This window comes from Tetrao urogallus (genome assembly GCF_951394365.1).
Source record: "Tetrao urogallus genome assembly, chromosome: 1".
NCBI lineage: Eukaryota > Metazoa > Chordata > Aves > Galliformes > Phasianidae > Tetrao > Tetrao urogallus.
In genome coordinates this window covers 135,765,622-135,837,710 of record NC_136813.1, presented here as the reverse complement: position 1 = coordinate 135,837,710, position 72,089 = coordinate 135,765,622, and the positions used below count along the sequence as shown (strand labels likewise).

Here is a 72,089-nt window from a genome sequence, read left to right as displayed (position 1 = left end):
TCTGGGGGGAAAAATGTCTGTTGATCTAGAATTATATAACAGCAGAAATCATCCATCCATTTGTTCAGTAAGAGGCACCTCTGGAAAGCTTGCACTAAAGCCCCTGGAAGTCAATAAGAATATTATTATTAGTTCAAATGGCTTTGGATTGATCCTAAGCAGGTATTGTATAATATTAATCAGTTACACACACAACTTCAGAACTATTGTGCTGCTATAAGACAACAATTAGAGAAAGCAAGAGCAGAGAGTGGTTGAAATTTGAAACAAAGAAACAATTATTGATGCATATAGGTGTACCATTGTGCATATATATATATAAATGCATGTATATTTATTTACAACAGTTAAAGATGAACATCTTGAATGGGAATTGAATTCTTACTGTTCAACAACCTTCCAGTTAACTCTGAACTGTCAACTAAATTGAGATTAAATAAAACGTTTAATTTAACTGTCATATTATTTTATATATTTTCAGTGTTGAATGTATCATCATGTATAGTATTTTACTTAGTATAAAAACTTGCCCAATAAAATCAGGCATAAACTTTTTTATTATTATTATTATTCGTCGATAAGATAGTCTATACATGCATCCCTTGCCTGTGTTTCAAAGGACCCGACTCATCCCTGACATTGCACCCAGACAAAGGAGATGCAGATCCTTTAGTTGAGATTGATAGCAACAGCAAATCATGATGTCTCCTCAGCATACTGCTGTGTGAGTAAAAGTGAAATCTACTTAGTATTACCAAGCAATAAATAAGCTAAAGATTCCCTGCCAAAAGAATGCAGCACCAAACTCTCACCATCATTCTGGAATAAATAGTGTCACCAGCCCAAATCAGCTTTCAAAATTCTCTCTCTGCTTGATATACGCTTCACTAACCTACTTGTGTCAGTCTTGCCCTCCTATTCTAGCCTGCCTTTTTATTTTATTTCCCATCTTAAACTTACCTTTTTAAGAAATCTTTGTAGCTTATTTTGGTGTGGGTTTTTTGTTTGGTTATGTTTTTTTGCTGTTTGCTCTTCGAAAAGATTTACAGCTTCTTAAAGGGACACCTGCATGTGTTACCAATAATTTCACAAACCACACAACAATCATAAGTTGCATCCCTGGATGTGCTTTGTCAGTCAGATTCTCATCTGCAGTCCAAACTCTTCTTTCATTCAGGTAGTTTGTGAGACAAAGGAATGACTGTTTCTTCCCTATTGCTCTGACATTGTCATGCAGTACCTAGAACATATTTAGGGAAAAGAACAGACCACCAAAGTGCTGTAATTGTCAAGTCATTAGACAAAGTAGGTTCTCTGAACACCCCAGGGCTGCAAATTTTAACGTGCAGAAAATCTATTGCTTTTTGGTTATTAGGCTCATGAGACTTGCATGAATCAAGCACTCATTGCATGGACAACTGGTCATTGCCAGGGAGCTTTAGAAAGTAAGTGATGTCAATTGTGTTCTGTAAGAGACGAAATCCTGCTTCTTTATGACAGATCCATCAGAGTATGTTTACTTCTACATTAGATCACTTTAGTGACTTAGAAAGCAAAGTGTCTGCTTCCTGGTGGAGACGAGCAATATGCAAATACTATAACTGTATTTAATAATACAGTTCCAGAACTAACTTATGATCCACAGTGGAGCCTCAATTCTTTCCAGTCCCAGTCATGCCCTCTGTAATGGAGGAATGTCAGCTGCAGAGGAATGAAAGTCAGGCAGGGAAGACACAAATGAGTCTTTTCTCACAAGCCTGTCCTATTTTCAGCCCTAGCAGCTATTCTCTTGCCCTTCCATGGCAATGTGCCCAAATGGACACCGCGTGCAGAACATCAGCGGAAGAACTGACTTCCCAGAAAGGAAGTGGGTTGTGCAAGGGGAATTCAGAACTATCTTGGCACGTGGCTTTCATCATGGATGATGTTCATCAAGGAACAAATCTAAGCATCCCCATGAGATCAGATTCAGTGGGGAAGCAGGAGGTTGGTGAAAAATGAATTGCCTTTCCACAGAAATCCTTGGCTCTGTGGTTTCATGGTACACTGCAACATCTTAATACTTTCTACATGTATCATTATCTTAGAAGATGAAATTCCGAATAACTGCACTGGACTTGGCATCCAGCAGTGGGATTCATATGCTCATCTGAGCTGATCATCTCTTCCATGGAGACAAATAGGTATTCCAAGAAAGTAATTTATCTCATATTAAGGTGAAAAAGTAAGATGGCTCAGATAAAGCACAGTTCACTACCCATTTCTGTCGATGAGATATAAATGAATGATCAGATATATCTACCATGTGGATACCTAAATGTAGGTGAGATGAATCCTAGCCATAAATTCTTCTAAAATCTTATTTTATACAGCTATGTCTTAAGCATTTGTAAGCTATGATTTCTAGTTGAACTTTGGCTAACAGATGGGTATAATCTATTTATGGTTCGGGGTGATTTTTTTGTTGTTGTTGTTGTTTGCTCTTCTGCATTTTAAAAAGGCTTTTTCCTGTCCTAAAACAGAGCAATACCCTCAAACCTAATCAAAAGCTGAGTACAGAACCCATCTCATAACCAGATCTACAGATGGATTATCTGCAGGTTTCTTTTTGTTACACTGAATGATGTTTAGCTATAGTGAAAAGTTTGGTCACATTTTTATCTTTATGAGGAGTATAAATTGATGTCTACAGGGCAATACTCAGAATTAGTTTGAAAGCTTTAAGCTTACCAAAAGGCTTGCTTTTAACTTTGGCTCCTTTTTCTCTTTTTCCTTTAAAACGTACGTCTTTAAAATTTATCATCTCAATGTATTCTCCCTAAGGACCACATTCACTATTTAAGAAGGGAATGCTAAATTCTCAACCTTCACAATTATTTGTCAGCGATTCTAAAAAAAAAAAAAAAAAAAAAAAAAAAAAAAAAAAAAAAAAGACCTTTATCTCAATTCCTGAACTGCACAGATAATGGGAGGATGCACTAATAAGAGTGCTCCAGAGGATTGTTTTCAGTCAGCTAATACAAGATTAATTCAAATCATCATCAATATATTATTTTGCCATGATATTTAAGGCTACTTTTTTTTCATTGGAATATGCATATTGTAAGCATTTTTGAAAAAATTCACATATTTCAGAAAAAAGTAATTTAAAAAAAAAAGTAGCAATGCTATTTTGCAAGTATGGATTTTCTTAGGGGACTTTGAATTAGTAAAATATCCTCTACAGCTCTGTCACATTCTCAGACAAGAATTTTGTGAATGAAATATATATTACGACACCAGCTTGTAAGGATACAGAGACTAGATATTAAGAGAAGCTGTCTTTTAAATTTAGTGAATCTCACATTTTAGATTCTGATGTGCTAGCAAGAGTGTTTGGCACTGCTCACACCTCTTAAACTTTATTTGTGCCTCACTAGACTTTACTTATGCAAACACTGCTCACGTATACACAGTGATTGAATGGCAAGTTAGAAATTTTGATAAAGAAAGCTGATAAGAATATTCATGATTCAGCCACGTTTGAAATACATTGGTTTACATACTTGGCTTATTAATATGCATATACTTGCATATAACCCAATCCATTCCTACATCTGTATAAACATCACAGGACTCCCATCAGTGTAGTGGGCCAACATGACAGCATATTCAAACAAGCTGAAAAACTATTTTTAAACATGAAAAAATATAGTGCACGTGAAATAAAATATCCCTGATATAGCTTTCACAATCATTAATAGCTGTGACCTTGAAGCAAATTCTGCTGCTGCAAGTTTCTCCAATGTTCGCGGACTGAATCAAGATATATGTAAATATTCTACATTGTGATATGGTAATTAATCCATGATGGATAATCAGAATTTGAGGTGAGATGGAAGGAATTAGTTTTCCAGGCATTTATTTAAGCCATTTGCAAAACCACAACCATTGTAAAAGGAAGAGCCCACAGTGAAATCTGATATCTTCAAGTTGTATATGAAAGGAAAAAATAACTGTTCAAAGACACGCAGCACACTTCTCCCGGTACAACAAGCCTGCCCATTTTGTAATCTAATACTGGGGAAAACAAATTGATGCCATTGCTCTATCTGCTCCCTTCCTATCCCTTCTAGGAAATCATGACAACTTCCTGCTTCCATTTCCATAAAATCCTTCAGCAATTAGCAACTGTGCTTTGATTGTTAATGGAAAAATATATGACAGATGCTGAAGATAGATCTTTGCACGGTGCTGACACCTTTTATTAGAGAACTGTTTCCAGGTTATTCCTCTGACTGTAAACTAAAGTGAGAGCACTGATCAAGAGCTAGGAAGAAATCTCAAGAATGAGTGATTACATAAAACTGAAGTGTCAATTAGAATTACTAGAGATTAGTTTCTTTCTCTCATATTAAAAAAAAAAAAAAAAAAAAGGAAACAATATTAGAGAATTAAAAGCATCCTTCTAAGCCTAACAAAATTTAGTTACCATAATTCATCTGAGAAACTGAAGCTCTCTCAGAATCAGCATATGATATATCACTTTACAACTGGACACATTATTAGAGTTGCATGGTCTAGCCAAAGTATTATGCAGCAGTTGCTGAAGTACAAAAGACTGGAGCACAGCAGGGAGAATCTAGGAGCTGATCAGTTTTCAAATACCTAAAGGGACAGGTTTAGTTGAGGATGGCCAAGGAGTATTGCAATCCAACTGCCTCCATCACTACTTCAAAGAGCATATCTCACCATGTAAACCTAGTTGGTGGGACATCAAACACCCTTTGAGGGAAGCTCTCTTTTTTCCCACACAGAATGAGAGCAGATGGTAAGGAGAAAAAGAAGGTGATGAAGACAGAAGTGTGAAACTAATTCACAGGTCTGTGCCTATTGAATGGCATCTTCTCATTGTAAAAATTTTTGGATTTCATTTTCCAGAATCTGTTGTGAACATAGGAAATGAAACATGATCCACTGTTTAAGAGCTGAGAAATAAGCTCAGTCCTTACACAAATGGACATAATTTCTGTTGGGAATAAATGTCATTGTACCCACTTAAGTCAAAGCTAAATTTGTCCAGTAGCATATACCGAGCTCCAAACTAGTGATGATAATTAAGAAATAATGGCAGTGGAATAGAACGGTGTCACAGGATAAAGGTCTTCTGCTGCTCAACAAATGCTAAAATGAGGCTCATTTATCATGTATGAATGTCAAGGCAGAGTTGATGTCTTTACTCTTCTGACAAAGCGCAGTAGTAATTATTTGTTTCTATTATGTGGAGCTAATTGATATAGATGTAATAATTTTGTTCAGTGGCTATTGACAGTGTAGATGAACAGGTGTTCATTTCATAAATAGTTGACCTATTTTATTCTAATTAGCTTAGACAGGGAATATCTTGTATTGTGTTGTAGATAAAGAGTATAGCCCTTCAAAAAAAAAAAAAAAAAAAAAAGCGCTTTTTTCCTGTTATTGTACAACCACCCAAATTATTTCAGGGAGTTTTGCACTATGTTCCACTAAGGCTGCATTATATTACAGTGAGAGGAAGACAGAAAACAGTGTGCCACAAAACCCTTAATTTATTAGGCTTTTTAATGAAATATTTTAGAAACAAACTTTGGAGCTCTTATAGAAGGAACTCTGCCATGAAACAAAAAAGCAAAGAGAAATGAAAGCAGAATAAAAAATGATAATCACTATACAAACATCTTTTGGCTGGATCCAGCTTTTGGAAATCAAAAAGGAACATGCTCATAGCTATCTCACTAGAAGCCACATACAGGCACAAATTCATTGGATGCAGATGAATGGCTCAAATTCATCAGTAAAATCATGTTGCTTTGAACCACTCCAGTAGCAAACCATACTTTATTTCACCAAGGCTTATGACTGGCTTGTTTTATCAGAAGCAGCATATTTTGAGGAAGCTGGCTTTAAGGAAAACGTTTGAAAACTCTGCAAGAAAGAAAAAATCTGTTATCCTGTGCAGAATTATTTGATCCAATCTACTTCCCAAGTAACACCATTATTTCAGCATGACTTCTTATCTACAGCTGATAACCATGGCTCTCTAGTGTCAGTCACAACCTCATTATTCAATAAGTGAAACAAAGAGAAAGGAAGGAAGGAAAGGAAGGAGGAAAAAAGGCAACAAAGATTGTTAACATGCTACCTGTTGAAAGAATATGTCCTTTTTAAGGCACCGCATCTTACGCGCATTCTGTTGATTTCATGTGACTTTGCCTTTCTTCTGTTTTAAAAAATAGCTGAAAAATTAAAGAAGAGAGGTTGTATGATGAAGATGACCCAGTCAGCTGTCACATATAAGGAAAACTTTCAACCAAGAAATACCAGTCATAAAAGATTTCTTTGCTTCAAGATGACTTCACACGATAAAAGAACCCCACCATATTATCAGAGGAGAGCACTGTCTCAAGATCACTCTTTTCACCTCTTCCACCTCTTCCAACACATAATTAGCCACCATGTAACATCATGTAACAGGTGTCACTGTTGCCTTGCGCTGGTATCTGTCGCCTGTCTGGAGCTTCCTCTTCACGGAGCACCGTACCTTCAAACAGTCTCAACTGATTTATGACTGAAGATTAGCCAGATGTGGTTTTCTTAGCACTCCATGCTTCCATTTATTATTACAACCTTTTACCGATTAACAGACAGGGCCTTGGGGGCACAATCAGTTTGGACATTCCCTTCCCAGATGTCCCAGGCATCCTGAGCCCTAGACCCTCGTGTCAGTCCATGACCACCAGGCCCTGACCAACGACGCTGCTGCAGGGACTCACTACAACCCAGCCTCCACCACCAAATTGCTTCCCACTCCCCATGGCTCCATAGCCCCACAGTCCAGCTTAGGGCAGGGGCTGCCCTGTTTCAGGCTTAGGCAATGCAATAATTTCTGGCAATCAGACCCTGCACTTATGGCCCCCATTTGGAGCCCCCTGCATGCAGGGATGCAGGGAGCCCCTATTTCTCCCTGCACTAAACTCTCAGTGAGCTGCTTGCCCTCCCTGTAACCTGATATCAACTTGTTTGTTCATTTTGTGGTTATTAAGCAGTGGATTTTCACAGCTCCTTTGTACACTGTTGGGTAGATATGTCTTAATATCTTTGCATGCGGCAAAGGGCATGCAAGCCACCCAGCCATATTCTGAGATAGCCAGACTGACCTCTTGAATCTGCTAGTTTCCAGACCAACTGCTTTGCTATTCCATCCATTCAAATAGCAACATGAAATACCACACTAGATACCCATGACTTTGCAGAAAAACACTTTCACAGAACTGCAAGCATTTGCTGCTCTCAGAAGTTGCATCAGCAACATTCTGTATGCATCCTGTATATGTCCAGTGGGAATCTCTTTGTTCAGCCTTGTGGTCTTAAATATCAACTACAACAAATTACATGGAAAACAAACAAACAGAAAACAAAGTAGTGTCTGTTCAGCATTTCTGAAAATTGAGGAAGCCCATGTTTGGACCAACTGGAGTGGTGGGATGGTGGGGTGTGTGGGGTGGTGGGTATTACTATTTTTTTTTTATTTGTAGGGAATTAGAAGTTGAAAAGTATCACATATAAGAGTTCCATTGCATGAGGTACTATGAAAGTATATGTGAGAATAGTAAATTGAGGAGAATGATAGAACACTGGAAATTTAGTATATTTTTTAGTACTTCTGAAACTGTGATAGGGTGCATGTTTATAAATACTCAAACACTAAGAAGGCAAGAAAAATAAAGGATAATAGAGTCCTCACGTCTTAGTTCATAACTAAGAGAAATTTAAGTCACTCTTGCATTTGCAGTGACAGCCTGAAGACTGCAGGAAATGGGAATTTACACCCAATGCCCTTCAAAGCGGTAGCCATCAGGCCTTGGTTTTCTTCCAAGCAGACAGTTCTGAATATTCAAAAAGCTGGAAGCTCTCACCCAACCTGTTCAGCATTTGCTCTGACAAAACAATGCCAAGCAGCAACCTTTTTGTAGCACTACAGAAAAGCACTACAATGGGTTGGATTCATGTGCCAGCCTTTCACCTTATGAGTGGAGGCCGAGTTATGACAAAAATGATCAGATCTTCGTTCAGTTAGTATGACAAAGGACGAAGAACAGCAGCATTCCCACATCCAGCTGACATAATGTTTCAGTCTATTATTACAGGCACTTCTACATAGCTTATGTTCTAATTTGCAGGCTAGGAACATTCCTCTTTGACTGTCTCCTGGATTGTGGTATAACTGTAATAATACCTGTCATCTGTTTTCTTTCTTTTTTTTTCTTTTTTTTTTTTTTTGTTCACATTAGCAGTGAAAGGCACTTGTTACACAAAATTAGAGGGTTAAAAATATTCAGCCAAAGTAAAGCAATCTTTAACATTTATTTTTTCTATTTAAGTTACAAATAAAAACGCTAGTTGTAAACTGTGTTTTCACTTTCTTCTTCTACTTACAGTTTCCTCAGGGCTATAAGGTAAAATGTTTATTTTCCACCAATTCTGTTGCTTTTTAGTATCATCACTGAATCTAAAATCAAGGAACCAAGGCCAAATTCTCAGATGAGGTAGAAAGACAGAAATACTTGAAGGTATGAGGTAAGATCAGGGTTCCATTTTGTCATGTTCCATTACGTAGTTCTCATGAAAAGATGTTAAAAGACATGATGTACAAGAATCACAGAGGACAGATGGTGAAATCTGCACAAAAGCAAAGCGTAGCTCTCACTGAATGTATCTACAGAGCCTCCAGTTCAGATGGCCAGCAGTACTCTCAGGGCCAATCTCTGTTTGCAAGCAGACCTACAAGTGCAGAGTCTACTTTCTATTGCAGACATCTTTGGCATTATGCATTGCCTCTCTAGCTAAACTTCAGACACAGCAAAGAGAGCACTTTTTACTCAACAGGATCTAGAATGGTGATGTATTTGATGAATATACAGTAATACTGCAGACTGTGACCGGTACTTTCCATGCACATCAAAGTATTTTTAAAAGTACTTAGAACAGCTATTATGGAATCACAGGATTATCTATGTTGGAAAAGACCTTGGCCACTTTCTTAATGAAAAAATTCCTCACAGTATCCAGTATATTTTCCCCTGTCGCAACTTGAGACCATTTCACCATGTCATCTGAGATAAGAGACTGACACACTCCACACTGCAACCTCCTTTTAGGTAGTTGTAGAGCGCAATGAGGTCTCCCTTCAGCCTCCTCTTCTCCAGTGGGCACAACCCAGTGCCCACAGCTGCTCCTCGTAACTCTTATTCTATTCCCTTCATCAGCTTCAGTTATCTCTGCTGTGTATATGCTCCAGTGTCTCAGTAGCCTTCCATGTCTGGTTATGTATTCAGATATCTTATGTTTTGTTAGTAATTCATATGTATGAGAGGCGCCACATCAGCTGGGTACTTGTCTCCAGACATCTATCTGAAAACCTCAGTCCTCACAAATTTTTCACATGTGGAATACATGGTTTTCACTGTAGAGTACCTGTTTGAGCTTTCCCTTATATTTGTACCTATCAGTACTACAGTGGTAATCGCAGTAAGACAGTACGCTCTCCACTGAAACAAAGTTCTTGAGTACAAAAGGCAAATAATGTAAGAATGTACAAAATTCAAACTATAAAAGTCAATGAGTTGCAAGCTGATCTATGTGTGAAATGTTGACTGTACTGTCTTCAATGGCAACACTGACAGTAACCTTAAAGATTTCACTCATGTACTGTGTGATACATCCATGTGTGCAAAGAGAGTCTGTAGAAGAGTTCAGAAATTGAACAGTTTAGGTCTCAGGCTTTGAATACAGTACTCATTCTCTTCAAAGCCAATTTCTGGTCAAGGCACTTCCTTCATCCTTCTGCATATTTATCTCCTGTTAGCTTCTGTCAGAGTTATGAATATGTCTCAAAGATAAACAGACTGCTTAATTATTAGTTGGTGGTGCATGACAGAATTTTGGGAACAGAGTTGTTAATGTCACAAGAACAGTAAATATGCTCACATCGTGAAGTTCGGAAGTAGGGACCAGTAGCCTTCATTACAATGAAAAGATGTACATATTTATTTATTTATTTTGCTAGCAAGCCTATATTCATGAGATAATCATACTAATTTAGGTCCCTATGAAAGCTAAATGAGTGTTCAAATAGTACTCGGTGCTGTGTCCTTAGCTGTTGTAACAAGAGTCTAAACATTCTAGGAATTGCCAGAACATTTTGCGGTAACCAAGTTTTGACAGTGCTAGTCTCAGGAAATGCACTGAGCAATGAAAAACACATTCACTAGCACCTGATGTTTCTGAAATACCTGCTATACATATGAAAAAAGCTTTGAAGAACACAATTTCTGTAGTTGTTATGGTTTGTGTACTGCACAGTCAGTTCATTTCATAGAGTCATAGAATGCCTTGGGTTGGAAGGGACCTCAAGGATCATCACATTCCAACCCTCTTGCCACAGGCAGGGTTGCCAACTGCTAAATCAAATACTAGATCAAGTTGTCTAGGGCCTCATCCAGCATGGCCTTCAGCACCTCCAGGATCAGGGCACCCACAGCTTCTCTGGGCAATGCCTCACCACCCTCTGAGTGAAAAACTTCCCCAGCACCTAATCTAAACCTTTCCTCCTTCAATTTAAATACATTCCACCTTGTGCTATCCTTACCCACCTGTTTAAAAAGTTGATTTCTCTCCTGTTTACAATCTCCCTTTAAATATTGGAAGGCTGTAATGATGTCTCCCTGCAGCCTTCTCCAGACTTGAAAAATACTTGGATATGAATTAATATGCAGAAATGTATGAGCCTTCAAAATGCCAAACAGCTCATTTGTAGAAACACTGTTTGTATTTTTACAAGCATTTATGCTATATGAAGTACATAACTTCAGATTTACACTAGAATAAATATTTCTTTAATCTTTCATAATTTACAGCTACTGGTGATTATAAAGTTTTCAGACATCAGACATTAAACTCTGCATTTGCTTAGAGAGAGTTGTTATGATATTCACATAACATTGAAATGAGAGGAAAAAAGCACATTGGTACACAAATGAACTTCTCATGCTTATGAAACCAGCGCAGAGGACACTACAGACAGCTCTGTTCAGCAAGCTGCTGGCAGACTTCTTTTCCTCTATGCCTAAACAGAATTGTTAAGTATTGAAAGATACACATGCCATCAAAGTAGAAGCTTTTTTCTTCACAAACACAAAAATATATCAGAATGTCAGGAAGTATATCACGCAATTGATAGCATGAAATGCTGTTCTGCTATGCAGCCAGTAGCAGGAATAACCACCTGCATTCTGTCCTGCACTCATTTCTCATTACATGTTCAAGAACTCACAGTAAATGGAACTTCGAATCTGTAAATAAACTTATGATTATTAAAAGTAATAATAATTTATTAAAACAAACAAACAAACAAACAAACACAAATCTCTTTGACGAAATAGACCAGACACTTGCCAGCTTGTTTACAAATTAGAGAAATAACCAAAGTAAACTACTTTCCAACTGCGTCGTGGAGACTTTTGTTGTTGTTAATGAAATGATCTGACGTTGCTTTCTAGACTACACCGAAGACTGCACTCCTCGGGTCATCTACGAAATGATGTCGCGGGATAACCGACCGGACCGATGCAGGATAAACCCTCCATCCTCCCGCCGCGATGGGCGTGCGAGGAGCCCCGCGGAGCAGCGGGGGATCAGGGAAGCTCCGTAGGGGCTCAGGGGTCCCGCGTGGCTGTGCTGGGGGCTTCCACCCGCCTCAACCAGCAGTGCCTCCGCATCGCACCGCACCGCGCCGCGCCAAACAGCGCCGCTCCGCCGCTCTCGGGACCGCGGGGCGGGGACGGAAAACTTTCCCCGAGGGATGCGCGGAGACCCCCCGCCACCTGCTCCCCCCCCTCGCCCTGCTGCCATTGGCCGAGCCGCCTACCGAAGCCCGCTAGGCACAAAAGGCGTTGCTAAGTGGATGCTTTTTTTTTTTTCCCCCCCTTTTTATTCCCCCCCTCCCCCCCTTTTTTTTTTCCCTCTCCCTCCCCCCTTCCTCCCCCCCTCAACCTTCACTACTTCTTCGGATGTGAGCGCGGTTTCACTCGCGCCGCGCCCGCCCGCCGCTCCGCTCCCGTCCGTTCCGCACCGCTCCCCGCGGGAGACTGTTCGGGTCCGGCGCGGAGCCGCCCCTCTCCAGCCATGACTTAGCGACCGGCCGGCCCGAAAATGAGTTTCTCCGCGGAGGACAGCGTGGGCAGCCTCTGCCACAAAGCGCTTCAAATAATCTCCGAGCTGTGCCTGGGCGGGCAGGTGGAGCGGGAGAAGTGCGCCGGCATCTTCCCACTGGAGACCGCCCGACAGGGCATCGGCGGCACAGGTACCGCTACTGGCCCCGGCCCCGCCGCTCCCGTCCTGCAGCCGCCGCGTGGGCGGCCGGAGAGCGCAACTTTTTGCTTTGCCTTCCCTGCGTGTCGAGGGGGCGGACGGCGATGGAGGGGGGGTGGGGGGGCGGAGGTTGCAGGCACGCAGCCTGCTTTAAAATCCTCTCGACCTGGAGGCTTCGCGTCCGGAGCGCAGCGAGGAAAGAGCCGCCGGGCACCTCGCAGCTAGGGTGGGCTCACCGCCGCAGGGACGGGGACGGGTGCGGGAGTGGGGAGCACAGAGAGGAATCGAAGAGGATGAGATCCTCTCCGACGTGCGAGCACCGCGATGAGCTGGAGCCACACCGCAGCCACTCACTCGCTGCCCTGGCGGCTCCGTTACCAGCCCCAGGTTTTCCATGCGGCGGGGACGGCGGTGGGGCAGGGGCTGTGCTCGCCGCTGCTATCACGGGTGGGACGCGGCACGCGTGGGGTAGCCGCCGAGCTCCGCGCCCCGTGCGCTGAGAGCCGGGAGAGCGCGGTGCGGGATGGCCGTATCCACCCGGTAAGGGCTTAGGGCTGAGCGAGAGCTCTGCCTGCCGGCAGGGTGCCATAAGGTCGGGGCAGAACGCCGGTCCAGGACTCGTCTGGGAAATGTGGGGGGAGAGAGGAGGGAGTTCGGGTTAATTGAAATGTTCCGAAACCAGAACAAAATGTCGGGGTTGAAACCGGGCACGACTTCAACTCCTAGCGTTGTTTGGTCATTGATTTGGCCACTGTCTGGGTCTTCTGAAAGCAGCTCCGCTCTTTTTCTCCACACAGTACACTCCAGACCCGTTGTTGGCCATCATGTGTATTTTGTGGTGAGGGCTTGGAAATAAGACCAAGTTCTTTATTTCTGTCAGAAGTGATCATAATCTATTCCATCAGTGCACAAATGGAGCAGGACAGCTTGCATTGTAGCCAACAAATACCAAGTGTACAGTGCAAATTGAATAAATTGAACACCAAGTCGTGAAAGGCAGCAGGTACTGAGCATGTGCCCTAGCCATGCTGTTGCTTCCACGGCAGCTGTTGATATTGCATTTTTTTAATTCTAGTGCCCACAGATTTGTTCTGCAAACTCCTCTCCTCCCTTCCCCCCCAAAAATAAAAAAACACCTGTTGCTGCAGCCTTCCTTACAGAGGAGCAGTTCTTTCAGACTCCAGTACCTGTGTGTTCCTTGCAGGATTTTGTGCTTGTGTTTGCAGCTTGTGAGGGTTGCAGGGCTCTGGGGCCAACCCATCAGGGCAGTGGAGTGTGGGGGATAGCATGCTTCCAGATCGTGGGTTTGCGGTGCTTTGGAAATACAAACTACAGTGTACAGTCCTGCCATACACTCTGTGAGTTGTCTTGGTGCAAATCATAGAATGTTGCCTGAAACAGCATGATGAGTCTTTGAAAACTGGGCTATTAAAAGATTAGCTTCTCTTTCTGATTTGTAGAGAATACTGCACAAGGAGTCACTATTATATGTCATGTAGTAGGAAAGTGTATATTTACATACATAGGTAGGATACAAAAATGTCCCGCAGTGTAGACCAAGACTTGCTGTTTAGAAAATTTAAATCTCCAATATGAAGTGCTTTCATATTGGACTATATACAGTGCTTTCGAAGAGTTGTCTACATTTTTGTACAATTGTCTGTGTTTCTTCAAAGTCAGCAATCTACTTAATGTTTTACATTTGAAAACTCTAAGTAACAGAATTGTTAGATTGGAAACTAAATGATGATTAACAGATACTGGACTTGAACCACTGGGTGCCACATCTCAACTGAATTCCTAAATCTCACTTTTTCCTCCTTAAAAGGAAAATAGTAAAGGTATCAACTTTACTAGCATATGTGTTAAAGTAAACATCATCTCATTAATTAAAAAGAACGCTAGCAATCACATTTTAATACTTTATGACTCCAGAGGAAGAGCAGGCACACAGTTGTTGATAACTGACAGTATTTTTGTATGTAAACACTTGAGTAGACAAGATGTAAATATTAGTCACTCGAGTTTTCTGAAAGTGAAAGGCTGTCAATGCAGTGTTTAGGTTAAGAGAAATCTGGTTATGGAAAGGCCAGTCATGTCACAGTAAGGTTTATCTTCTGCTCTTCAAACGCACATAGAGTATCTTTCCAACACTGTGATTGAAGTAAGTGCTGTCCACAGTGCTCAACATCCCCATCTGCAGTTAGTTAAAGATGGAAACCTAAAGTGTTCTCTGTTCTGAGACTGAAGTCATAAATGTGTAGTGTTGAAACACTGGTGTCTGGAATGGTAGCAGTTGTTGTGAGCCTATATCCAGTAGACATATCCTCCTGTAGCTTAGTAAATTCTGCACAGGTCTGGTGTCATGCAACACTAGTTGTATGGTAAAGAGGAGCATGGGCTAATTTAGCCCTATTTTGCATTAGCTTCTCCAGCAACCTGATGTGGAAAGCTCTTTCATAGTTATTTGTGGTTTGGAGCTCTGTACAGCACACTGGACATTAGCCCCTGTAGCAAGCACTGAAGCGTGCAGCGAAGAAACTACTGTAGTCAGAATAAGAAGATAGTTGAGCTGTTAGAAGGAGTTCTGGAGGCTGTGAGAGTGTGACTACAGAATAATGGTTTATTATACTATGTTATTATATAATCACAACTAAAAATTCATTGAAAATTCGAAAAGGAAATAGTGTGGAAAGCAGCGTAAAAAGAAATGCAAAAAGAAAATATAATAGTTACCTATATAGGAACAGCCTATTTTCCCTCTGTGATCATTCAGTTTTCTTCACTTAAAAATCAAGTTACCTGAAAGTGTCATAAATGTAGTATATATGAAAATCACTGATGAGATTTCAGCACAGAAAAGAAGGCTAAAAGATGAGGAGACCTATATTTGGAAAGGAAAGAATAGAATAGTACAGAAACATTTCAGAAGGCAAAAGAGTGGATGGTAAAAAGGAAAGCAAACCTTTTCTATTTAATACAAAGATGCAGTGATGTTCTGGAACTTAGAACATTAAAATTGGTGACTAGAGCTGCTGTGATCTGGCTGTGTTGGAGGGTGTGATCACTGCTGTCTGTTCAGCTGAATAAAGCATTTGACCTTCTCAGAGGAATCACAACCACAACCCAGACTCAAACAAAAATATGAGACAACATTGACTTTGTGACCCAACAAGTTTCACTGGCAAGTGGAGAGCTTGGGAACTGCTTTATTGTTGTTATTGTTTTGACAGTATAGATGTCTAGAAGCACAGCATGGGTAACAGAATCAAACATGAACAAAGAAGAGGAAACCAGAGACACGGTCAGACCAAAGAAAATAAAGGAGAGTATTGCTTTGAAAGACAGGATACAAAAAGAAACAACAAAGCAGGAAGGAGAGCCGCTCTGGTTTAATGCTAACAACAACAGCAACAACAATAATAATAATAATAATGACAATAATAATGATAACCTCCAGGCATTTGACTCCCTGTGTTCTCAAAGAAATAAAGATTTGAACATTCTTTGCAGACAAACAGGACTACATCAAAGAAAAAGCTGATTCTTCAGTGTCTTTTCCTCTTAGCGGCAACAACAAAACATTAGGACCCTCAGTTACTGCTCACCACTTGGGTCAAGAAGGGTAATCATATTTCATGTAATGGATAATTAATCTATGGAACTCGTAGTAACGAATCTTATGGAGAGAAATCATTTCGTAAATTTCCCAGAGCTTTGGACAATTAGTGAAGATACAACATCTGCCGTTATATTTTCTACCCTGGTAATTACAAGGACTATTAATTATCTTGTCCCAAGGGGTGTACTCACGAAAAAAAGATTAGGAAGCTATTTACATTTATGGTGCCTTTATATAGTTAGATGACTGTGTGACCGTTCTTCAGAAGAGTATAATGTTTTTTGCAAAACGCTGAATTAGAGGTACAACTGATTTATTTTTACACCTTTACATCTAACAGCTTTGGGCAGAAGTATTTTTCAAATAATGGGAAGAATTTGGGAACTACACACGTGGGAACTAAATGTGCAGGATTGCACCCAACAAAATTTAATGCAAATTATTTTCTAGAAATGTCCAAAATTCATATGTGCAGCTTGGTTTTACCTGTATTTATACTCAGATTGTCTGAGCAATAAGGAACTTTAGTTCATTTTCTTGCCAGTTAAGCATCTCCTCACTTTAAGGAGCCAAGCACTTCAAAATCCCAGTTGGGAGCATTTCTGAAGCTTAAGGCAGTTACAAGAACTGTACTAAGAGGAAGATAGGCATCCTGCTCTGGGGACATGTTTAAAACTCACTGCCATCCCACATCCTCTGCAGATGCTGGCCACTTACTGCTGTCTTTGCTTTGCTAGGCCTGGTAGGCCTGCAAACTCAAGAATCTCATTATCAGTTCTCATGGGAAAACAGTGTTTTTAACAGAGCTGGGAAGTCAGTCGTTTCCCTGCCAGGAGGTCATATTTTAGCTAGCTAGAAGATGGTTGGAGAGCTCTAGGGGGTGTTGTTTGCTCTTGCAGTGAATTTGTTTTAAGCTGACCATGCAAAGAGCATCAGCTTGTACAGGTCTGTTTGTTATTCACCTAAATGTTCTAATCACAATTATTTTATTTTTACTATCATTATTATTATTTACTTTAACCTAACAAGCTTCTAACCCTATCCCTGAAAATCCCTGAAAATTTGCTACAAAAGTATAGGAGTAAGAAAACACTGCACAAAACACAACATAGGCTGCAAGTATACATGAAAGGAAAATATTTCTTCATTAGGAAGTAACAGTTATTTGAAACAATTGAGCATTTTATTGCAGAGAAAAGTGATAAAATTAAATAATAAACTTAAAAGATAGACCAAATTATTTGTGATGTTACTTGTCACCTGATCAGAGCAAAACTATTATCAGAGAAAAATAAGATTTGGTGGAAAAAAAAAAAAGTGCAGGGTTATGAAAACTGTATTTTCTGGAATGTTTATTAGCAAGCTGTGAAGAAAAAAGAACAAACAGAAAAGCAGGTAATTCAGCAATATAAAGGTATAACAGACGGATAAACATGCCACAGAAACCAGATTTCTTTACAGTAAATGTGAAGGCAATCATAACAGTGCAGAAGTCTTCAACATGCAGGCAGCAGTGATGTACTGTAAAAGAATTTTATAAAAGAATCTTCCTCCCTCACATGTTTTGCAAAGAAATGAAAAATACAGGAATGTTTAAAGCAGCTCGGGGACAAATCAGTTATAACGATCATAAAGAGACAAGTGTTTAGCTGGGTCTTATCCTGTGTGTGACATGTTTGTTATATACTGCCGAGTATGAGTAAACATAACCATGACAATTCAAGAATGGTACTTGAGCTGCATGAACTTGGTTGTAGGTGAGGCGTGCTCGTGATTGCGGGCTGTCCAAAGGGCCTGTGCCATATTTGCAGTTTTTTCTTGTCTGAAAGAAGATAGTGATATATTCTTGCAGATGTTTCTTAACCCCAGTGTTTCTATGTTTAGAGACATACTTGCAAATGTCAGAGTAGCATGGGACAAAACCCAAAGCTGTGTTTTTGTTTAATGGAAGGTGAATGGGAAGTGTGGGCTATGCAGAAATGGGAGTTTACCTCCTTCTGAAACTAAGGGAGACCTAAGAGGTAAGAAAGTAGGTAGGCAGGAGTTTGGAAATGCAGGAAAACAGTTTGCATTTGCTAGAGTAAACTAGAATGGAAAAGCCAGTGTTCAGTCCAGCATCTTTTGCTTCCTACAGTGTAGGCAAAACACAATGACCCAGACAGGCAAAGTGAGAGCCATCTTTTCTCATTACATACAACATGTACCAAAATTCATTTATACTCAACTACTTTGACAAATTCCTTCAGATTTCTGTAAAACCAAAGATGATGTGGACTAGGTAAAGGTTAACAAGCTTCTGGCAAATACCCTATGTCTAATATACATGACATAATAGAAAGGCTCATACATGGGATCTGAAATGGTGAAAGAAGATGTTCCATTAGTGGCTGGACAGATAGAGGTTATCAGATACATTGATAATTGATGTAACTTAGATAAAATGATTTTGACAAGAGATTACTAATTTTATGTGCAGTAAAGATGTAACAAATCACAGTGATAACTGACTTCATTGGATTCCCTTACCAGTAAGAAAAATGCTACCCTTGAGTTCTGTTAGCACTAAGAAGCAATATACCAGCAGGAGATGGTGATGGCTGATGGCTATTTTGTACAATTTAAGACATCAGACTGAATTAACAACGTAGGAGAGAACACATTCACAATAGAGCTGGAGTCAAAAGATTTGAGGAAGATCTTCAAAGTATGTTTCGCTATGGGAAGAGCAGAAGAGACCATATGCAGACTTCCAAGGTGAAGGTTATTTTTGTAGTTTGAAAGGTAAGTCAGGTGCTGCGACCAAGTGAGGTTAAGAGAGAAAATACAAGAGACTACACCTGCTGCTTTCTGAGGCATGCCAAAGCATTATATCCCCATCCTTGGGGATTTACCTGACAGAGAGGGATTTGTGGAAGATCTGCTGATGCCAAGTAGAAATGAATACCAGCAACTTTTGATTCTTCGAATTCCCCCCAAAAAACAGAACAGCAGGAGTGTTCGGTTGGGCCAGGTACTTCCTATGCATGGGGATAAAGGAGATCTGTTGGACCTACATGTTTTATAATTGATAAAGCTCCTGCATCCTTCAAATTCTAGAAAATCAGAGATGTATTAATTAATCTGTAAGAGCTGACTGCTGATATTCCAGAGCTCCCTTCAGAGTGGTTCCTGTGGAAATAGTAGAGTTGCTTATGGACGATTAATGGTAGAAAAAAAAAAAAAAAAAAAAGGAAAAAAAAAAAGCAGATAAAGAAAAATAGTTATGAAAAAAGTTATTGGATGTTGAACTTCAAATATTTAAGAGATTCAGTATCAACTGCATACCAAGAAAGGGGTCAAAAGAGAACTCTACTCCTTTTTTTACATAAGTTCCTTTCCTTCTGTTGCTTTGCTGGCAAAAGTAGGTTCTCTTCAGCCTACTGCATGTACATAGCTCAACTCCTGCCTGCCAGGGACACTCACAGCACTCTTCTAATGGCTGAAAAGAGCTGCTGGGCTCTGTAACATTCCTGAAGTAGGAGCCTGTGGTAGAACTTTGTACTGCAGGCTTGTCTCTATCCTCTAGCCCCAACAGGAGCAATGTGTCAGTACACACCTCTGTATACCTGCTGTCATGTGGTGTGATGCACAAGAGAGACCACATAATACAATTTCATACAATTGTAACTGACTGGTCCCTCCTTGCCCTGCCTGCTGCTTACACAAATGGGCAGCTACATTAACACACTCAGTGATCTCCTCAGTATAAATTCAATCAGGGCTGAGGAGTACCTTTTTTTCCCAAGCTAAGCCTCAAGGGCCGCATGCTTTCAGAGAACTAACTGTAATGGAAATGAATTTAATTTGCTTTGGACATGGACGTCTGCCAGTATGCATATTTGAGAATAGGTTCATGTGCAGAACTTTTCTGAGGCAAGTTAAAAGCAATAAATTGTTGGAAACCACAGTACAGAAACTATGGTTCAAAATGTTGCCTAGCATCCAGAAAAAAGGTGGGGATGTTTCTACAGACTTGCCTAATATGAAACACCAGCTTTCAAGAAGCCTCTTATGCTGGATGGCTGGATGTCTCTCCAGAAATGTTTATAAAAAGTGCAGAAAGATGTTGAAGTAAATATAGCTCAAGATTTCCCAGGTAGATATGCCTTTCTGAAATGAGAAGTATTAAACTGACCAATAGTGGACATCTTCACTGAGCTATTTTAAATAGGAAAACATGAAGAAACAGGCCACTTTCTTTCAGTCATGAAATTCTGTCAAAACTATGAAGATGACATTAAGGAGAAGTCAGTAAAGAAATATCACCAGGAGTGAAATGTTAATTTCGGTGAAATGAGTGGAAGATTTCCCACTTTTTCAGGAGGGGCACTGTGAGAAAGGGTTTTTCTTCGTGTTCTTAAGATTAGTCATCATGTGAACAGGAATGGCAAAACCATTGTGCAGCATGCCCAGACAGATATTCAAAAATATATCTATTCTGTGCAAATGTATAGCATTGAAGACAAGTTGCAATTATCAGTTTGGAAAAAGAGTTGTCAAAAGCTTGCCTGAGGCTGAAAATGATTTTTTTGTTCCTTCATAGCAGAGAAGGGTGAGAATATTGTTTACAATGTTGACAGTTAACATTGTCCCAGACCAGTGAGTGTATCCCCTTCTGACTCTAAAAACTTAAGGCAGTCTTTGAACTTGTCACCATCTGAAGAATACTTACATAACTGAAATGTAATCCCAGCCTAAAGACACATCCTTCTTTTGGTAACCATTTTCCTCTCTATCCAGATTTCCTCAATGTGAAGAAACTCCTTCTGCTGAACCATCTCCTAGTGTTTTTTATTCTTAAATTGCTATGAAAGGCTAATATATTAAACATATCTAGTGTAATATGTAAAGTGTCGAGGAAGCTTCATTTGTCTGCTGTTCTACAAATGATTCTAATCTTCTCATAACAGCAAATCTTGCATAACAATTGTTGAATAGAGTGACTTTCAAAAGTGAGAAAATCAAACAATATGATTTTTGCATTAATTGATATGGAATACTGATTGCTTTCTAGCAATTATGGAAGTAAATGTAATGAAATAAATACAATTTTTATTGAACTATTTTTTTGTTGTGGTTCAATTCCTTAGCAATTACTGTATTTCATTATTTTGTTTAAGTATTTGTTGCACTATCAAGTACAATATGTGAGGCTGTTGAGCAAACTACTAAAATAGCAGACGTGAAGACTGTAATCTGTATGATTCTTTCCAGAATTAGCTCTCAAATATTTTCATTACTCATAAAACTTAATTAGTTTCATGCTATGTTTTAGGGCTGCAGAACTTAGTTTTTCTGTAAAGATTTTGAGACTGGATTAGAGACCATTTGAAATAGTTTAATGGAAATAAAGAAAGAAAATTTAGAGGAAGTTGAAGAACTGAAGTAGATATTGAAAAGAGACACCAAGTTATTAGAAGACTTGAAAAATGTCTTGCTGTGAAAAACTTAAAATAAGACTGACTAGAAAAGCTTTGATAGAATCAACTGATAGTGCCTTCATTAAATTGAAGCTCTGTTGGATATTTATATATCTGGTTTTGAAATAATTTCATCTGTTTCACCATTTTCTAAATGAGTAATTGTAACTTTTCAGTTCTAGAAGCCTTCAACTCAAAATATAAGCTAATTATGCTAATAACACCTACACTGAGCTGGAAATCTTGCAAATGACCCCAAATTGAATTTCTTTTTGGCTTTCTTTTTTGTTGTTTTCTGAGATACCATCAACCTTTTGCAAGAGTTCTACATTTTGTCAGACTTTGAGAATGGGAAAATATTCTGTCTAGCTTGATCGAAAATTCAGCTGGCTTAGTTTATGAAAAAAGTTCTTTCAGTGGGGGCATACCTCTGTATTCATGTATAGAATTAACATGTGACCATTCTCTGGCACTGAGGCCAACTGACATGTCACAGTCTCTGTCCATCATCTACTGAAATAGAAGGACATCCAAGTGCCTATGATGAATGATTGTTAGCCTTCCCTAATGACCCAGGCCCAGGAATTGGCTGGGAGACATTAAATGATTAAAAACATTCCAGAGACTGGCCTTGGTAACTGAGTTTCAAGCTCTGGTTTGTTTCTAGCACTTTTAGCTTACTTGTGTTTTGCATAGACATGTCTTATGAGGCATATTATATCTTTCAGTCTCTCATACAGAGGTGTGAAAGAATCAATGGCTGTAAATTAGTACTACAAAAATACAAACCAGAAATACAAATCTGCAACAAAATGATTGATCAGTGAACCAAGCTGTAAACTCCATCAGCATCCCTTAATGTCTTCTCTTGCCGTCAAGATTAGACACTACTGCAAAACATGGACAAACCCATTAGAAATTATGGGACTCAGAAAACATAGCAGGGTAAATAGTAGATCAAACCAAATAGCCTAATAACCCCTACTGAGGATTCATTCTCTAGAAAAACTGTATGCAAAAGTATTGCTTGCTTCTTGTGTTACATTGCTAGTAGGTATAATTATGCATCCATTCATTTTATGGGCGCATCTTAAATCGAAATTTGCTGTATGAATTTCTCATTAAGCTGACGTGAATATTCCAAGGGCTACATTTTGACATTTAACTGCAGGCAGAAAAAGATGCCCAGGCCTGTCAAAAGTGTTTATGGAGGCATACTTCTGTTCAAGGCAGGGAAGCAGTTAGTGGTAAACTCTTCAAATGCAAAAGCACATCTACTGCCAATTCTTCCATGAAGCTGGCCAGGACATACATGAAGTAGGGTTGAGCTGAAGTGTGTCTTCAGACTATAAACACCTATTTACATTGACTATACTCATCCATTTTCATGTTGAATGGGCCTTAAGCTCATTATTTCTTACTGAAAGTTGTATTTGGAGATTAAATATTAATAAAGAAAACCTTCTGAAATTATCTTCCGGAAACTTAATCTCCCAGGAGGATTCATGAGCTGCAAACTGTTTTGTGGAGCCAACACACATCTAGAGGACTATTTTTTTTTATCCTGTGATCTTTTAGAAAAAAGTATGCTCATACCCTGGTTGCACTTTTCCACTGGTTCAGTTTAGTAGCCTGTAGCCTCCAGCTATGGATACAAAATATTAGCTGTTAAACTGTCAAACCTTGTTGTAACAAGCAGCAGCAGCCTTTGCTTGAGGGGCATTTAAGTAGGGCTCATTGATTTTTTTAAAAAGCATACAGAAGCCTCTTTTCAAAAGGAAAGGGTTATTTTAGTTATATTTTAGAAGATTACATGATTCTGGAAAAATCAAACTGAAATGTGTCACACAGAATAAAAGTCTTAATTAAGCTCCAATCAGCATTTCTGGTGATCCACCATCTCCTAAAATACAAGTCTGTTTGCAGAATTTAGTCAGTACGAAATCTGTTCTTTTTACTTTGGCAGTTTTATTGGATATGTTAATGCACCATGGCAGAGAAAGTCAAATGCAGGGCAGCAGGGGTAGCTAAGTGTATGGTATGGCCTTCGTACAACCAAGGGCATTGAATAGTATAGTATGAAGGCAACTTCATGTCATGATCAACAGTGTTTGAGATTTAACCATTACAACTTATTGTTCATGGCAGACTGTAACTTGTTCCTGTTTATCCTGTTTTAACATGCTTATGAACCAGTTAGCACACAAAGTCAAAAGTTTGGCAAGTCCTAAGGAATTTCTCTATCAGCCTGGGTGTTTGTAGCTGACCTATCTTCATAGATGCTTACAGAAAATGTTGATTGCTGTTTAATTTTTTTCCACAAGATGTATTCCCAAGCAAACGCCATTTGATCACTATAGATAGGTGGATTTGGGACTGTTTGGGTAGTCCCTTACTTCATAAGAAGTTTGACTGTCTGTGTGTTGCCGGTGTTTTCAGTACTGGCCCTGAGCCTTTGCAACAATGAATGGGGAATTTGGAAAAGAGGTAGTGGAGAATGGTAGCATTTTAAAGGCATAGGCTTAGATATCAAAAAGAAAAATAGCTTTGAATGAGGCTTCAAAACTCATCATGGGACAATGATTGCAATGCTTCTATCTTCTCACTTTTTTCATATTCTTTTCTCTTCATGTTTGTCTGTCATTATGATCTCTGTTTCTAATTCCTTGCAGACATCTCAGTCAGTTTGTTAGCAGTAGTCGTCAGCTTCTGTGGGCTCGCCTTGCTGGTAGTCTCACTTTTTGTCTTTTGGAAGTTGTGCTGGCCCTGCTGGAGAAGCAAACCTCTCACTTCCAATGCCAATAATGTCCCGCAGAGCACTTCCAGTGCTCCTACAGAGGTTTTGGAGACCAGTGAGAAAAAGGAAGTTAAAGAAAATGGGAAACCTACAACAAAGGTACTTGAAGCTGCATTGAAAATTAGCCACACTTCACCCGATATACCAGCAGAGGTCCAGAACGCACTGAAAGAACATCTGATCAGACATGCACGCATGCAGAGACAGATCACAGAGCCCACGTCATCATCAAGGTAAGGGATACTTGCATCTGTGGCATGTTTCCTGGGAAAAGGTACAGCCATAAAATTTCCAGGATCCTAGGGTACTTGTGAGTTCTTAGCAGTTATGGGCAAAACAGCAGCCGTGTGAAGGTAAAGCAGCTGTATCGTTAACTGAATATCGCAAAAAAGATGGCAGATCTTCAGCTACCTCACTGTTTTATGAAGATTAAATCTATCTTCTACTACTTTGTAAATACATATGTATTTACATATACGTATTTACAACACTTCCTTTTTTTGTGTGTGTATAGGAAAATCAATCCTCGTGTGATTTTTCAAAGTACTGCAAGTCTGTCTTTTCACAGATGTATTTTTATAGTCCTAGCAGTTGCTTTTACAGATGAAAGTTTTCCTCTTCATTAAAGAAAAAGATTAAAGATTTATTGTTGATGGCATTTCTTCATGACATGTTTGCCTCTTATAAAGGAATTAAAATCCCAGTCTAAGAATGTAGTCCTTACAGATTGATTTCAAAGCAATACAGATTCTGTATTTTGGAATATATGTCAAGCATGTACTATTGCAGCAATGATTTCTTTTGTATTGAATTGAAGGACAGAAACTTTGATTTTGTTGCTGATACTGAGTTATTTTGAAAAGTTCTGAAGAAAAGATGTGCAGTGATCTGTAGTACCTAACATGATTTTCTTCAAATACTGTCAGCAAATTTAATGCATGGGAAGCAGGCAGCAAGTTAAAAAGGACACTTCCTATATAAAAATAAATAATAATAATTTTTTTTAAATGAATGTTGTCTTAACACAAAATAGGAGGTTAAAAGAGGCATTTGAAGTACTGTGTAACACTGAACCATGTCCTGAATGATAAGACTGTATAGCTGCATTTAAGACATGTTGCCCTGCATGTGCCTGATTGCAGCTACTATATCCACCTACTGAGATAGGGAGCATGGTGTCCAAACTGCTCTGAGGAGCTTTTCCAGAATACTGGGAAGGTGGCTTTGACATTGTAGCTGCTGTAAGGGGACAGGCAGAGGGACAAAAAATGATACTGCGTCGCATGACAAGGATCTCATGCAACTGCTATCTGCAACTGCTATGCTGCTATCTATCTAATTGGATATTAATTGGAATGGTTTTATGCATTATGTGCCAACAGGTAAATCTGTAGGTGATCAGACTGTCTGACTTCCTTAACAGACAGAAGAAATAACTAGCTGGCAGATAGGCTTGAAAACTCTCTATGGCAACACAGGGGAAGAAAGAAGTTCCAAGGAGTAATCCAGAGCTACTTCAAGCTGTCAAAATATTTCCACAGATCTCCAGAGTGATTTGGACTGGGATATGAATACATAAAATAAAAGTGAAATCCAGCACAATTTTACAAAATTAAAGTCTGTCATCTGTCCTGCTCTTTCAGTATCTACTGTAGGGAAGCTTTTTCTTTCTATCTTGTCTAAATTATAAGTTTTAAATCTTTCCTAGAGGGACAGTTCATTTCCCCTGAGTAGTCCTGATTGTCTCACCTTAAGTAACTAATAGTAGGTGTAAGTAACTAATAGTAGGTGCAGTAAACTGCAGTAGAATTCCTGCAGTGGTGTTCATTTAAATGCATTTTTGCTCAGTGTTAGAGAGGGCCATTTTTCCCTGTACTTTGTGAAGGTATGCTGCAGTGTAGTTTATAGATTCACTAATATTTCTTCCTTCAAATGTTCACTTGTGTTTTCAAAGAGCTTTGAGCTCTTTAGCATTAAGTAGAAGAGGAGCTTGTCATTCAGCTCTAGAAGAATAAGTCAGCTCCCATGAGGCACAAAGGCAAAGGTGAGGTGTGTGGGAATGTTAAGATTAAAGAAAAGCAAACAGGTCAATTGAATTTGGTGATGGAAATAGTAGCCTCAGTCCTGGCAAAATGTGATTCAAATGCTGGTGTCCATTCCTGGATATGGTCTAAAACATCACCTGAATATCAGCTCTTGAAGATAGATCAGAGCCACATGTTGTAAATCTCAAGTCATATTGTAAATCACCATCCTATCCTTCTCATTTGTCTTACATATGCTACTCTTGCTGTTTAGAACTCAGCTTCATACTATCATTATTCCAATGCAAAATTGTTTTATACTATAGATTTTTGTCCAGGCTTTGTCACTCAAAATGTATTTGTTCGAAGTTACGGAAGGTGTGTCTGTAGGATTGCTAAGTGAAAGCCAGTAATAGTGGATGTACCTGGATTTACACGTCAGTAGCTTCCCTACACCTTTTTATCCTGGTTGCTTGACATCCTTGTACTTCATTTTAACAGTCATTAATTCCTTTGTTATTGCAGAACAAAGGATGATAAATATGTTGCCATGACAACAATGAAGCATCTTAATAATTAACAGACCAATTAGCTGTCTTGGTGAAATGCTGTGACTCAGAGCAGATACAAGGCACTATGTAGTTAGGGCATTGGCTTACTGGAGCAAAAGTTCTGTTGGTTCCCATGAGGCACAGCCATACAGCTGCACTGTTCTACTTAGTGACGCCATGCAGCAATGACTGTCTTCACCAGAGGATCTTACATATATAGCGTTTGACAGTTTGAAAGGAGATTGGTACCTTAGAAATCATAGAGTCATGTTTTTACATGCTACTTTTGCACGGATTAACTCAGGTCTTCATAAATACAAGAGACTACAGGAAAAGAGAGTTTGTCATATATCAAATTTCATTTAAACTTGAAATGACATGCAGGCAATTTTCATTTCTCCTAACCAACTGCATGCTAAAAATTTACTGCCACTACGTTTTGGATGGAGAGTTCCTTCCCTGTGTTTGGCATATCCATGAGACCAGAATTCCCAGTGGATGAAGGCTCAGTGGCATTTATGGAACCCCATGAAGAACATAGTTGGGCTTTTACGACTAGTTAGAGCCTTCCCATTCCATCATGGATATCGTATACTTTGAATTTGAGGAGCTTAATCTTTTAAGAGAAGAGGAAGTCTTTGAACTTGTCTGCTTGTAACAGATAAATAATGTGCGTATATGGAAAAGTTGCAATGTATTATGAGAGGTGTATTACTGTTCATCTAAATTGGAAATCAAAACACCTGTGTTTTCTGGAGTTACTTCAAACTTGAACTACGAAGTTCTCCCTCCCCTATTCTTTTGTCACAATTTTGCTGCACACTATGTCTAGCAGTACTGAAGCAACCAAAATGGGAAACATTCTTGTCTATTATTTAATGGCTGCAGATTACCCTCTTGTATCTCTGCTCAGCTAAATCGCAGTAGTTTTGTGCTGGGTGCCTTCTGCAACCACTTCACTTAAGCAAAAATACAAATAATATCTATGAAATGAGTCCTAGTTGCCTCCAAATAGACAATTTGCATTTCTGATTTAAAGAAAGAAACACACAGCTGTGACACCTCTTGTTTTCAGAACACAACACCACAGGGAAACCAAGCAATAAGGCAAGGCTGCATTTGGCATTAATAAGCAATTGATTGCAAAAAGCAGAGGAAATTCTGACAATTAAATTGTTTTTTAATGGCAACTGAGTATGCTCACAGGAGGAGGCAGTGAGCTTTTCCAGTGCAGATTGTAAGGGTAGTGAAGTACCAAGGAAAAGTGAAAATGTCCAAAAAATAAACTGAACAATGTAGTCATAATGGCATCTGCTGATGATTATGTCTATGAAGCTTTTTGACCAATGTTTTTATACTATTTTAAAGCTGTATGATATACCAGAGATTTGATTTCACTCTTTGTAGGAAAGGCATAAAGTTCCACTAATGTTCATCTGTCAAGATAATCTCATAAATAAGTACAGATATACTACATAGTATTCAGAATTGCGAGGATTTAAACATTTTTTGTGAGGATTTACAGTTTTTGGTTGTAGTACATGATTCTGTTTGCTAATACGCTACACAGAGGAGTGTGAGAACAGAAGGAAAAAAAATATGCCACAGTAAAATATTGTCTGAAAATGAAATGTGTTGCAGCCAAAACAATGTTACAGGATAAAATGACCTGTACCTCAGTGTACCAGATACCCAGTAGGTACACATAAAGTGTTTCAGGTTGGTAAATACTATGCTGAAAACATCTATACCTTTCCATGGCTTCCTTGAGGCTTTCACAGTGGTCATTGTTAAGCATGGTAAACATTTAATTGGAAAGCAGACAAGGAGTGCCTTCAAACAACAGGAGGTCTGTTGTCTGTGATGCTTTTTTCTGCATGACTATATTTTGTTCATGTCCTAGCAGAGTAGGATCAAATAATGCTGGAATTCTATGAAAGAACCTGAGCTCATTTTCAGCTGCATAGCTTGAAAGCAAGGTAAGAAATATATATAATGCCAGGACACTGAGCATTTCTCAGGCCAAGTTCATTCTGAATAATCATTTCCTCTTAAAAGTTGTTTTAGCACTTATAAAACTTTTGAGGCTTGTTTTTTGGTTGCTTTAAAGAGTGGAAGCCTTACTAATTTTGTCTTCTTGTATTTTCTACTTACTAATAGCCAGGTCTTTTCCTGGAGATAACCATGGCTCATTTTGTGTGTGTATGTGTGCAGGCACAATTCTTTCAGGAGGCACTTGCCAAGGCAGATGCAAGTGTCCAGTGTTGATTTTAACATGGGGACAGATCCAATTTTACAAAGGGGAGAGACAACAACCAGCATTGGGAGAATAAAACCAGAACTCTACAAACAGAAGTCTGTGGATTCCGATGGGCAACAAGAAGATGTGAAAACATGTGGAAAACTTAATTTCACTCTCCGGTATGATTATGAGAACGAACTTTTGGCTGTCACAATTGTCAAAGCCTTAGATCTGCCTGCTAAAGACTTCACAGGAACATCTGACCCCTACGTTAAGATTTATCTGCTTCCAGATAGGAAAAAGAAGTTTCAGACACGAGTTCACAGAAAGACATTAAATCCTGTCTTTGATGAAACCTTTCAGTTTCCTGTAGCCTATGATCAACTCAGCAACAGAAAATTGCATTTCAGTGTTTATGATTTTGACAGATTTTCTAGACATGACATGATTGGGGAAGTAATTCTTGATAACCTTTTTGAAGTCTCAGATCTCTCCAGGGAAGCCAATGTATGGAAAGACATCCACTGTGCAACCACCGTAAGTAATGTGTTCCAAACCTATTAATGTGATATTTTCATTTCCGTTTTGTAGTTCATGGCAGAGCATCCTGCTTATCAGCAGATGCTAGAAGGAATAAATAAATATATGAATAACTAAACTCTTGTCAATATTTCCCTTTAAGCATAGAGAAGAAGATGCTTAGGAAGCTATAAAATTTAATTACTGAAATAATCTTCTGGGAACATATCGTCATTCTTATAGCTCACTGTGCAAATGTAAATTAGATTTATCAATTAAATAATATGTCACAAAAAAATCACCGTTCAAGAATAACTATTAATATTTTTTTGGTAGGAAAATACCTTGTCCTTCCAAGTGATCATCTATTAAGAAACAGAACCCATTCTCCTCTTTTTAGCAGATTTTCAATACTTGTAAAACTTGTGAGACAAGAGAGGCTAAAAATGCTTGAAATTCTTTGCTTGCTGCCCTTTGCTTACAGTCCCCCAGTAGATGTGTCTCTGTTGCTGTTGGTTACTAGCAAAACTCAAGAGACACAAGCAAGGAGAGTTAGGAAATATAAATTATTTGTTGTTTATTGTTACAAGCAAGAGAAGAAGGCCCGCACAATTCACGCATAGAATTGGTGAGAAACTATCATCAGAAAACTCACCAGTCCCCAACCATTATCAACTTAAAAATCTTCCCTGGTTAGAATTTGAGAAGAAACGGCAAAACACTGCTTTTAGATGGTTTGGTTGTTTTGATGAATTGTATGGTATTTTCAACTAAAATGCTATTTTTATAGAAATTTTCCCCTCCGCTGCTCTGTGGAGATAACCAAAATAGTCTGTTATCCTGGTTTTTAAGAAATACTAGACATTGCATCAGAGGCAGAATCTTCATACCATTTCTTCAGTAGAGCCAGAGACTTCCCATATCTCTTCTTTCAAACATTCTCATGCTGTGCATACCTGCTGGATGGTGGAATCTAGGTGTGCATGACTAAGAGGACAAGAAGGACTTGGATTTGCTCACTAGTTTGAGCATGAGCGACATATTTCCTGAGGAAGGAGAAGACCAGGCAGCAGAACATAATGAGGACAATTTTCAGTAGTGAATTCAGGAAAATAATTATTTATTTCAACTGTGAGGTTTACCAAATTGCTGTGAACAGTCTCTGGCACAGCTCCAGAAAAACACATCTCTGTATGCTTTGTTTGATCAAACTCAGATTTCAACTTAAGGATGATGTTCTCAATCTTTAAGTTAAATCTGTGTTTAAGGCCTTGGGATAATATAGTACTAATATTTTTATATTTGTATATATATATACTTATATGCATATATATTTCTTCTAGTGTTGGTATTATCTCTAATACTTTAGTAATAATTTATATGCTTACTGTTTTTTTGCAACAGACGAGTGTGTCTTTAGCTTACAATTAGATTTCAGTAATTTAGAATCCCTGGACTGTCCCATCATTTTAGGCAGATTGAAATGGCATAGCAGATGGTGCTGTTGAGAGAGATATATACTATAGAGAGACTAATATACATCTGGAAGAAAAAGTCTGCTAATCTTGGCACTGTATTCTAATCAAAGTTTCTTCTTCACTAAGAGTTAGTACACACAGTTGCAGTGCTTAGTTTGTTCTGCCCATTTTAATCTGTATGAAGTTTACGATAAACCATCTAGCATTTGGATTTCAGCCTTTCTGCCACTGTAGCTTATAGTATTCCATGTGCATAAATTTTCCCTACATCATTAACAGTAAACACATGCACACAAAATATTTTCAAGCATTCAGTGACTGTACGCACTTTCACACGCTTCACCTAATTCTCAGCAAATTATGTAATAAACTGGTGTAATTGTTTTTTGGTTTGTTGTTTTTTTTTTTTTAATCCTGTCAGAATGGAGCCCTCCTATAAGATGTCCTGTTACTATATGTGCAATGTGTTGCCTTGTGTTTTACTTCTGCTGTTTCATGTAGATTACAATTCGGTTAGTAATAAAGGTTGCTAATTCTGACATTTCAGAAACTGTAAGATGAGGGAGCCAATCCTGCACAGCAAGAAACAGTACGTAAGATACTAGTCAGTGGGGAATTACAGTACTGTGTACCAGATCTAAAGTTTCCCAGAGTCACTAACTAGCTAATAAATAACTAACACTTGCCAGAGTCAATGGAACTTGGATCAAGCCTTGAAAAACATTATCTGGATGGTTTTGCAATAAGTAAAAAATAACTATATCCAAGGCAGGCATATTTTGAGTTTCATAAAAAACTTGTAATTTAAAAGAAAAAGAAAAAGAAAGCTGGGGTTCTGAACAGGAAAGCACTTTCACTGTAAGGAGGAATCAAGACACCCACATACAAATATATTTCCCTCATATTTTTTCCTTCCTCACCTTTTGCTCTGTTTTGTTGTATGTTGTATGAAGTTTCCAGATTTACTGTTCAGATATGCTTTCTGCACCAGTGGTTTGCTCATACTTTTGCTAAATGATAAGTAGTAGAAAATGGTAGAAGTGGTGGATCAAATAATTGGTCCAAAACTTTAAAAAGTACAGCACAAGTGGCTTCTCTTCAGCTTTTTGTCTTCTGCATCTCTTCCATAGTCCAGGATTTTCTCTTCAGAAGATATAATGAACTTAAAAACATTCTTATTGTCTACTTGGAAAAAGCTTATTTTTATGACAGTTGAAGATCCACTAGACAGAATTACCAGAGAAATGAGCTACAAAATTTTACTGTGAAGGAAGTTGCTGAAGCAGATCAGGAGATTCTCCACTGTGTAAAGGCTGTCAGGCAGACATCTTTAGAGGCTTTGCTCGCACATCTATAAGGAGTTTTTATTTTGTAGAGGAAACACACAACCTGGGGAAGGTGAGTCTGAGTGGATGCATTGAATCCTTTTGGCCGTAAAACCAATGACTATGTGGTAAACCACAATTGGAATCCTTATTTTTTTTTCCTCTCACAATAGTTATTTGAAATGACTTAATGAAGTGCAGGATTGGTACCTCACATACTCAGTTTTATAGTTTTCAACCGTTGATATTTATTCATCTTTTGTATTTGTATTTTGTATTTTGTTCCTTTAATTTTTCATTCATATCATTGTTTCTCTGTTATGTGTTCTGTTGGAAACCTGCAGCTATTGTATAATATGTAGCATGTACCTGTTGTAAGTGCTAAAGCATTTTCATTTTTAATGTTAAATTACCAAAATAAATTTGGTGTAAAATTGGCTATGGAAAAGAAGTATTCTAGATATCTGATGATATTCATACCCCCCAGTTTTGCTTCAACATGGGTGGTTGAACTTTCAATAAATAATCCATTATTTACTTGGTTCGTTTGATTGATTGAATTAAAAGACAAACCAGAGGCAGCTTTGGACCACCTGCAAAGGTTGTGCAGTATACTGGTATAATGTAATTCTTAGTAAACTGTAGGAAACCATTTCATAGCATCCAAGGCAAACAATATCACATGAAATGTTTAGTCAACGTATCTATCTTCTTTTTTTGTAAAGTGCTTGCAAGCTTTGCATATATTTCTGAAGTTTGTTATTACCTATATACTGTATGTTTTTGTTTGTTTGTTTGTTTGTTTTAAATCAACAGAAAATGAAAATTTGAATTGCTAACAAGAATTTAAGTGCCAGTACTTAGTATCATTAAAACATTTAGGCAAAAAGGACACTTCTTGAAATGATCTAATATTTTCTGGATGTGAAAGTTCATCAACTTCTGATTCTTATTTGAAAATTGATGGACTGCTTTGGAAACATCTGCCTCTGATGTCATTGCCCAAAATATTGGTGGAAAGTAAATCAAACACAATTGAAGCCCATTTACCCAGGGCTATTGCAGCTTTCCTTAGTTTTCCCTGTAGTTTACAATTTTATAAGTGGATAAAAGTAGCATACTGGACTGAGTAATGCAGTAGTGGTACAGAGCTAATAAAAATTTCTCTTATGTAGTCAAACCTTGAGGCCACATTATTTGGATTATCTTGTTTATTGACATTCATAGAGCGGAACTATCAGGAGCTGTTTTATTACTGGCAATGTAGGGGACTATGCCGTGCAATTAGCCATCCTCATCAGAATGGTTTTACCTTACCATTTCAGGAAATGTCCATAAAAGCTGTGAAATAATGTTGAATGCATGTGAAAGAGTAAAGTCTTGTAAGCACAGAAACATTTTTTACTTCTGTAATAGTAACAGTGCCTTTATAGCCAAGAATAGCTGGCACTTGCCATTTCCAATCTATTCTGATAATATAAAAGATCCATATGATTACCTACTGCTCTACTAATGAGAGAATACTCTGGTCAGTCTTTATAGGAAAAGTGCTTAGGTTTTTTATTTAGGTTTGGGACTGCTTTCAGCCCAGTTCATAGCCAGAAAAGACAATTGAGAAAGAATGGGTTTCTTAATAGCCCCTGAAAGCAGCTTCAGTTGTTGAATATTTCTTTTCATTTGAAACAACAGATCATTTGAATATTCTGTCTTGCTAAAAGCTAACTACTACTTTTGATCTACCTTAAATGTAAGAGATATTAGATGAATGAAGAGGGTGGTTTACCCTGAGGAAACTAATATTTCTGCGTCCAGGTGGGAGCTGGGCTTCAAGTGACCTCTGAATTTCTTGCTACTGATTTTCTCTTAGCAATCAATTCATTGCTCCTTCAGATGAATATATCTGAAGTTACTTAGTTACTGTTCCATTCACCCGCCAGTGGACACCACGTTTAGATCGCACAAGTATCTCTGTTCCTAGGTGTTCTGAGCTTCCTTGCTGGTGAGAAGGATGAAACTAACCCCTACATGCATAAGGCAGATATTTAGGTACAGAAGGATTGACAAAACCAGCACCCAGGAGGCTTCCTGGTCTCCTGTTGGGAGCATTCAGCCTGCAAGATCCTAACTGCTGTCTCAGGGAGTCCTCCTTCTGTGATTAGAATCACAATCAGAAACTACTCCTACCCAGAGCAATCAGGACATCGGGCTAAAACAAACATTAGGCCTCCTGAAGAGGAAGGCACAGTCATTATGAAGCAACAGACCCCAGTGTCTCTATACCATCTTCTACAGAGGCAAGAACAAACACAAATCTCATTGATTCATTTTCCAGGAGACCTACTCAATCAATAAGTGGTGCTGGGAAGAAGAAAAAGAGCTGAATTTTGTATCCAAAGAATAACAGAAGAGGGAAGTAAATATTAGCCATGAGGACAAGATTTCCAAAGTGAAATCCCATTGAGAGATGGTAGAATTAGCTGTCCTATTCAGATGTCATGCAATTTTGACAATGTCTGTGCTGGCATAAATAGCATCAAATTCAAAATGTATAGATGAGAAAACAGTATTCAAAAAGTACAAAGGTCTAATTTCTGCCACTGCTTTATTATTATTATTATTATTATTATTATTATTATTACATACTGTACATAAAGATAGTTTTTAATATGTCTGAACAGCTAAGAATTCAGAAATGTGTCTGAATAATTTCTGTGATAACTAGAAAGTGATTACTACTTAGTACAGGCACTCACTCAACATACTGCAGGAAAATGGAAAGAGAAAATGTGTAAATCATTTCTTTAGGTGTAAAATAAATTAATGCCAATCTAAGAATTTTCTCTTGTAATCAACTCTTGTAATCATTAAAACACCATTTAAATTAGAACTACTGGGAAAGTAGTCCTCAATAGTAACATAGAGATTAAAAATTAAAATTATTAGTTATTGAAGATTATGACCATGAAATTAACATGGATGGTTCATAGGAAATTCAATTTCTAGAGCAGTATTCATTATGCAAATCACTGCTATTTTAACAACAGAAGTAAAAGACACTAGTACCAATACAAGTATATGCAATTTTGAGTTCTAGTAACATTTAGATTGTTCTTTGTAATAGTCTATATTGAGTTGCTGTTAAGATTTTATTTGAATTGCAAAACTTGAAAAAGGAAAGGCAAGGAACAAGCACCACCTAAACAAATGGCAAGAATACATTTATGACCAATTATTATTATTGCAAAATTATTGTAAAAAGACACTTTATTTCATATATCAGCAGGACACTATGTAGATTCTCTCATTGGCAACATAACTGGTAAATAATTTTTCTCATTCAGTTTAGGATATGGTGGCAATATGTGAAAGGAAACCACCCTGAACGTGATATCATCTCCTCCTAACTTTCTCACTGGATTTGTAGGTATTCTTAGCTAAATGTTATCTCTGATTAAATTTAATGTCAAGACTGGACAAATTAATCAGAATGATTAATCGTGGTTGGACTCGATGATCTTTAAAGTCTTTTCCAACCTGAACTATTCTACAATTCTATGAGCAACAGCAGAATTTTGTCCAGCAACAACTAAAAAACTTGATTGGGCTAATTTGTGCTCCTCTGCAGAGGTTTCAAACTTCTCTTTACAATGCTTACTCTTTCTATGACATAACTGGGGAGCATTTCTGTAGAAATGCTTGCATAGAACTAAGTGTGAAGATGTGAGTACTGCTCTCTGGTGGGTCTGATGACAAAATAATAGAATAAGGATGATTTTTTGTCCAACTTTGCCAACCTCTGGGCTGATATCCCAAACAGACATAGAACAATGAATGTGTACAGATACTTGGTAACTGGTTAGCATATCCACTATGGGGTGGTTGCTTTTGTAGGATGATAATTATGGTATTCAAAAAAGAATCTACATTCTGTATCTAAAAAATCAAATTAATCTATGTAGCTAACAGACATACTTACAGTCTGTTTCCTCTGTTTTGTTTTAGCACTGCTGTAACAGAAAATGGATTGAATAGATAGATTGGGAGCCATAAGAATAACTGAAACTGGTGTAGTGCTTACCACCGTTCCAGTTCCTTAGTTGTCTATTATGTCTTCCATACACAAAAGGAAAATAAATGGGGAAGGAAAAAAAAAAAAGATATGCAGTACCATCAAATGCTTCTTTCTGTATTAGTGCAGCTGTGCTTGATGCTGGTAGTTTTTATTCTTTGCTTACTGGGTTTTGTACCTCTTATTGTAATTTGATGGGGGGGATAATGATTACAAGAATCTGCATAACTACTGTTAATTAAAATCTGAGTATAGTTTAAAAAGAAAAAAATATCAAAATGGGCCAAGAAAAGAGAGAAAATGTCATGAGAGTTACATAGGTACTGCTATAACAAAAGTTATAGGAGAATATGTGGTACATGTAAAGCAGTCTGAAGGATAGTTCAGATTTGCATGAGATGTTGCTGCTGGTTCCGGGCCTGTGTGCTCTGAATCATGGTTTTTTGAAGTGGATTGCAGTGCAGATGTAGTTAATGATGTTGTCTGTACCTCAGCTTTCGTAGATTTACTCAAACTAAAGGGTTCCTGTCAGATGAATTGTGTGAACTTAATTACCTAGTGTATTATACAGTGAGAGGAATACAAATTTTCTAGAGCAATGGGATTCTGAAGTAATTTAAATCCTATTTTTATATCTCAATTAAAAGAAATAATACTTAAGTACCCAAGGTGTTCAAAAATGTTACTCATGATAGTCAGTTTGATAGACAGAGGCTTTCAGAAAAAGTTTATATGTTGACTGTTACTTTGTTCATTATCTATGTCTGAACTTGTGTATTCATCTCCAAATTCATGGCCCTCTAGCACACAATTTATGAAAAACAAAATAAAATGTGTGATATCCCAGCCATTTCATGTGGTGCCCAATCTCTGATGCTTATATATATATATGTAATTTTATCCTTAACCCTTCAAAAGAAAATTTAAAAGTTCAAGATTCTTGGGCTTCACCCTGAGTTCCAAAGAATATGTATTTTAGTTATATTACTTTTAATATCTTAGTTTTCAGTTGCCTGATAATTTCTAGAGGTCTTAACATAACTTTTACAGTTATAACCATAAAATATAACCATAACAATTCACACAAGTATGAAGAAAGACTACCAGTCTTAACAGATATTCAGAACAGAAATTTAGTAAAAATATTAGGAATTTCAATTCCTTGCTAATCAAAAAGACACCACGATAGATAAATAAGTAAATAAATAAGTAAATGTGCAAATGCTGCAACTAGTATCAAATCAAAAGGAGAAAAGCATCAGAATTGTTTCAAAGGATTCTGAAAGGATTTGTATTTGACCTCAGAGGACCATGGGAACTTCTAACCGCTGGTAATAGTCTATCACAGCCAGTTCTCTTTACCAGGAGAGTTACATGGTGTCTGCAGATCAGTGCAGTGTAGCTACTGATTTTATTTCTAGCTTTCTGATCTTATGGCAATATGCTGATAAATGTCTTTGACATAGACAATGGTGTTTATCTGAAATAGTATGTGTTCTAGCTTACTGCAGAATTTACCTATTTTCATAGCACAGGTAATAGCATGAGTATTATTCTGCCATATGAAAATCAGATTTTTCAGGGTGAAGTGAGCCACCTTTTCCCCAGATATAGATCGTAGGTCTCAAGGGATGCCTGAATAAATAGTGGAATAGTAGAGAGCCTTTTCCCTGGGAAAAACTCATCCCTTATTACTTCAAACTGAAGAATATAACAGAGCTCTGGTAACTTCAGTACACCCCTTTTCATGGCCTGATGTATGGGCTGAAAACCTCACCCTCATTCGTTATCCAGGCATTATGTTGCATTAGGCATGTTGCTTATCATTTTGTGGTCAAAAACACTATGTTTGATTGCAGGAAATTTTACAAGTTCTTTTCTGAGATAATATATATATTCAGTACGCAAGTTTTAGAAAGGAAAGAAAAAGGGCTGAGCATTAGTATCAAGTTGTTGTCATTTTGTTCAGCACTGATGGTTTTCATGAGTCTTAGATTAATAGATAGATTAATAGATTAATCACCATTAATAGATTAACTGCCGCATGGAGCTTTGCAAGTGTTTTGAGCAGTGCATTTTTTAAAAACACTTAAGTTATGGTAAATAGTCCTGTATGAACTGTTGTTTATCATTTAATCTCACTCAAATTTCTGAGTGTATACAATTTATCTTCAGAATGTAATAATAGAAGATTCAAGTACATTCTCCCATCTTGGAAAAAAATTATTTTCTCCCTATTCACCTACACAAATCAACTCTCTGGAGGAAGAATCTATGACCTCTTAGTCTTTTTCATGATCTTCTCACTGTGCTCCATGACCGAACCCATCCTCATCACCTCCCTCAACTCAGGCTTCACACTTTGAATAGCTGAATGTGAGGGAAGTGCATTTTCTTTTCAAGGAAAAGGATAAGATGTCTTTCATATACGTATATGAGGACCAGTGATCAGTCTGAATTCAGAAAGTAATGGTAGCAACAGAAGCTGTGTTTAAAACACGGATTCCACACATGACAAACCTGTTAAGTATAACACAGGACAACTATCACTTTAATAAATAATTGAAAAGGATTACACTTCATTTGTTCAAGTTTTTTTGCAATTAAAAAAAGTGAATTTGTTCACTATCTGTGTGGGTATTCTGTGGTACAAAATTGTGCAGTTTGTGTGGCTAAGTAAGAAATTGGACAAAGGGGGGTACAAAATGACTCTATTATGTAGACTGGATGAGCTAAATAATTTTGAAATCCTGAGAAACCCTGACAAGCATGAAATCTACCCATAGAGAATGTTCACATGCACAGCACTCTTAATACTTAGAACAGAATCACAGCAAAATGACTGAACTTGTGAACTGACCAACCTACACAAAAGTCAATCTTTTATTAACAGTGCAACAGAGATTTTAAAGCTATTTTAAAATTACATTCTTCTATCTAGAGTTCACAGTGCAGGAAAAAAAAAGAATAAAAACTACCTATGCATGTGATTAAGTCCATCTTTATTCAAGAAAGATTTGAAGTATCTATTTCAGGTTTAAGCATTAACCCAAGGGAAGCTAGTAAGACTTCATATATATAGCTGAACAATGTGAAAAATCCTCACTGTGACTCACAGCTATAAGCAACATGTTTGTCATCTACCCAGCAGCAATTATTTCACCATGCATCATTTAAAAATATATCATGCTCACCTTCTGATGTTAGATCAGCTGCAACATAAATCCAGCTCAACTCAAATTTGTAATCTCAGGGTAGTTGCTGGTCTGACAGATAAAATACTAAAGCTGTGAATTAAAAATAAGCATTTTAGTGAAGTTAAAAATAATCCTTCAAGATCATACGAGCATGCTTGAGAATTGCTGCCTTACTGAGCTGACAGCCTTACAAGATCTTTACAAGCTATTATTTAAAAATCCTGACTTGTTCTTAGCGTGTTGTAGTAGGGTTAATTATGTTTGCTTGTTTGAGGAGGAGGAGTAGGAAGTTATTTACTATCTTAAAAGAAGAGGAATAATTCAGGATATAACTAATATCTGAAGAGCTAAACTTGCATGATATTAAGAAATTATATGTTCTTGTGTATAATTAAGGAAAAAAAAACCAAAAAAAAACTCTCTTCCTTAGATCCCATTCATCAGATGTTGTTGTATCTGAACTATATAGCATTTTTTTTTTTAATTTACAACACACTGTCACAGCATAGATACTATTTCTCCATGAGTATCATCAAGATCCTTTCTTTTCTATCTGTCCTAGTGTAAGATCCTCCTGGAAGTTGTCCTTGAGGCAGGAAAGTTTGAGATGCTACTCCTTTGCTTTATCTTCTGAAACAAAGTCATCCACTAAACAGAGTAAAATCAATAAGTGTAATCTAGTAATGTTTAGAAGCACATTCATTTTTTTGAAGCTCTCAGACAGGATGAACCTTTCAGATACCTACATATGTGAATGAATAAAACTGCTGCATTCATTTCAGTGGCTAAAATGCAAGGAAATCTAAGTGATCTAAATATCCCACTTGATTTCTTTATACTGGGTATAATGCAATCTGAGTTTTTTCCAAAAGAAAAGTGTGAAATTCTACATTCAGCACCTTTTCTAACTGTGAATTCAACATGAATGCCATGAATTCCAGAAAAATTTGGCTATGCTTTTGATTTAAATTCTCCATTTAGTAACTCTAGATCCTGTCATTAAATTATCCTATTGGTACTCTTTCTGTATGCTCCAAATATTCTTGTTTTCTGGTTCTCTTCATTCATATCAAAAGATGTTTCTCTTCATGGTAAAAATATTTCTGAATTTCAGCATGGTATGAACTGAATTGTTGGCAGTGTGATTAGATTTCTAATAATTGCTTTTCTCTTCCAGGAAAGCATAGATTTGGGTGAGATCATGTTTTCCCTTTGTTATTTGCCTACTGCGGGGAGAATGACATTAACAGTCATCAAATGCAGAAATCTCAAAGCAATGGATATAACTGGTGCATCAGGTGAATCTACTTCTTTTTTAAGCACCATAGCAGAGCTTACTCAGAAAAGAGACAAAAAACAACCTCTTCTTTTACTGCATGTTTAGCATGGTTCTGAATGGAAGTAGCATCAGAATGAGTATAGCACCTATGTATGTCACACTGAGAGTACGGCCTCCTATTTATTTCCATGGAAACTACAACAGCTACAAAGATCACAATAACACTATTTGATAGAGCAAATTCTCAGTTACAAAATGCTATTTTTCAATATAGTCTCCACCATTAGCTGCGCATTTTTGTCAACAATGATAAAGAGCCTCCATTCCATGCTTATAAATGTCTGCACCAGCAGAAGTCACCCACAATTTCATAGCTGCTATAACAGCATCACTGCTGAAATGCACCTCCTGCCTCCTCGCTGTTCTCACATCTGATGTTTGGTCTTCATAAATGTTCAGCAAGTACTGATGTATTTCAATGGGTGTGTTTTCTTTCTGCATGGAATTCACAGTAAAGCACTGTTGTTTGTTACACACTTCCATGTCAGATGCCATTTTGTCAGCCTTCCCCTCTGCTGCTATCTGTTACACAGCAACAAAATGTAGTAGGATATTGTCAGGAAGGTTCAATCTCTGCTGCCATACCACCAACGTCTGTCTCTGACATCAAGGCCCAACATAATAAAATAGGAGAAATTACTTTTGGGGCAGCCTTCATATCTGCTATCTTTGGTGTGGTGTTTGGCACAACCATTCAGAAAGTTTATACCTTTCCATTGCATTGACAGCGCATTGGAAGCATGGATTCCCAAGGTCACTGAAGATATTGCATTTTATGTCTTATAAGTATGACATACCTACAGAAATATTGTATACATGCTACATGTATGAATGGCTTTGAGTCCAAGTGCATACAACTTATTGTCTGTTACTTAGATCCATATGTCAAAGTGTCACTGATGTGTGAGGGTCGAAGACTGAAAAAGCGGAAAACAACCACAAAGAAGAATACACTCAATCCCGTTTATAACGAGGCCATCATCTTTGATATCCCTCCAGAGAATGTGGACCAGGTCAGCCTCTCAATTGCAGTGATGGATTACGATCGGTAAGCAATGTTTTCTCTCCAAACATTAATCTTCAGTTAGACATTATCTGATCATTGCAAGCAACTGATTTCTACCTCCCTGAACTTTCGAGTAAGTCAGTGTCACAAAAAATAAAGTATTTGTGCCTTTCCTGAAGAGGTTTTAAGCTTCCACTACTTTTAGAACTCAGTCCATGATGTCTGTGGTAAGGAAGAAGCTTGGATAGAACTCCTTACCTGCCTCTAGCAGTGACATGCATTTCTGTCCCCGTCTAGATGCTATACAATGTAAAAGTTTGTCAGTTGTGGCTCCTGGTTTAAAGTGTGCCTCCAGTTTCTATTTAAATGCCAGGTATCTAAAATCAATGGAAGTTTAGATGCCTAAGAAAGAGTTAGGTACCTAATTGCCTCATTGAATTAAGCCACAATTAATTGTTTGGATGAATTCTTCAGTTCATCCCTCACTGATTACATATCTTAGCTTCAGCTAATCTGTATCCTTACTGAGAATTGAGGAGACTCCTACTCAAAGCAGCTCAAATATTGCAAAGTAAACTAGACTGTGACTGACAGTACTGTGTCTGATCCAAGTCTGCTTCCTTCCAGGGCTATTAATAATGAGCTCTTGAGATTGCAGGGCAAATAAACAGTGAAAGTCCAGCTTACTTATACAAAACGTCAGATTATCTTTGCTCACCATCAGATTTGATTCTGCTTCTATAAATTCTGTTAGGAAGAGGTTCAGATGTGAACGGGACACTGCAACACCATTGGGGGGAGAAATGTAGAGCAACTTGTGCTCCTCCAGTACTCTCCAGCTGCTCCCTTCAAAACGTTGACTAAATGGAAAGTAGGAAATGTTAGTCTCAGGTACTTGTAGGGAGGTAAAGAAAAGGACTTTCTGGGTTCCCTCAGCAAGTCTATGACACTGCTGGGAATTCTGAAATACTAAGGTAAACCCTTCACTGCTGTAACACCTTGTCTTTCACATTTTTAGCAGAAATTACAATGATATTAATTAGATCTAGGATATGTAGTGTGAATTACATCTGAAACATCTGGAGCAAGAATTTATTCTCTGGCATCTTCCATCACCTTCCCGTACAATAAAACTTGAGCGTACTCTCCTTGAGTGTTTTGGTCTGTAAAATTGTAATGGCAAAGGTTAAGTCTTCATCACTGTTTTTATAGCTCCTAGAAATAGTCTGGGAGTGGCTGAAGGTTTTGGATGGTATTACAGAATTTCTTATTGCCACAAATCCACTAAAACTAATATCTGTAATAAATACCAGGAAAATCTTGGACATATATTCTATGTTGCATGAAACTAGTAACCTGAATTATACATCAAATGTTATTAAAACTGCATTCAAAAATAATTATCTTTCTTTACAATTCTCAGCGTAGGGCACAATGAGGTCATTGGAGTATGCCGGACAGGAATAGATGCTGAAGGGCTTGGAAGAGATCACTGGAATGAAATGTTGGCTTACCCACGTAAACCAATTACTCACTGGCATCCTTTGGTAGAGGTAAGAAGTAGCACAATTTTCTCCTCCGGAGTGTATTGCATGTTTAGGGTAATTTTCTCTCTCCCATTTAGGTGCTTCTATGAATCATGAAGATCAGCACATCATTGTTGCAGCTTCCCATCTATCACACTGCTATAATACCCTCTGCACAACCTATGTCTAGTTGCTTAGGCTTATTGCTTATTATATCTGCCATTTCAAACATTTTCATGAGGATACCGCATGTTACAGCACTGTAACATTAAAACCTTTAAAATTCCTTAGATTTTGATCTTACATCCATTTTTAAGAGACCATTTGTAAGCAGTTCAAAAGCAATCTTTTTCTATTAAAAAATCTTCAGCATTAACAGTTACGATGCTAAAACAGTAATCTGAAACTGGCTAATTATGTGAAGCAGAGGCAAAAAAGGAAAAATAGCAACTACCTCTAGATTTACTCAAGTAGACTTTTATTGGAAGATTATTCATATGAATTGATGGTTGTATCTACAGCTCCCCAGGCTTGGACTCCATCTTCAACCTGGTGTGGCCATATCTTATTGGTTTTCTATGTACAAAATGCTAATCAGCTTTGAGTTTGAAAAGATTCATATTGAATACTCAACAGCAGCAGGCCCTGCTTTAGGACACAGAGGGTGCACCATGGTAACCTCCTCCGGATTACTCTCCATAGAAAAATTATTTGCTGTTTTAGGCAGCACAAGACATTTGGCTTCCCTACTGTGTATTGCTTTGATGCACAGTATCTCCAGTGATAGAAAAAACATCAAGCCTTCAGTAGAATATTTGAAGAGTATGAGGATGGGGAAACTGAGTCAATGCAAAACTGAAGCCTCTTTTGAGATGCTTTCTCTGAATTATATATGTTTGGTGAAGGAGGTACCTACCCTGGTACCTGCCTTTCATTCCTGTGAAGGAGTCAGAGGAATTTTTAGGTCTCCAGGAAACTTCTTTCCATTGTTAGTTCTGATGAAGACTTTGACCCGGAAAGGGTCTGGTTGTGACTCAGGTTCTTCTTTGAGGGATTCCTTCATCCTCTGAAATGAGTATCAGTCACAGCTAGATTACTGACATTTGTAAAATTAATGTTTTTCTTGCAGTTACCTGGCCGAGCAACCAGTTTTGATAGCCAGGGATCTTGTTCATCACCAAAACCACCACTTACACCCTAGGGAACAAGAGCGGATTCATCAGGTTCAGTATCCAGTGCTCCCATGTAACTCACATCTACATAAACAGGTTTGGATTCCACAGATGAACTGCATCCATATTTTTGTATTAAAATGCATTTTTTCCTATTCTAAGTCCTATATTACAGTTTATAATAATTTCTTACCGTATGAATGAAGTTGACTTGAGCCAAATATAATCCTTTCTCAGAAAATTCACTCACCTGTTTTCTCTCTGGTACATACCCAGTATCAGATCCAATATATTTGAATAGATATAGAAATTGAAAAGAACACTCCCTAAAGCAATTCAAAACCACTGCAGATTTGGATGCTTAATTCTTCTGAGAGAGAGCAAATAGTCATATATGGCTCTTGTAAATCTCATCTAAATTGAACTAAATTTTATATGGCTTCTCAAGATAACACTTCAAGCTGAACACTGCATGAAAAAGAAAGAAATAAAGAAAGAAAGGAAGTGAGAGAGAAATAGAGAAGGAGATAGAAACAAAGAAATAATAAGAAGCAGAAGAAGCAGGAGAAGAAGAAAAAGAAGAAAAAGAGGAAAAAGAAAAAGGAAAAGAAAAAGAAAAAGGAAAAGAAAAAGGAAAAGAAAAAGGAAAAGGAAAAGGAAAAGAAAAGAAAAAAAGAAAAAGAAAAAGAAAAAGAAAAAGAAAAAGAAAAAGAAAAAGAAAAAGAAAAAGAAAAAGAAAAAGAAAAAGAAAAAGAAAAAGAAAAAGAAAAAGAAAAAGAAAAAGAAAAAAAAGAAAAAAAAAGAAAAAGAAAAAGAAAAAGAAAAAGAAAAAGAAAAAGAAAAAGAAAAAGAAAAAGAAAAAGAAAAAGAAAAAGAAAAAGAAAAAGAAAAAGAAAAAGAAAAAGAAAAAGAAAAAGGAAAAGGAAAAGGAAAAGAAAAAGAAAACAACAGGAATGTCACATTTTGACTATTTGAAGTTCTTTCTTTGAACAAGGTGGAAACACTGATCAAATATCCTCTGAAGCCACATTGGCTGAGTAGGACCCTACAGGCTTCACTGGGTTTTAGTTCAGCCTTTATGGAAGAGGTCCCGTGACTGGATCTATGCAGTTATAATATTCCAGCAATCAGGATGCCTGCTGCACCTACAGGAACTCATTAAACTGTCTGGCATAGCTACCATGTGCACCGAGGCCAGCAGCTGTATTTGATAGCAGTTTTTCTTCAGTGTCACTATCTCTGCGTGACACTGAACAACAGATGTGGGTTTGTCATTATGGACAGTAAATGTGTCTTTGTGGACTTCTGTGGAGGTCGCTGTAGCGCCACAGAAATGTAAGGGTCTCCCAAGCCGATGTATCTAGCACTTCAGTAGAGCCTGTTTGCTGTGTGCATTTTGCATCCCATATTCAGTCTTTAATCAGGCCAAACTGTAGGTGTGAATATATGCTCGGATGTAACATAAACTACTGTATGAATTTTAGGCATTCAAAAACATAAACAAAAGCTGTGGTTACAAAAAACTTCTTCATGTTTCTTGATTTAGTATGACAGTGTGAGACTTGTTTGAAGTACTTTTAACTGAATACATAGCTCGTGTCTCTGGTCCCTCACTTGTTACCTCAAATTAGATGTCCAAAATGAATTTGAGTTGTGCTTTGTATAAATATGTGGAAAAAGTAATTGAAATGTAATAATTTCATAAACAATGCAATTCATTTATTGGAATACACACGGAGAGAAACTACAAGAAGTCATCAGCTGAGTGAGCTGACATAAAAACTTGAAGAGAACTGAATATTAATTTGTAGATTTAACTTTTTTTAACATTCTAACTTCAGTCTACTTATATATTTATTTATTTATTTACTTATTTGCTTATTTATTATCAAGAGCATAGAAACGATTGCTTAGTTGGACCTTAGATTTTGAAAGCTGAACTGCAACTAGAAAAATGTTGGAGTAGTGATATTTTCTTTGTAAGATTTAGAGATACATGTGAGGATAGTATTTTTGCAAATCAGCATTTTTATGGAATTGTCATACATGAGAAAAATGAAAGATTTTTTTATGAGAATGGAAAAATTTGTGGAAATTAATCTGATTATGAAGGGAAAAGGGTCTTTGGAGCAAAGAGCACCGTGGCGTTGGTTAGTTTGGCCTGATTGACACAAAATGAATTAATAAAGATCCGGCTACCTCCATTCCTTTAACTGATCCCTACAACAGTCAGTTATGCCTTGAAACATTTTGACTGCTCCGGAGATGCTGAGAAGGGTGTTCTTAACATTTTAGATTTATTTTTTTAAGGCAACAAAAAGGAGTAATTCAAAATGATTTCATACACGTAAAAAAGAAAGCCAAATAAACAAATAGAGCTTTCAGGTATTCCTTATTTATTATTAAAAGCACTGACAATAATGGCTCCAACTGAAGTTTTTTCAAAGTTTCAAACAGCTGTTCAAAGTTGCTATCCACGTCCTCTAGAGAGAAATGCATTTCCCGGGGAGGTTTGGTTGCTAAATACTGATCCTTCCTGTTCAAGATTGTATTTTCATCACCATACATACAGAGCTACCTTGCAGAATTTCATTTCTCTATTCTCTCTAGATGTCTAATATTTAAAATACAAGATTTATGGCCTAGATCATTTTCCCAGTGGTTTTGTGATGCTGATATAGATACGTAGGTATGTATATGGAGATTGAAAAGCTATTTTGTGTATACATTTATCTTAATACAAATTATATCAGCTATGGCCTTTGTGGCCTAGAAAATACTTTTTGTAATGTGGTACTGTAACAGTTGACTAAATATTCTTTGCACTTTCTTGCACCTAATATCCAAAAAGCTAACAATTTCACAATGAAATGTAGCATAAGTGTTCAGCAATGAGCAACATCTTTTTAAGTATTTCATTGTTATCTATGAGTATCCTGTATGTTTCATTCTGAGAAGTTAGATATTTCAATTTTCATTTCCTTAAATTTAAATTATTGTCAAACACCAAAGGAATAATTGCTCATTTTTTTCCCTGTTCTTTTTTGCTTGTTTGTTTGCTTGCTTTTGGGTGCTTGCTTTTTTTTGGGGGGGGACAGGGTGGTTCAGAGAGTTTTTTATTGCTTTGTTGTTGTTGTCTTATTGTTTTGTTTTCTAATGGCTAATAACAATGCTGTATGACTACTGTGTCTATACTAGATTTATGGATGCTCTGCATCTATGAAAAATCAGGTTGCAAAATTATCAAAATATCTAATTTCAAAAATGATCCCCTGATTAATTAGTTGCTCATCTGTGATAAATATAAATAATGCAAAATATTATAACTTTACTTTTTTTTTTTTTACTGCTTTCTTAGTTATCTCAAGGTAGAGTATATATTTAGCAGAACCAGCCCATTGGCTTTAGAGCCCAGTGCACAAGTTATTCTGAGTGCACTCATAGAAGTATCCTCTTAATAAAAGCTTAGAACAGTTAGTCAATTAATATATTGCTTTACCTAACTCTTTATTAGGAGATATAAAAGGGTTTAATTTGCAAAAGTGTTGTAAACTTCCTACTCCTGTACTGAATATACATTTTTTACTTCTTCACATTTCTGCTATATCACAAACATTAGTCTGATTTGAGAGAAATCAAATTCAGCAAATGGTTGGTGTAAAATATATAGGAGTAATTTTAAAAGAGTTTGAAAAACTCATAATCCTGAGGCTAACTCAAAAGCCTGCGATATTTTTATCAATATGTTTTACTGGAAACAGTAACTGTAGTTAATAAGAATTGTATTTTGCTCTGCAGAGCTTTTTTTTGTGCTTTCACAACAGTAAACCACAGAACTGTACAGAGAAAGTATATGATGGATTAAGTGGTTTCAGGAGAGCTGTTGAATTTTATATTTATTTTCAATAATGCACTGTAAAGTGAAAAAAAGCCCACATACAAATGTATCTAATGAGTCATTCTAGTCTTTTGGGTAAATACTGTTTTCAAACAATTGCTTCCCTTCCTAATATTAAATAAGTTTTCAGGGACCATTAGATTTGCTCTGAGCAACCATAAAATTATTATTAGGTCTACGCAAAATGTTAACTAGGACCATAGAACACAGGTAGATTTAGAGTTCCACTGGCACTGCAGACAGTAGCATAGGATAGACTACGCTCTATGTTCTCAACTTTGGTTGGCTGCATAGTATCCATCTGACAATGAAACTTTTACCATCACACACTTAGCACTAACTGACTGTTTTCCTATTATCAGTCTTTCTATCTTGGGCTTCAATATAGACTGGCTTGTATATGTTCAAGCAGTAGATTCTTGACCCTTAATTTTATCTGCATTGCCTAAAGATGATTCCTGGACTTAAAATGCAGTAATATGAAACCTGTGGGGTCCTGACCAAAAGGTGTAGGATCACTATATTTCTCATTGTCTTTCTATGAAGAGCTGTCAAAGAACTTTCCTCCTCCACAGTTCTTTATGATTGCCAGAGGTTATGGAATCAGTAACACTGGCTGGTTTTTGGCTTCTAGGAAGCACTGAGGGCAATATACATGTCTCAGGGACATGTACAAAGAAAGTGGCCAGGACCAATAAGAAAACAAAATTTAGTATGTCAATACAAAACTTCCCCTGGAACATTTCTTTTTCGGTATATGGAAATGTTTTCACTCACCATTTTTAAGTAACAAAACTTTTTCTTTAAAGAATCACAACCTTCTTCATTATTTTGAGCAAGCACAAAGTTTTTTCATTAGGCTATTTTTTTCAAACAGAAAAAACAATTATTTCTGATCTTCTTTCTATTGATGCATTTTTTGAGCAATAGTAGGAGAACTAATTTTCCAAAAAACACATAATCAATCCATCCATTTCACCTAATTTTCAGGGGTTTTTACTGGCTTCTATTTAATCATTTTGAAAGATTTTAACATGATGTTGCACAGATTATACATGATGCTCTAATTACTAGATTATTTTGCTATGTCTTTTTAATCAATTAACTGATTACATCCAGTAAACTTTTATATGTGCTGATTTTTTTGCACACCATCATGTTAATTTGATTAGTGGCCTCACAAAATTTGTACACTGACTTCTGAAACCATTTGACTATATTTTAAGCATGTAAGAGTTTTAAATAAAGGTACCTATTTTAGAACTCAGTAACAGAGTTCTCCTGCTGAGAAAAAAAATTTTAAGAGATTTTTAAGAGATCCATTAATTGTGCCTGCAAAATTTGTAAAGCTTTTACTAGAGAACACAAAAACTTAATTTGCACATACAAGCATTTGCACTTGCAAAAATGTGAAATTGGTACTGTTCAGCACTTCTATCAAAACAGAACACCCACACCTAATCAGAATGGATTTCAATCCATAATACATACTGGACACAGCTGTAATGACACAATTCCTTGATCTGAGAAGTTCATATGACTTTATTTCTACAAATGAATATGCTTGAAGTATCTGTAGGTGTTAAAATATGACATAAGTGTTAATTAAACAGTGAGGTAACTTTTAGACAAAGTTCATATAATATCTGTCAGACCATCCAAAATGCAGATAAAATACAGTATGTATGACAAGAATATTGATGCAAGTTTTGATAGAAAATGTTCTCTCTCATTCACACCACAGCTGAGACTCAGTTTAAGCCTCTGCTCAGAATTCGCTTTCACATGGCTTCTGAGGCTTGTCAGTCTAAACTGAGCTATCTGGTGTCAAAAAACAGATTGTGCCAGAGAGCAGACTGAAGAGCTGAGAAAGACAAAGGAAAATGTGGCAGCAGACATGCAGTTATTCAGTGCAACTGCAAACTCTCCAAAACGAAAATCTTCCCTTGGAAACTGATAATTATTCCAGTATTCATATAACCTATTCTTTCTTTATGTACAGTTAAGCAAGCAAGAAAAGGGAGATGCATGAAGAAGAGCTAGCTTTAAGGATAGGAATTAAATGAGGACTTATCACAGCCATTTGTGATGTCCAGAGCATCACAATACCTTAACTTCAAGATTGTCTTTTGTTTACTAGTCCAGATGAATAAATATCTCAAACACAATTTCACTTTTCCGTAGTCCAGGCTGGAAACTGGCAATCCAGGAGCTGGAACTCTAAGAAAGGATGAAGCTGTATGTGGCATTTAAATATCACAGGGGAATCTGGCCAGGAAAATGGAACTAACACCTTCAATCTTGTGCTAAGTGCAAGGGGATGCTTGATGATAGCAAGTGCTCAGGTCTGTGATTTTATATTTTATCTGATAGCACCTCTACAATGTTACTGTTGCTGGGAAACCTCTCTACTGACTCAAAGAGAATGCCTCTTCTATTGCCATGTAAAATTTTTCTTCTCCAGAATAGACAACGAATCTTCTGTAAAATGGGATTCATTCTTCCAGAAAATCTCAAAGCATGTTAAATTTACAAAACATGAAAAATCAATTAAAACTGTACCATCACGAGGACGACTCGTTTTGATGATAGTAGCAACAAGCTTTGGTGCCTCACTGATCGAAGAGAGCATTTCCTTGAGTGCTCTGTAGACCTAAGCCTGTGCTGGTGACCCACATTAGCGCTGTTGATGACCCTCAGTATCAACACTGGCAAAATACAACTAACGAATATAAATACAGGTTAAATAGGTTATCAGAACCCCAAAGCACTGTCTAGAGGGGCAGACGTAAAGATTCTCTAATACATAATTCATAACTGTGCTCTCGAAGCTGGGTCTGCAGGACATCCCACAGCTGCTGCGATGAAAGTGGAGTTCTCTGTAATAATTTATGAATACAGTATGTTGGCTTGGCTATTGGTTTCCAAATAAGTGAGTTTATCAGGTAGGATTCAGGAAAAAAAAAAAAAAAAAAAGAGAAGAAAAGACAGAGAATATTTGTCAGTGGGGTGCTTCTTAGAAGAATGGGATTTTGAAACAGTTAATATCTGTCGTGATGGCCTGGGAGATTCATTTGATGCCCTACTCAGTCTGGAAATGCAACTCACATAAAATGGTGGAAGTTCAAGCAGGCAGAGGAAGAAATTAACAAACAAACAAATAAAAGAACACATCGGAAAAATTAAGAGATCTGTTTCAGAATAGTCAAAATTTATGTCTGAGCAGGCTGTTGGAAGATATTGCTCAAGTTAAATTTGGCTAGATTACACTCTATAAGCATATAGACTATTCTTTTCAAATTCCTTTGTTTGAAATATTAAAAATTGAGTACTTAAATATTTAAATAACATTCCATTTTTAATTAAGTGGAGTATTTATTACCTCTCTGAAAGAAAAGCTGCAAATCCATTCAGACTGTCCAGGTTAGCACAGTTACTATAGAGACAGTGTCCCGGAGCCCAGTAAAATTGAAGGAGAATTGTGAAATACTGCTTCTCCCTTGGAGAGGTAAAGTCAGGAAGCCTGACTTAAAAAGATATCTGAAGGGAGACAAAGGAAAGTGTGGGGATACAGCTGTTTCATGGCATCCTCAGAGCTCCCATAAATTTGCCACTCACTCATTACACAGAGCACAGCAATAGAATGACAGCAACCTGCCCTGTATATACTATTTTACTGTTCCTCAAAATGCAAGCATAGAAATGTTTTGGAGAGGTTACTTTTTAAAAATGGTTTGGGATCTTCTTGTGCTTTGGAAATTCAAATTCTTGAAGTAAAACAAATATATATTTGTTTTAAAAGAGAAAAAAAAAAAGAAGAAAAAGAAAAAAGAAAAAAAAAAAGAGTGGGAATATCAAACTGAAAATAAAAATCAGTTAAGTTCTAGAAAGTGCCTGGAGTTGATTTCCTTTGTAAAAAAGTGGCATGGTTTTCAGACCAGATAGTTGGAGATCTGTTAGTATTGAAAGGAAAGGCTACACTTCTCAGCATAAAACAGGCTTCTTCTGTAAGTGCAAAATTCCTACTTGTGTAATCATTTGCAATTCTTAACATCGGTGAAGTTCTAACAGAAGCTTGCCAGTGTAACAGACATTTTAGATATTTAACATGACCACCACCACCAAAAAGGAATCTGCATTTTGGAATATTCTGCAGATAAATTTTGGGTTGCTGGTAAACAGCTATTTGCCAGCTTTATGAAGCAGATCTGCCTATAGAAGTAGAGTCTCCAAGAAGAAAAAGATACAGGGTGGAACTGGTTTGTTTAACATGCTATGGTTTGAGACTGTGAAGAGTACTGAACAAGATGATCTTTGGTTGTATTTGAGAGAAGAGAGGAGCAGAAAATTCCTGTTGAGCATGTCAAGAGCTTTCAAGAAAAAAAGAAAAGAAAAGAAAAGAAAAGAAAAGAAAAGAAAAGAAAAGAAAAGAAAAGAAAAGAAAAGAAAAGAAAAGAAAAGAAAAGAAAAGAAAAGAAAAGAAAAGAAAAGAAAAGAAAAGAAAAGAAAAGAAAAGAAAAGAAAAGAAAAGAAAAGAAAAGAAAAGAAAAGAAAAGAAAAGAAAAGAAAAGAAAAGAAAAGAAAAGAAAAGAAAAGAAAGATGTTAGTGTGGATAATTCAGAAAGGAGGTGAATTGGGAGCATTTTCCATAGGCAAAAATACGCATGCAGCAAACACAGGAAAAAGAAAAAAGAGATTTCTGATGTAGTTTCCCTAGTTTTTTTTTATACAAAAGCCTGTGAGCTCACAGGGGTAGTGGGAGCCTTGTTACAGACTCTGGGTCTGTTCTTAAAATAAAAATAGCTCTCCACCCCACAGATTCTGATCCTAGAGGAGTCACAGTGCAAAGGCTGCTGGTAGTGGCACATAGCACATCATTTCCGGTCCATCTCTTGCAGCATTAATGAGACAAAAAATGAGATATCACCAAGGTGTGCTCAGACACATTCCTCTCTATAATGGCCTCCTGTTCTTTGGCACATGACATTCAATGGAAAATTTCTGAAAGACAAAAAATCATTTTATATGATGTTCACATTTTCAAAGCTTCAGACAATCAATACTTGAATTAAAAACCAATACACCTTTGAAAATGCTACTGTGGTACAAAAGGTACTGACTTTGGTTTTGAGTCAGGACTAGACTAATGTCACACAATAGTGGAAGAGCCACTGGGCTGTTGCAGGTGCTAATTCCCTGATGACTCACAAAACCAAAATTGTACTTATGGTGGATTTCTCAGTTAATATATCACAGGTCTTTATGCATGAATAGGATACTTGCACAATTATTCCAGACAAATCTCGTCTCCTCCTTTTTTTTCTTTTCATGCATTTTCAGTTGAATAGTGAATTCTTATTCCTTTGTCCTAAATTGTCACACAGTACTGGGTGCATTGTGATTTCTCCACTCTGGGAGTGGTTGCCTCTTGCTGAAAGTCAGAGTGATCAATACATGACCATTACCTCCCTCATCATGCTTTTCTGAGGCTTAATTGCATAATAATAGTTAAGAGGGAGAGAACTGCCTAGCTGGACAATACATAAAATTGCCAGTTGTAATTATTCTTGCTAAGTGGGTGTGTCTTTCTTCCTTATGTAATTGGAGATTTGGCTACCACAGAAAATGAAAAAGTAAGATTTATTAGACTCTCAAAAGGACACTTTGCACTACATTTATTCCTTTCATTCCTTAATGATCTTAATTATCCTTACAGCACATAAACTTAATACATTTATTTAAACATACAGCCTTTCCACTTCTGGGCCCACTAAATCATGCTTTATCTTTTACCGAGGTAAATTTGGGCCACAGAATCAAGATCACTAACTACAAAATATAGTGTTATCTTAGCCAGCAACTGAATCTGAACACCTGATTTCATGTTACTATGAAAGGAAGTCTGGCACTATTGCACTTTAACTACTTGCCAGTAGCAGACAAACCTGTAGGACATATCTAAGCTAGGTTTCAAAGAGGCTCTGAGGATCAGCTTCTAAAATTTTGGACCTGGTTCTGCAAACCCTCCAGAAGCTGGGGAACCCATAAAATTAGCAAGCAGTCCTAAAGAGACCTGGATAATGAGAAGTCCGTGCTGAGGAAAGAGATTTCATTCAAATAATTCTAAGGCATCTTCTAAAAACGTTTGCCTTGTATTCTGTACTGTTGCTAAATATAAACCTTTTCTTAAAACAAGACTTCACAGTTTAGCAGGGCAAAGAGTGGTAATTTAGTACCAATTTACTCATGCACTGAAAATAATATTGACACAAAAAAAAAAAAAAAAAAAAAAAAATTAAAAAGCCTTTTGAGCAAAAATACCTGTGGCAGCAAAATGTAAAGATGCTGAGGAAAAGAAAAAAAAAGAAGTATTTTCTGTGTGCGATTTTTTTTTCCTTTTTAAAATAGAATACTCCATCCCCTTCTTTCAGCTATCTCAAAAAAAAAAAAAAACACCCAAAAAGTAGCAGAAGTATCTACTGTAGCTTTAGTATTTATTGAAATAAATAGCACAAAAAGTGATTCAGTTTAGCCTCTTAAGGTGCAATTTCAACAATACAAATTTTAACATTTGTACATTTTGCATTAATAAAAAGTTTACCAAACCCATTCATTACTAATCTATTTCTAGTGTACAAGAAGTGTGATATACTTTCAAAACTATCTTTCTTTTAGTTCTATTATTGCTGTTTTATACAGCAATTGTTTTTTGTGTTAATTTAAATGATTGTCTTTATTTTTTAATATTATGACAATAGATCAGTAAATAAGTCCAGCAAAATTGTTCTGTAGGCATTTTTAATTCTGTAGGTCATTGCATTCTGAAGCACAGTATTACATACTTGCCCAGTACCCCACTGAAATCAAGCATCAACACCACTGTTGATTTCAGATGCCTTTGCCTCATGTTGCATGTGATGATATGTGATAGCAACTAAAGAAGTGAACTCAGCTAGAAATCTCAAGACAGGCAGAATGAATTTTCCTGTATCCACCATGGCTGTTTGTGGCTTGCTGACAATTCAGATTATGCTAAAAGTCTTTAGTGTATCCCTCGGGTATGAACTACTATTGCAAATGCTGATTTTACTAATACTGGTAAGAAATATGAGCCTCAGCTGCCTGATTTCCTAAATAAAAATGTCTAGTCTCTGTAGTCAGGCACAGAGATCAGATATATTTTTACTGAATTTTTCCTTTTTAATAGTGGCTTATAGTTTTCCACATTATACCATTGTGCTTTTGAAGATTAGAGAGTGTCTCCATAGGTAAAAATATTTAGTATGTAATATTTAGACAGTCCTGTTGCACATCTAGCAATTCTTTTTGCTCTATATTTCTACGGGAAAAAAAAAAAAAAAAAAAAAAAAAAAGCAAAATTTACTTTTGTTAAATAAACAGAAAACTATTTCTTAAGAAAGTATAAAGTATGGATATATATTTCATATTGTTTCTTGTTTCTTTTTCTTCAAAGTGTGAGTCTAAATTCTTCCCAACTCTTTATTACCATGAGTAGCCTCAGTAGGGTACATTAGATTTAAATGCACTGTGGACAGCATATAGCTAGTTCTCTACCCTACAAGTAAGCACTGTTTGTGTTCTGATTTGAAGAGGCACTTCTGAATTGTCTTATGTGCTGTCTCTCCCATGTGGCGGAGATCACAATGAGAGCCATTTTCCAGCAAACTGGATTTTTTTTTTGAAGGAGGGCTGCTAGCTGAAGTCACTCTGGCTTGGGCTTGCACTCTGATCTGAGCACCTGCTCAGATTCTTTGCAGTCTAGGAATGGACTGATTAGGGAATCTCATGGCTAGTCTGTGCTAAGAGCACATCTCTGCACCCTCCATGCCAGAGTAGCTGTACTAGGTGAGACAGGGAAGGGCAAAGCCAAGTTGCATTTCCTCATTTTCCTGCCCTGTCCAGTCCTCATCACCTTGTACAGAAGATATGAAGCACTGGCTCCTCTGTTTGCCAGCCAGATGCCCTTCGAATCACTTCAAAGGAAGCCCAAGTAACCTCTGTTTTCTTCCCCGAACTTGCAGTTCACTCTGTGTTTAAGCCAACTGGCTTCAGTGTACTAATCATGGGAACTAAAGTGGAGGGTGTGGAATACAGAAGTTAGCCACATCTTTCCTTCAGCAGAGATCATTATGTTCTTCTAGTACATGCTTATCTGTGGGGAAGGCATTCTCCAGAGTGTATGCTACAAAAGGTAGGAAGTTAAATTGGAGTCCTGGCCATAGGAAATGTTAATAAGTATTCAGTATTACTCAATATTGAAATGCTAAATATTTTAAAATATGAAAAGGAAGCACCTAATATAATGCCCATCAAAATAAGCATCTTTGCTGTGACATTGTGGGTACATTGAGATTAGGTCCCAACTGGCCCAAACTCTAAGAGAACTCCCTACCTTTAAAATAATCTCTATGATTAGATCAGAAATGTTGCCAAGTCTATGTAGCTGCAGAGTTCTTCTAAGATTTTGTCTCTTCTTGCTATGTGATGTTGGCTGACCAAGACCTAATATTAAATACCTGACTGTTTTAGTACCCTTTATTCAGTGTTCATGATGTGACTTTTTAAATGAAGTCTGTGATTTGATACTTAGCCATTGTTCAAGTCAATATCCTTGGCTTCTGCATTATAGAGACAAGAAGAAAAAAAAAAAAACAACTTTCCAGACTTGTGTTACTGGCTTTTTGTATGCGCTAAATGGCCACTTGTGAAACTTGACAGCATATAATTGTACTACTGATAGTAAATGTCATTTTTTGCACTAGACTTTAATAACTGTAACACATTTCAGTATTTTTACAATGTATTCTCTAGAAAGTGTGAAATTATTTGTCAGTTCTGAAAAAATTATGTAACAATGAAACCTCAAAAGATGTTATGAAGTGTACAGTTTGTGATAATTTTATATTAAAAAAAAGAAAATAAAAAGAACATATTTGAAAGAATTTTATTCTAATTGTTTCATATGTATTTTGAACAAGAAATAAAGTGATTAAAATTATTCTTCTTTTGTCTTTCATACAAAAGCAAGCTGTTCAAAAGTAAATAGAGTTCAGTGGGTTACAATTATTAATTGCATTTTAATTTACAAGAAAACAATGGACCATGCTGGGAAAAAAATTGCTGCCTGCTCTACAATTGGAGCTGTAAGTAAAAAGATGTACAGACCATCTTTTCTCATTTGTTCTTTCTCTCTTCCATGCCAGAATTTCTTGTGTTCCTGCAGTATATGTCCAGGGGCTCGATGCCTTAAGATTAACCCTAAACCCAAAAAATCAACTCATTTTCATTTCCATGGCAGGGAAGATCAGCCTTTGTAACATTTTGATTCCATATTGACAACTCTGCTTATGCTAAAGTATTATTACAAAGTGTTTTCTTCTAATGAATCAGTTAGTTTAAAATCCTATAACATTAAGTGACATTTTTGCCACCAGTTCTGCAGTACTGAAGACAGAACATGTCTGAATGTAGGTTCAGTTAAACCAAACAGCTCCAGTACATTAACTGATGTTTTGTGTAATGTTTTTCACACTATCTCCCATATCTTGCTATGATATTATTTACTGTAATCTTTAAAGTCATTAGAGCATGTTTTAAGTAATGAGTTACTCAATTTAAGATTATTAAGTTTATTTAAGTATCTCACTTAGAAACACAGGCCAAATTTCCAGCTGCCTTGCACATACTTGCCTAATTCTTTAAATCAAACAGATGATAACTTTCTTTACCATGATACAAAGGAGAAAAACAGATGTAATCAGGGCTTAGTTAGCACTTGAACTGAACTGGTGTTAATGACAATGTTATGTAGCGATGACGATCCACGGTAGACAGGTTCAAGTCTGTCAGATATTCTGTTACTTTTTAGCATTGAAGTACTCCGTAAAGAGGAAATCTAAATTGCAATTATTTAGTTGAGTGAGATCTTTTTTTTTTTTTTTTTCCTGTTTCATTTGTTGTTAAATACCGTCTGATAAAATGCAGGGGGGGAAAAAATCACCATTTTGTTATTTCTGCAGCAATGGAGAATATAGACTGAAGAAAAATAGTATCCAAGTTCAACATAGAAATAATTGCCCTTTGGCATGCTTTTGTAATTCTGTTGAAGTGAAATTAGATTTGTGGTATCAAGGTTCCAATCCTGTTTCTGATATCTGCTGGCAGAACATTAATCTATCCTGATTCAGATGTCTGCTTATGATACTAAATGCAATCCAGTTCTCAGCTTCAATTCAGGGGCTTGGTTTGCATCTGTGATTGGAAGATTTGGTTTTCTTTGAAGAACTGCTTGCTGTTATCTAGCAGGAGTAATGTCATTCTCTTTTGCCATTACCTTTAATCTTAATATTCCCTCTTTCATGTATAAAGTACTCATTTTCATTGGAGAGATGTTCTGATGTTTTTAGTAGCATAGTTTATTTTGAAAAATTCAGGTGCAATTCATGTAGAAGCAAAGTCACCCTCTGTAAGATTTAATTGTAACCTGTGCAATATAATTTCCTCTTGAATTCCTAATCCTTGTACTTGAATCACTCTGGAGTGTTTCTGCATTCCTTATAATAAACAGATTTACTAGCCCACAGTGGTGCTAGAGAACATGCAGCTTAAAACAGAAGAAAAACTAGAGAAGAAATCAGGAGCAGATTTGTTGGTAGAAGTGGAGGATGGGATGGCAGATAAACCCTTGAGATATTCAGCCTTTACCAGTTCTGCTTCACTCAAGGAGCAAGAAGCAAGCATGCACAAGTGCTATACCTTCTCTGGAGCGCCTGAGCAGATGTGGGCACAGGGCGGGCTGTCCTGCTGACAATCACATATCTCTCCCCACTCCACAGGGTCACACAAATATTAGGCCATTCTGCAAAGTGAGAGGCTTCTTTTTCCCTCAGCCTTTCAGGGCAGGACTGCACCTATACATCCAAATGGAAGATATCATGGTGCACAGTGAATTTTCCATGCATTCATGCATTTTCAAACGCTAAGGATTGGAGAAAACTCTCACTACTTTTGGCGGTTTTGACTCCTCCAGCTTCCCTCATAAATACACTGAAGCAATTACATTCTATTGACTTAAGGAGAGAGAAATGGCTCTTGTGAACGTTCACACTCTAGTTCTGTAAGTCACTGAAAAATAGACACACACCTTCACCTGGGATGAAGGGCTTTACCTGCCCTTTTATGTCAGTCACTGTGTGAGACAGCCCCTCTGCTGCCAACTGTAACACAGCAACGAAATGTAAGGAATTACTGTCAGGAAGGTTCAACCTCTATGGCCAAGCCACCAACAGCTGCCTCTAGTGTCATGGGCCAGCATCCTAAAATAGGAGGCATTACCTTCAGAGCAGCCTTCGTATATGTGAGTATATTGCCCTCTTATCCTGCTAAAGCACATCAGTTCAGATAAAGAAACAGACATATTGCTTTCTCACAATATTGCATACTATGTCATTCTGGAAGTTGAAAAAAAGCCCTCCTGCTGCTACTGTTGTAGACAACAGAGTCTGTTGTTTAAGTCAGATGACAAATGTATATGTTTTTGGAACAAAAGTTCCTGCATGAGCTCCATTCTCTGTGCTGCTTCTTTGCAGCTCAGTTGATCACGGTGCTGCTTATACTCAAATCAAAGAGGTTGTTTTAAAAGCTTTAAGTCTCTGGCACTACAAAGGCAGAAATATTTATCATTTGGCATATTCTGAAGGCAGTATTTTGGGAGAAACACAAATACTCCGATTTTCACTGATTTTGCCTAGCATGCAAACTATGCTTAAATTGCCCAATTATTCTCCCCTTTGGAACTGTAAAATGTAGCAATCACAGTCTAGGTTCTGCTGCTGAATTGGTGAGCACATTCACTCCAATTTAGGTGGTTTTTTAATCTATTGAGCCTTCACACCACACACCTTCTTCTAAAACAAGAGTTCTCTTTATGTCAGTGTCATGCATCCCAAGGAGTTCTGCATTTCTACATAAGTTGACCAGCTAGTTTCCAATTTTTTTTTCATAGCTTTTTGAGGTAAATTATTTTCACTGTGAAATTTTTCAATTTTTCTCAAGGAAAATACTGAGGAAAGATATTGCTCCATTCTGACTTGAGGCTGTGTTGGAAAAAAAAAAGAGTTTTCTAAAGGCTAATTTTCATGTGTCCTAAGTTACCTTTCTTCAGAAACTCAAAGGAATAGGTGAGAAGCATAAGAACTTGTTGGATCCATCAATTTTCAAATAAATAAATAAAAAGGAGTGTCTGAAGAACATTTTTTGTACATTTGGCTATCATGTAGCACTTGCTGAGATTCAGGAATCAAGTCAGAACCTGGGACTTTACATATTAAATACCATAGGTGTGGTTGTATAAAACTAAACTGTTAGTAAATCCTTTGCAATGGGATTGGGTTGGTGTGTTTTATGCAAAGTTGCCTGACTTACTCATATACTAATTTTTGCCAACAGTACAAAAATGAAGCAAACTAACAAACAAAAAGCAACCCTTTCCTTAAAATATTGGAATGTACTAATGGTTTTTGTACTTAAATATAAATGAAAGTAGTAAAACAGAAGGATGGTTTTCCTATTCTGAGATTTTATGTTACTTAGAATTTGCATTTGGGAAATGTTGACATTTGAGCTCTTCATTTCTGAGCTCTGTGTCCATTAAGTCTGTAAAGAAATATGTCTAATAAGATTCTCTGCCCTTTAGACTTGTTTTTTTAAGATATGTTTGTTAAAGGTAGCTTGTTGAAACAAAGAGACAAACATCACTTTCAGACATTACTCTATTAAAATTCATGAAATATCCTGTTAAAATCTCTTTTCTACCAAGACAATTTGAATTAAGCAAGTTAATCATCTTAGCTAGTCATTCACTACCTCATATAAAGCCCATATAAAGTGATTGTCATCCAAGTACAGTGAATTATAAGTAATTTTGACTGATGTTGTTGTCTCCTGTAATGTTCATCATTAAAAAATTACAGCCAAACAGAAAATTATCTGTGCCCAAAGATCCTTAATGCAAGAGCTGTCAATCTTCTGACCTAAGAATCTATCCAGAGAGACAACATCAGACCATTCACTGATTTTCCTTTGTAGACTGTGCTTCTGATTTAAATATATCAGGATTTTTGCTACAAATGTCAGGTCTTCTAACCAGTGAGGTATACATGGGAAGCACCTGGCTGAAGAGCATCACCTCTACATAGCTCACTAGCATCAGGAAATTGTCAGCTTAGATAGTTTTGCCCATGCCTACACATAAAAGCGGAGGTGTCTCACAAGAAGTAGTAGTAGTGGGGCTTTGATTTGAGCTTGTGGCTGCTGGGTAAATGGTAAATGTAGATATTTTGGGAAATCCTTTTCTGCTGAGAGATCAGGAGAGATTCCCAAAACCTGATAGAATTTATTCACTAAGGTCCAGGAGGTGAACATATCATACAACCATACAACAGGAACGTGCATTAGAAAAAAACATTCTTTTCTTCCCCAGCTGCATAGAACCACTTGAATACTTATGTATTCAAAATGGTCATCCACTGGAATAAAAAAAGAAATGATCCTCACTGTCTCTCAAACATTTTGGTTGGCAGCAGAGACAGATCCACACATTTTGACTATGGTAAAAATGCTCTTTAATGAGATCAGCATAACTAAAGATTTAACCACTGTTCAGGATGTTGCACAGAAGCAGTCACCGAGGGAGACAGAAGGAAGAAATCTAGGATGGATAAGAGAAAATAAACAAAATGTTTTGTCAAATTAGAAAATATTTAGTTGCTCTCAGCTGGCATCCCTTAGGTCCTGCAGGTTTTAAAGTGACTTTAAATAAATATCTGCAGCAGAATAGCAAATGTCAGTCAAGCAGATAGAGCCATTTATCTGAATAGAAGTAGACCTTGTTTTTTAATTCTCTAAAATGAGAGAATGGCATCTGTCTGACATTAACCGTCCATGTGGCCACATGGGGTCTTAGCCAGCTGATTATGATAACTTGCCTACAGTTTGCTAATACAAGCCAATGTTGATATCCACTTTATTGCATGAAGAACTCACGAGCTTATATAAACTGAGATTTTCTTCCAAGTGCAATGAATTTTGTGTAATTTTGAATGACACTGTTGTCTGGAAATATTTATGCGTGTGCTTCTTTGGTAGTAATAACTGGATTGAAATGTTTACATTAAGTTTGATTGAATTCGGATATCTATGCTGTATTATGCAAATACAGGCTGCATGCTCATGTGAAATGACATCGAGCATGGCTTCCAGAAATCTAATAGAAATGCTCAAAGTAGTGTTTTAAAAATGCATGCTGTAAGAATGACTGTAAAAGCTGACTGCAAAATTCTATTAAAGTCTTTTTCCCTTTTTTTCTCTCAATTCAGGAACAATGCATGTGGACAGGAATCTTACTTCTAGATTCTTTCGTATTTACCAATGAAATTCTGTTTCAGCTAGAGACCCTAACACATCAAACTGTGAGATTATACTGAAAGGATCTACTGTATTTTTTCCTTTCAGTCATGTCACTTATTCACCCCAAAACCTTTCCTCTGCATCATTTAATGAGCTCTGTTCCTTCACCCTTCAATGCTGATATTTAGGTGACCAGATTGAGCCTCACCTTTCTTCCCATGAATGAGGTTTACAAAATTCAGGATCAGCCTGGGAACATAAATCTAATCTGTGACATTTCACTGAGTTCATGCTTTTCTTTTTGATTCAGGACAGAAAGCATGTGTGGTGGCTTTCCTCACAACAAATTATTCTTTCCTCAATGCAGATCATTTCAATTTGAAATGATACTTTGAAAAGAGCTAAAAGTCCTTCTCTTATGTTCTCTGCCTTCCTACCTGCATGGAAAGGAAGAATATGACCAAAACTTCTGAATGATTGCAGTTACAATGCACAGAAGTTGTAGAAGATAAAATGGGATGCTATCTTTCTCCACCGCATCAGCAAGACCCTATCCTGTATCCCATGCTAAAGCAGAGCCCCTTCAGCACAGCCCAGAAACATGCTGTTTCCTGCTAATGTAATTTTCAGCTGCAGGGGAATATTTGATTATCCCATCAGTATCTGTTGATGTAAAACAACTCTTCCACTACAACTAGAAGAATGAGGAGTTGTCCAAAAAAAAAGGCGGGAAGGCGGCAGAAAGAAATTTCACTGGAACTCAGTTCCTGTGAAAGTCATGCGATTTTGATTCTGTAAGTGTACCAAAGCTGTTGCTGCTTGCTTTTATTAATATGATTTTGTTTAATTAATATGGCAGACAGATGGCTATTTCTGAAGAATGAGTTTGCCCAAAGAAGTTGAATTTTAAAATGGAGCTATCTTTAAAACTGATGGTGAGATGCTAAAGTAAGAATATATTGTTACATCTGTTCAAAAGTTTTCAGAGTTATGTAGTTGATTTTATGGTGAGTAATGACTCTTGCCAACTGCTGCCTTCAGTTTTGGACTCAGGAGAAATCCACTAAAAATATTTTTCTATATTGAATTCAGGCTATCTGCTGCTGTCAGTATTAGATTAGTCACTAGAATATGTTATTCTTCTGGTCCACTAGCATAGGTCTTGATGATGTCAATATTAATCAAAATACCCTAGGGCAAGAATAGAGGAAGACAAACATGCTTCCTTTGGCTGTTTACCTAGGAAACAGAAAAACTCATTGAGTTTTATCATCCATCTTCCGTGGCATTGCTTGGTGACAGAAGTTAGACAAATCACTTTGAGTGTTTACTGTCATTTTGTGTTATTTTCATTTAGTAAAGTAATGCCGCTGTTTTCCCTTCTGATTTTAGACCATACATTCAAATTACAAACATTTTCATTCAGGTAACTGTGTCTTCCAGAGAAACAAATAGGATATATATTAAAAAAAATCTCTTTACATACAAAAGCCCATTTTCCCCCAGAAGAGGTCTGATCTTGCTTTTTGCAAAGAATTTGAAGGAAGAGTTGTAACAGTGCATAATCCTCTTTCCAGAACAATCCTGTTGCCCTGTGTGATGAGTAAGGCCAAGTTAACATTGTTCAGCTCCTGCTTCCGAGAAACACTGCTATACTGACATACAATACTGTTTATTGTATACATTGTAAAGAATTTTCAAAATGTGACAGACTGGATTATTTTCTTTGATGTTTACTGTAGTCTTTCTTTTAACCTTGATGTAAGCTTCCTATATGTATAACATACAAATTAAAACATAGGCCAGATCATTTTGAACTTGCAGTTACCATATCTCTCGCATTCCTTAGGAATCCTACATTATTTATTCTGAGTTCTGAGGAGATTTTTTGGATTTGATTCTTAAAACTCCAACATCTGGCTCCACGAGAAAGCGCAAGATTTTAAGCTTTAATTAAATCAAATGTTGCCATTATTTTTTATCAGTAAATTGAAAGTGTAACTGAAGTACATCTAGAAACACTACAAATTCAGATACTTGTGAATGTTGACTTTCACCCACAAGTGCATGTCACACACCTGTTGAAGTAGTCTTGCAAATCTGGGACTTATTTGAATCGGAATTACTGCAATTGTATTCTTGAAAAAACTGTAGTCATCTTTATCAATGACATCAATGATGGAATCGAGTGCACCCTCAGTAAGCCTGCTGATGACACCAAGCTGAGTGGTGCAGTTGACGTGATGGAAGGAAGGGATGCCACTCAGAGGGATCTCAACAGACTTGAAAGGTGGGCCCAGGTGAATCTAATGAGGTTCAACACAACAAAGTGCAAGGGTTTGCACTTGGGCCCAAGGAATCCCAGGCATATGTACAAACTGGAAGGAACAATCCTTGACAGCAGCCCTGCAGAGAACGGCCTGGGGTCCAGGTGGATGAAAAGCTTAACATGAGCCAGCAGTGTGCTCTTGCAGCTTGGAAAGAAAATGGTATCCTGGCTCCATCAGGAGAGGGGTGGCCAGAAGGGACAGGGAGGTGATTGTCCCTCTCTACTTTGCCCTTGTGAGGCCCCATCTGGAGCAATGTGTCCAGGTCTGGAACTTCCAATACAAGAAAGACAGAGAGCTATTGGAGAGGGTCCAGAGGAGAGCTACAAAGATGATCAGAGGGCTGGAGCAGCTCCCCTACGAAGACAGACTGAGGGAGCTAGGCTTGTTCAGCTGGAGAAGGCTATGAGGTGACCAAATTGCAGCCTTTCAGTAACTAAAGTGAGCCTATAAACAGGAGGGGAGACAACTCTTTGAAAGGGTAGATAACAGCAGGACAAGGGGAAGTGGTTTTAAGTTGAAGGAGTGAAGATTTAGGTTGGATGTCAGGGGGAAGTTCTTTACAGAGAGAGTGGTGAGGTGCTGGAACAGGCTGCCCAGAGAGGTTGTGGATGCCCCATCTCTGGAGGTGTTCAAGGCCAGATTGGATGGGGTCCTGGGCAGCCTGGTCTAGTATTAAATGTGGAGGTTGGTGGCTCTGCCTGTGGCAGGGGGGGTTGGAGATTCATGATCCTTGAGGTCCCTTCCAACCCTGGCCATTCTGTGATTTTATGATTCTGTGATACATCAAGTAATACATCAACTAAAACCAGGGATTTGCCAAGTGGATTAATAGAGAGGTAATGTGCAAGAGTTTGCAGCATTCCTCCTTCTATATAAAAGACAGATTGATTTTCTTGATCTGTGAATACTGGAAGTAGAATCAAGGTTATATCATTTGTTCCCTGTCCTATGCATCTAAATGGAGAAATAGTTCCTGTTTTGCTCACACCTGAGAGTCTGAATCTATTTCACCTCAGCTGCATCAACTGACAGTCCTCGACCTGCCAAGCACTTATCCTGCAAACGTAGACGTACCATCTTTCCCTTCTGTCACTGAAAAGAGAAAATCTTCTCTTGCTTTTCTTCACTTCATCTTTTCTTTTATCCACAGGCAAGGAAAAGGCTGGCTGTTCCATTGCCTAAATAGGCATATGTAGATGAATATAATCCTCACTGTGCTATAATTAAGATAAAAAATTTTTATTTCATTTTATGAATGTATTCATGTAAAATCAAACCATCATGATGACTGGTGACTTGGTTTTCCTTTACTTGTCTGCACATCCTGATAACACTGAGCATTGTATGTTGACTTCTACATGTGTAATACTTATATTCTATCACTATTTAAACCTGTGAAGGGTTCAAACCCTTCGCTGTTCAAAGGGTTGTTTGTTTTGTCAAATCTGAACAAGTGCCACAGCTGAACAAACTCTTTCAAATTCCATTTTTCTGTCTCATTTAGCATAATGACACTTCTTTTTGCTAGTAAAAATAAAGAGAAATCATTTTGTTCCTTTTACACATACCCACTTAGAACATCTGTTTGTTTCCATTAAAACAATTCTATGAAAATTCCTGTAAAGCAAATCTCGGAAGTCTGAATGTGAAAATTGTAGACTCCATTAGTACAAACATTACTTTCTCATCACCTTTCTTCTGCATTTCTCCTTGTCTCCTTCAATGACTTCAGGCAACAAGTGTTATAGGGCAAGGTTGGAATATCCTGTTCTTGGTTCTTTTCTACATTTGGCATCCCACAGTTGGCTGCCACAACTACACTGTTTCCTTTTCTCAAAGGATCTCAACTTCTTTGCAGCTTTCACAGTGAATAACATATTGTTTATTCTTAAGTTACTCCTCTATTCTTATGACTAATCTACTCCCAGATTCTGAGGAAGTAAGTTAAGCTCATCTATTGAAGCTGACTTTGTTATTAACTAAGCTCAATTGATTTCAACTTCTGTACTCATGTGCATGTGCATATTTCAGTCATCCAACACATTTTGAATACTTTTTCACATTGATTGTCTTCTTAGTCTTTTATTTTCACTATTTTTTTTCACCACAAAGGTATCCTGCAAAAGTATTGATTTCAAATTTAGTTTGAAAATAGAGCGAGTATGCCATTTGATGTCTCCACCAACACAAACAGTGCAGTGACAAATTTCACCTTCTAAGTAACTTCAAATCTATATATGGAAGTGGTATATACGGCACTATATATGGAAGATTCTCATTTTAGGCAGTTCGACCAGAAAGAAAGAAGAAAATACAACCAGCCATGAGTAATACATAGTTTGGCAATGTGGCACCATAAAAAATTTGAAATTTGCTCATGTCTTATTTGAAATCATCTAAAAGTAGTTCCATGGACTCCAAAAGAAGAAAAAAAGAAAAAGAAAAAACAAGAACTCATTGACAAATTTGGACTACTTTTCTCTTGTTTTAAAGCTTGTATTGATGTTTATATCTGTCAAAATGCCTTCCCATCTCTCTCTATAGTGCATCATCTTTATGTCATCATGGGACACAGCAGTGGGGCAATTGGCTTGAAAGTGAGCAGACCCCAATTACACCACCAAAATCAAGTACTTCAGGAGATCAGCTCTTATCTTTCAGTCATGTCACGTTCTTCAAGGAGAGATCAAAGGACACAAGGACTACATAGAGTTGAAAAATTCCTAATATTCAGAGAAAATCAGAATCTTAGTTTTGAACATGTCAGTAGTGAAAAGCTGAATGGTTCAGTTCACATGAGCTACCTGAGCTAGGAATAGGAGCATTCCGGATAGAAGATTAATTCTTGAATGAACAATGAGAACATTTGCAGCAGTGAGAATCTAGAAACATGCTCTACTCCTACTGCCAATTTATAAAATACAGACTGTAGTACAGAGCCAAAAAAAGAATAAAAATACAAACAGCAGGAGAAGTTCTTGAGAAATAAAAAAGAATGAAATCCTTTCTGAAGATAATTTTTCCCCCAGAGAGGATTACATTTCCCCTGTGGTTCCTACTTACACAGAAAATGTAATTCTATCTGCAAGTCTTCACTTCTGTGTTTCTCCATAAAAGATACTACCATGTATACCAAAGTAAGTACTACTTGATGATATGGAGAGATTCCCAATGGATGGCTAGCCCAAGAACATTATATCTAAGAATATTGAAGTTCACTTTGATGTAGTTTGATTTGGTCAACAAAATGAAAATGAACCTTCTGACAAACAGCTGAAGTGATCTGATGCCTTTTGAGAGACTCAGGAAAAGTTGGCGTATCCCCTTTACATGCTTTCTTCAGACCCCCAGACACACCCAGTTTCTCCACGTAATTTGTAGTAGATGCAACCAATATGTGATTTCAGCCATTATCTACAATTAACTTTTTGATAACTTCCTTGATAATCCCAACTGACATTTAATTGTTCGTCTGAAATCAGATGGGCTTCTTTGTCACTGGAAAAAAAATCTGCTTTCTTCTATGTAGAGTTGTTTGATAGGTCATTTCTATCACTTAGTTTATGGCCAGTTCTACCTAAGATTTAACATTTTATAAAAGGTGACACACATATTTTACAGTCATGAGCCAACATCAAGTCCTCTAAATCAATGGTGCTGTTTTAGCAATAAGCTTTTTTTTTATATTCCTTTTGCACAAGGATCTGTTATCCACTTGTGACTTTACTTTTACAGAGAGACATCTAGTGAAAATGTTCACGGATAATTTAGTTCTGAACTTGCTGTTGCATCTGGGATGACATTTAATTAATTCTGTGTCAGATCTGCCATTCAAATTGCACTGGATGAGGATGTACTGTCCTTCAGTACACAAGTACATTCAGTCTTTTTGAAGATTCACGTAATTACCCACAGTGGAAACTTTATGGAAAGCAGTACTTGGAAAGCAGACTGGACCCCAGGCAAGAATTTCCTTTTGACAGTTTAAAGAATGCGCTCGATATTTTTTCTTCTTTTTTCTCTTTTTTTTTCTTTTTTTTAGATTTGCTTGTTTCTATCAGATGAACATAATGTGACTGTCCTTGTTCACAGGCTGTCCAGCAGAAGCACAGAGGCTGACTTGCCTCTTGGCTGCCCAATATTTTGGACCTAAGAGGAATTCTTTGTCTCCTTGTCTTGCCATTATGCAGCACTAAGTCTTGGATTATCCCTGTATTTTGTTGAGTAACTATTTCAGAGGAATTGTTTCTTAACTAACCAAAGGAACAAGAGATCTTACACTAAGTATGAGGTGTCACTGGATTTGTCTGTATCACTGCAAAGTATAGACTCAGCTACAGAAATCTCCATCTCTGCTGTTCCTAGAGAAGATAGACTAATCTGCAGGTTAGAAAAAAAAGAAAGATAATGTTAAGCAAGCATGTAAAATTACTTCAATAAAGTTAATTCTGTTTTCAAAGGAGCAGGGAAATGTAATTTTGCATTCTAATTTATTTAGATGCATTTATACGTTATTTCTTTTCAGATAAATGGTGTCAAACAACAATCCATGTAACGTACTTTAGTCCTGTATTGCAGCTATTTGCAATGACTAATATCTTGTTGCCCATCACCTAAGCTGTAACAATGCCTGATATGCTAATTACTTCCTTGAATGTGCAGTACAAAATGTGCTCAGCTTGAAACCATTCTTTAGACAACTAAAGTGTGTACTTTTTTTTCCTGGCAGTTTAATTGCAATACTGTCAGCAAACAGTGGATCACAGCAAATATCTTTTGCTTCCTTATCTTTCATGCCCTAGTCTGTCTTTGTTCAGTATGCTTGCAATTGTAAAGTAGCCAAAAAAAAAAAAAAAAAAAAGAGAGAAGAAAATAATGTGCAGCTTACAAAATCACATGTGATATTCTGAACACATTTATAAATATGCATAATGTATGTCTTCAGGAAAAGGAAAAAATGTCAAAAAAGCCAAGTCAAACTTCTATGAAAACTGTTATCATGGCCATTCTATTAAGCCATAGAAAAGTCACAGACACAAAAGGGAATTTTTACACTGACAGAAATATAAGATCTGCATACATAAAAACTGTTTAAAGGCCTTCCATGGTATCTGCAATAAAGTAGGGATGGAGGTTAATTGAAAGGTGGTTCAAAGATCATCAAGAAACATTACAGAGGCTAGATCAGGAAGGTGGATCAGGGAAGGCCAAAGGCAGATGTTGAGTACTGACGGGGTATAATCATATAAAATAATGCTGTTTTTATAGATGTAATGAATATAATCTTCCTATCTACCTGTTCTAATTTTTTGATACTTTCTAATTTTTCATACTCAGTGTAATTTTACTTCATGTACATTGTATTTTTGCAATATTGGAGTTAATCTTGGTTTAAGATAAATTCTATTTCATCTTTACAAAACAGACTTTCCTCTCCCCTGCACCTCCTTTGTTCCTTCACATAAAAATACGAAGTCTTCAGAATTCTGCCTATTATTGAGTTACTGCATCCTTCTATACCTTCTGTGTTCAAAATGATCAAGACCAAGGCCAAAATCTTCATCCAGTTTATTTACCCACAGGAGCACTCCTGGTCCACTTAAAAATATGTACCATGTGCAAAATACCTACTATGGATATTTTTACTCTTTGTCTTGCCCAAAAGGCTCTGTCTAACCTCTTTGTGTGCTGCTGCACTGTAAACATCTACAGGTGGGTAAGGCAGTCTGCCATGCCTTCCTGTTAGAAAAGCTCATTGGTGCAGGGTAGAAAGACATATGGAACTTTAATCTACCTAAATTCAAACTGAGCAACAGTAAGCAGGGACATGAGATGCCAAATATCCAGACTATGCTGGGTGTTGAGATTGTTCCATCAGTTATAATGCAATCATAGACAATACACCTTCTCTATTTTGTTGATACATAGAAAGGCCGAGAAAGTCCTTCAGCCACAAGAAAAAAAATATTTCAGATGATATCATTTTCTTCATTTGACTCTAGTTCATTTGACTCCTGCTGCAGCAGGAGCATTGGACTTTATTTCTTAAGAGTATTATCTAGGCAGGTACACTGCATACTCTTAGTTGTTTCTCATTACCGCTGTGAGGTACACTGTGGAATTCAAATATTCAGTGTAAAACATTCAAATATCAAAAAAGATTTTGATGGATGTTGTCATTATCAGTGCTGTACTTTTTGAGAGTTTACTGTACGTAGCATATTTTTTTGAAGTTTGAAAGAGTATCAGCCTTTCAAACTCATCACAGATTTTCTGAACATCCTGATAAAATTTTAAAAATATTAAAAAATACTTTGCTGTATATCAGTAATATGACAACAATCAGTCAGATATTAAATCTGTATTTTAAGGACTGTTGTTCTTTTATGCTGTAATACTTCACATTAGTGCAACTAATACCTAGAATTTCTTAAAATTTCTGCTCAAAATAGGTCGATAGCATTCTCTAGTTTTTGCAGAGTCATGTTCTAGCCTATGACATCCTGGTCTGTGACACCAAAACAGAGATCCCAGCCTTGAACATTTAACGTGGAAAAATACAGCCTGAAGTTAGACCCTTGGTCTTAATTTGAACTAAATCTTGGAAGAGAATTATAAAAATCATGTATCATATTTACTGTCTATAAACAGTCGTTTCATGCCAGTGAAAATGCCTGGAATAACAGTCATGTAGGAAAGCACCAAGAACTGGAGAGAAGAC

At 37.1% G+C, this 72,089-nt stretch overlaps 1 protein-coding gene across 2 annotated transcripts; it reads left to right on the top strand.

The window, feature by feature from the left end:
• Positions 1 to 12,228: 12,228 nt before the first annotated feature.
• On the top strand, positions 12,229 to 44,742 carry SYT10 (synaptotagmin 10; the record flags this gene model as incomplete). 2 transcript variants are annotated; one of them, XM_079547023.1, is made up of 7 exons in its annotated part: positions 12,229 to 12,364; positions 24,141 to 24,498; positions 29,055 to 29,619; positions 40,848 to 40,968; positions 41,886 to 42,057; positions 43,439 to 43,568; positions 44,671 to 44,742. In XM_079547023.1, the coding sequence occupies 7 exons, from the start codon at positions 12,229 to 12,231 to the stop codon at positions 44,740 to 44,742; spliced, it is 1,554 nt and encodes a 517-aa protein (XP_079403149.1). The 2 variants fall into 2 exon arrangements, with proteins under 2 accessions (XP_079403149.1, XP_079403148.1); XM_079547022.1 differs by having other exon boundaries at positions 12,229 to 12,379.
• Positions 44,743 to 72,089: the final 27,347 nt, after the last annotated feature.